This window comes from Bufo bufo, chromosome 2 (assembly GCF_905171765.1).
Source record: "Bufo bufo chromosome 2, aBufBuf1.1, whole genome shotgun sequence".
In the NCBI taxonomy this organism is placed as follows: domain Eukaryota; kingdom Metazoa; phylum Chordata; class Amphibia; order Anura; family Bufonidae; genus Bufo; species Bufo bufo.
The window spans coordinates 56596132-56653718 of record NC_053390.1 but is presented as its reverse complement, the minus strand read 5'-3'; the positions used below and the strand labels follow the sequence as shown (position 1 = coordinate 56653718).

At 49.1% G+C, this 57587-nt stretch overlaps 1 protein-coding gene across 1 annotated transcript; it reads right to left on the bottom strand.

Moving 5' to 3' along the window:
• Window positions 1–25334: 25334 nt before the first annotated feature.
• Window positions 25335–53223, bottom strand: HAUS1 (HAUS augmin like complex subunit 1). The gene is made up of 9 exons (XM_040421128.1): window positions 53139–53223; window positions 50983–51157; window positions 48240–48375; window positions 41885–42019; window positions 41632–41755; window positions 29702–29767; window positions 29537–29608; window positions 27505–27552; window positions 25335–25805 (listed from the first exon to the last, which is right to left on the bottom strand). The coding sequence occupies exons 1-9, from the start codon at window positions 53157–53159 to the stop codon at window positions 25725–25727; spliced, it is 858 nt and encodes a 285-aa protein (XP_040277062.1). The 5' UTR covers window positions 53160–53223; the 3' UTR covers window positions 25335–25724.
• Between the last annotated feature and the right edge of the window lie 4364 nt (window positions 53224–57587).

The following is a 57587-nucleotide window of genomic DNA, read 5'->3' as shown; positions in this document are numbered from 1 at the left end:
GATAAGGGCTAGACATCCAGCCTTCAGAGCAGCTCCCTGACAGCTAAGTGTGAAACTGCAAATTAACACTGTAGAACAAAAACTGCTGGAAATTTTCAATTAAAAAAATTATGTTTAGCCCAAAAGAGTAAGATGCAACCATAAGGGCTCTTTCACACGAGTGGATCCCGTGAGGGTAATGCGTGAAAGAGTGCCAAGCCCCATTCCGGACAGCAGAGACACAGAGCATTAACATGATTGATAATGCGCCGCGCCTCTCTGTGATCTTTTTGCTACAAAATCACAGTGGCAACTAGGGCTGCACGATATGGGAATTTTGTGCGATTGCGATTAGGGCCCTAAAAATTGCGATAACGATGTGCGATGCGATATTTTAAGGGAATTGTGCTAGAGGTCTATTTGCTTGGATTTTCCTATAAGAGCCGCTGACGCGGCTGGGTATGACATAGTTATGGGGTATTGAAGATAAGGGTCGGCACTGCCTTGTGATGGCTGCGGTGCACGTGTCAAAAGGTCGGCGTCCCAGCAAACAATGTAAAGAAGAGGACCGGCACTCGCAAATGGAATTTTCACTGCTGTGGTTTATTCAGTCACTCTTAAAGACATAGTGATGCGTTTCAGCACATAGAAAGTGCTTTCATCAGACCATACAACACACTACTATCATTGTGTCTTATATACATTCAAAAGGTAAAGGGACTGACGTCATGAGATGTAAGGCTCCTCCCACATGGAGGCCGATACAGGTTCAGTTGTGTGCATACCATAGACCATGGGAATCAATGTAAAGCGGTGGAAAAATTCAAGTCCGCTGAAAATCAAACATAAATCAAAGTATAAGCATTATGCATATTATGCAAACATGATCAAGCATTAGATAAAGCCAGAAATATTGTAATCCCTGTTGAGGCCTCTTGGTTCCACCGTTTGAAGTCGGTGGATCCAGTACGCCTCTCTCTTTAGGAGCATTTTATTCCTATCGCCACCGCGGCGGGGTAATGGTACATTTTCGATCACTTGAAATCGCAGTTGGGATATTGCATGTCTTTTCTCATGAAAATGGTGCGGTAAAGGAAGCAGTAAATTCTCGGTGCGAATAGTGGACTTGTGTTTGCTTAATCTGTCTTTGATGCGCATAGAGGTTTCGCCCACATAGAGCAAACCACAGGGACATTTGAGGATGTATGACATGTTTGCTGTCACATGTGAACATGCCCTTAATTGGGATCTGTTCACCGGAATGGGGATGTGTAAGATAGGCGCCTTTAATGACACTGGAGCAGTTATTACAGTTCAGGCATGGGAATGTGCCCTGACGTGGAGTGGTCAGTGTGGTTTGTCGCAGACTGCGTTTAAAGTGCCTATGTCGGCTCGAATAATTTTATCCCGGATATTATCTGATCTTTTGAAACACATCATGGGCGGAGTCTGGAATGCCTCTATCTGGGGGTATGATCTTGAGACTACGTGCCAGTGTTTATTAATAATGCCTCTGATTTTCTGTGTCCATGGGTGATATTTCACCACTAATGGGATGCGGGGTGGTTTATTTGTTTTCTCTTCCTGAGGTTGATCGAGTTTTTTCTTTTGGGTTTCTAGTAGATGTCTGGGATAGCCTCTATTGAGAAATTTATTGGTCATCTCTTTCATCCTTGTTTGACAGGTGTCAGGATCCGTGACGATCCTTTTTACACGTTGGTACTGTGAAAAGGGGATACTTTTTTTAATTGCTGGGGGATGACTACTTGCAAAGGTAAGCAAACTATTGCGATCCGTTTCTTTGGTGAATAGATCGGTACACACTATGCCATCATCACTGCGTATTACCCACGTATCCAAAAAAGATATTTTCCGATGATCGAAGTGCATGGTGAACTGTAGTTCACTCCAAATGGAGTTAAGGTAGAAATTGAACTCCGTGAGGGATCGAACGTCGCCTCGCCACACGCAAAACACGTCATCAATAAATCTACGCCAAAATGTACAATGTTTCAAGAATAAAGGATTAGAATAGACAAATTCGCTTTCAAATGATGACATGTAGCTATTTGCATAGGGCGGCGCGACGTTCGATCCCATCGCGGTCCCGCGGCATTCCCATGCCTGAACTGTAATAACTGCTCCAGTGTCATTAAAGGCGCCTATCTTACACATCCCCATTCCGGTGAACAGATCCCAATTAAGGGCATGTTCACATGTGACAGCAAACATGTCATACATCCTCAAATGTCCCTGTGGTTTGCTCTATGTGGGCGAAACCTCTATGCGCATCAAAGACAGATTAAGCAAACATAAGTCCACTATTCGCACCGAGAATTTACTGCTTCCTTTACCGCACCATTTTCATGAGAAAAGACATGCAATATCCCAACTGCGATTTCAAGTGATCGAAAATGTACCATTACCCCGCCGCGGTGGCGATAGGAATAAAATGCTCCTAAAGAGAGAGGCGTACTGGATCCACCGACTTCAAACGGTGGAACCAAGAGGCCTCAACAGGGATTACAATATTTCTGGCTTTATCTAATGCTTGATCATGTTTGCATAATATGCATAATGCTTATACTTTGATTTATGTTTGATTTTCAGCGGACTTGAATTTTTCCACCGCTTTACATTGATTCCCATGGTCTATGGTATGCACACAACTGAACCTGTATCGGCCTCCATGTGGGAGGAGCCTTACATCTCATGACGTCAGTCCCTTTACCTTTTGAATGTATATAAGACACAATGATAGTAGTGTGTTGTATGGTCTGATGAAAGCACTTTCTATGTGCTGAAACGCGTCACTATGTCTTTAAGAGTGACTGAATAAACCACAGCAGTGAAAATTCCATTTGCGAGTGCCGGTCCTCTTCTTTACATAGTTATGGGGTATCTGTGGATGGCGCTGTTATGTGGGGGATCTGTGGATGGCGCTGTTATGTGGGGGATCTGTGGATGACGCTGTTATGTGGGGGATCTGTGGAGGACGCTGTTATGTGGGGGATCTGTGGATGACGCACTGTTATGTGGGGGATCTGTGGATGGCGCTGTTATGTGGGAGATCTGTGGATGATGCTGTTATGGGGGATTTGTGGAGGACGCTGTTATGTGGGAGATCTGTGGAGGTGTAGATCTGTGGATGATGCTGTTATGGGGGATTTGTGGAGGACGCTGTTATGTGGGAGATCTGTGGAGGACGCTGTTATGGGGGACCTGCGGAGGACGCTGTTATGGGGGACCTGCGGAGGACGCTGTTATGGGGGACCTGCGGAGGGCACTGTTATGGGGGACCTGCGGAGGGCACTGTTATGGGGGATGTGTGCTATGACACATGGGGCCACGAGGGGGGCCAGCATAAGACACACATATAGCATCTTATGCTGGTCCCCCTCATGGCCCCATGTGTCCCTTCATGTGTTAACTCTCCTATTCATAAAATGGCCAGCCTCTGTACTTTCACTATGAATGCACTCACACTGCAGAGAGCGGCAGAGAGCGAGCCGGCCGGCGCGTGACTGACGTCACTGGCACGCTCCTCCCACTTAATTCAGGAAGCAGGAGCGTGACTAAGTGACGTCAGTCCCGCGCCGGCCGGCTGCCTCGCTCGCTCCCGCTCGTCGCTGCAGTGCATGCATTCATTGTGAAAGTAAGTACAGAGGCTGTAATAGGACAGAGGACTTTTTTTATCAATAGGGGCCCCTTCATATATAATAATCGCGGCATTTTCGGCTCGGCCGAATCGCCAAACCGCATTTGCCGATTATCGCGATTCGATTACTTTTGCGATATATCGTGCAGCCCTAGTGGCAACTTTATCTCACTGATTTTGTAGTAAAAAGATCAGAGAGGCAAAGAGCATTATCAATCATGTTAATGCTCCGTGTCTCTGCTGTCCGGAACGGGGCTTGGCTCTCTTTCACGCAGCAGATTACCCGCACGGCATCCGCTCGTGTGAAAGAGCCCTAAAAGAAAATGCCCAAAGATGTTCATAGGCTTTAAACTGCATGTTTATATATATATATACACTGCTCAAAAAAATAAAGGGAACACTTAAACAACACAATGTAACTCCAAGTCAATCACAATTCTGTGAAATCAAACTGTCCACTTAGGAAGCAGCACTGAGTGACAATCAATTTCACATACTGTTGTGCAAATGGGATAGACAACAGGTGGAAATTATAGGCAATTAGCAAGACACCCCCAATAAAGGAGTGGTTCTGCAGATGGTGACCTGACCACTTCTCAGTTCCTATGCTTCCTGGCTGATGTTGTGGTCACTTTTGAATGCTGGCGGTGCTTTCACTCTAGTGGTAGCATGAGACGGAGTCTACAACCCACACAAGTGGCTCAGGTAGTGCAGCTTATCCAGGATGGCACATCAATGCGAGCTGTGGCAAGAAGGTTTGCTGTGTCTGTTAGCGTAGTGTCCAGATCATGGAGGCACTACCAGGAGACAGGCCAGTACATCAGGAGATGTGGAGGAGGCCGTAGGAGGGCAACAACCCAGCAGCAGGACCGCTACCTCCGCCTTTGTGCAAGGAGGAACAGGAGGAGCACTGCCAGAGCCCTGCAAAATGACCTCCAGCAGGCCACAAATGTGCATGTGTCTGCTCAAACGGTCAGAAACAGACTCCATGAGGGTGATATGAGGGCCTGACGTCCACAGGTGGGGGTTGTGCTTACAGCCCAACACCGTGCAGGACGTTTGGCATTTGCCAGAGAACACCAAGATTGGCAAATTCGCCACTGACGCCCTGTGCTCTTCACAGATGAAAGCAGGTTCACACTGAGCACATGTGACAGACGTGACAGAGTCTGGAGACGCCGTGGAGAACGTTCTGCTGCCTGCAACATCCTCCAGCATGACCGGTTTGGCATTGGGTCAGTAATGGTGTGGGGTGGCATTTCTTTGGAGGGCCGCACAGCCCTCCATGTGCTCGCCAGCGGTAGCCTGACTGCCATTAGGTACCGAGATGAGATCCTCAGACCCCTTGTGAGACCATATGCTGGTGCGGTTGGCCCTGGGTTCCTCCTAATGCAAGACAATCCTAGACCTCATGTGGCTGGAGTGTGTCAGCAGTTCCTGCAAGACGAAGGCATTGATTCTATGGACTGGCCCGCCGGTTCCCCAGACCTGAATCCAATTGAGCACATCTGGGACATCATGTCTCACTCTATCCACCAACGTCACGTTGCACCACAGACTGTCCAGGAGTTGGCAGATGCTTTAGTCCAGGTCTGGGAGGAGATCCCTCAGGAGACTGTCCGCCACCTCATCAGGAGCATGCACAGGCGTTGTAGGGAGGTCATACAGGCACGTGGAGGCCACACACACTACTGAGCCTCATTTTGACTTGTTTTAAGGACATTACATCAAAGTTGGATCAGCCTGTAGTGTGTTTTTCCACTTTAATTTTGAGTGTGACTCCAAATCCAGACCTCCATGGGTTGAAAAATTTGATTTCCATTTTTTAATTTTAGTGTGATTTTGTTGTCAGCACATTCAACTATGTAAAGAACAAAGTATTTCAGAAGAATATTTAATTAACTCAGATCTAGGATTTATTTTTCTGTATCCTTTATTTTTTTGAGCAGTGTGTGTGTGTATATATATATATATATATATATATATATATATATATATATATATATGATTTTTTTTCTTTTATAGCTCAAATGCATCAGTAATTAAATACTGAAGTGACTCTCTAAATGTTTTTTTAGCTACAGCACTTGTGCAGTCCTATATGCCTCCATAATTGGACTACATACACACTGCATAGACCCTTATGTCACTCCATTCCCTCTGCTTTCTGTCCTATGTTTTTCAGGTTAAAAGGATGTGGATGACAGTATCTTGTATGGAGACACAGCAGTGTGTGCTGCCTGAAGTCCCCCCAGCCCCATTCACTACAATCGGGACTGGTGGAGATACAGGCGCAGCACGACAAACATGCTGAGAGGCAGCCGGAAAAAAAAAAAGCTGCATGCAACGGTATTTGTCCGGCCGCCTCTCAGCATATTTGTGAATGGAGCCGGACGGACTTCAGGCAGTGCACAGCCGTACGCGATAGTTACGGATCAATCGGGTAACGAGTAACGCCAGTGTGAAACAGGCCTAAAAACAAGAGGAAATGTTGAATGAAGATTATTTGTAAAGCTTGGTTGGATGGAGGCAGGAGGCTTCATGTCAGGTCTCAATCTCTCTACTAGGTCTTCACCTGGGGCCACCTTCTACTTCTCCCCCGTGTTCCGGTCCTGTCCTCGCCGGGGTCGCTAGTAATCGAGGTGCCGGCTTCTCTGCGGCCTACCCCCCATCCGTCTTATTCGCTTGGCTGGGGTATGTCGCCGCGCCTCCACTATCTTAGGGGTGGTGCAGAGGAGACCTTCCTTACAGTGGTGGCGTGACCCCTCTCCCTCTTCGGGGACTGGACAGAACGGGCCTGCGGCTTCCACAGGGGATCGCCATGCCGACATTTGTTCATGGGGGCAGGGCATGAGCTGCTCCCTCCTCCCCCCACTTCATCTTCTACTGGCGTGGATTCTTGGCGCTCTTTTCTGCGCTCCGCCCACTCCTACTGCCTGCAGAAGGACCGTTGCAGGACTCTGACACCAGGCTCTGGATAAGCTCCATTGAGGGACACAGGTCAGGTAAGCTCCCCCCCCCCCCTTCCTACAGGGTCTAGCCTACTCCCCTCATTCTCTTCCTGTCAGTACAGGGTAATCACTATGTCCGAGCCCAGGCCCCAAAGCAAGCGGCGACTTCAGTGCGCCATTTTGCCTGTGCTTCTTGTCACTGTAAATTCCCATGTGGTCAGTTAGATCCCCTCTGCTCTTCGTGCTCTGCCCCACCGCCAAGTGGCTCTGACCCTGAGCCAGCCGCCCCTCCTGCCAAGCCCATGGTAAAACCAGAGTGGGCGTATTCCCTGTCAAAGATGGTACAGGACGTCTTCCATACCTACAAAGCCATTGTGGAAATTCTGGGGCGTTTGTCTGCTAGGCACCCCTCTGACCAGTCTGACTGTGGGGATCCTGTGGCCACTTCCCATCGTGGTCGCCCTGCAAAACGCGCCAGACCACCCTCCACTAGAAGGGTATCTGCGTCCCCAGTTTCTTCGGTCTCACCACCACCTCCCAGAGAATCTACCTCGGACGTGTCCTCCCTGGAGGAGGCTTGCTCTGAAGAAGAATTTTCAGATGTGAACTTTGTGTCTTCTGAGGACCAGTCTTCGAAACCTCATTTCAGTGGTTATAGAAACCTTACAGGTTGAGGACACTGCACCCTCATCGGCTGGCTCGAGTTTTTCTTTCAAACGTTCCCCTTGCTCGCCAAAATGTTTCCCCAACCAGCAGGATTTTGATTCCTCTCTTTCCAAGGAGTGGAATTCCCCTGACAGACGTTTCACTTTGCCTAAACGCTTAGACGTCTTATATCCCTTTCCGGAAGATTTGACAAAGAAGTGGTCATCCCACCCTAGTGTGGACCCTCTCGTATCTCGCTTGCCAAAACATACTACCTTGCCTATGGTGGACGGGGCTTCCTTTTCCAACCACAGGGATAAAAGCTTTTGCAAAGTCATCCTTTGAAGCAGTGGGCACAGCACTGCGCCCGGTTTTTGCCTCTACATGGGTCAGCAAAGCTATGGGTGAGTGGTCAAACAGGCTACGCCAGGGCCTTTCCTCTGGGGACCACTCAGAAGAACTCTCCGATATTGTCCTGCAGCTTATCCAGGCCAGTTCCTATGTTTGCGAAGCCTCTCTGGACGGCGCTAGACTTATGGCCCGCTCTCTTGGTGGCTATTCGCCGTACCCTTTGGCTCTCCTGCTGGGCGGCAGATAATGCCTCAAAATGAGCCTTGACGGCCCTTCCCTTCGCCGGCAGAAGACTTTTTGGCAAACGCTTGGACGAAATTATCTCTGACGCTACAGGTGGTAAGAGAAGAGCACTCATTTACCACAGAACAGGATGTGCTTCAACAGATCAAAAAAGTGTAGGCCGCTTTTTTGCCCCTTTCAGAGCTTTTCCAGCCCTAAGTGGCCAGCCGACAATGTCTTCATGTCTGGCTGGCTCACGTCTCAGATGCCTGGGTGAGAGAAATCATCTCAGAGGGTTACAAGCTGGAGTTCAGCTCCCCCACCTCATTTTTTTCGACCTCTCCCTCTGCCGCCCATTCCTTTTTTCAGGCCATTCTCACCCTCCTGCGGCAGGGAGTGATCGTCCCGGTTCCTGCTCAAGACCCTTTTTGCAGGTTATACTCCAATCTCTTTGTGGTTCCCAAAAAGGAAGGTAAAATCCATCCCATCCTGGACCTCAAAGCCCTCAACTACTTTCTTCGGCTCCGCCGCTTCCGGATGGAGTCCTTGAGATTGGCCATCGCGTCCATGGAACAGGGGGAGTTCCTGACCTTGATAGAAATCAAGGACGCTTACCTCCATGTTCCCATTTGCGTCAGTCACCAGAAATTTCCCCGTTTCGCAGTGGGTCCTTTTCACTACCAGTTTGTGGCTCTCCCACTCGGTCTGGTCACAGCTCCCAGAGTCTTTACAAAGGGACATTCTAACCCATTTGGACCGATCCCCAACCTTCCTGGATCAGCTTGTACGCCTCCCAGCTCAAACCCGCTGGGCCCTCAGGTGGTGGTTGGTTTCCCCAATGCGGACGTCGGGCCGCTCTTTCCTTCCCCTCTGCTGGACGGTGTTTACAACGGATGCCAGCCTCCGGGGCAGGAGGTGGAGTATTAGGAAATTTCTCAGTTCAGGGCACGTGGATGCGCGAGGAACGCTCCCTTCCCATCAACATTCTGGAACTGAGGGCGATTCGTCTCTCTCTGCTTCATTGGACAAACCACCTCCGGGAACGTCAGGTTCGGGTTCAGTCCGACAATTCCACGGCAGTGGCCTACCTCAACCACCAAGGCAGCATTTGGAACCCGGCAGCCATGGCAGAAATAGCACTGATTCTCAGCTGGGCGGAGAACCATGTCCCGGCACTGTCTGCAGTTCACATCCCTGGCGTTGACAATTGTATCGCCAACTTCTTCAGCCGGGAGAGTCTCGAGCCCGGCGAATGGGCTCTTCACCCGCAGGTTTTTCTAGCGATCTGCGAGCAGTGGGGTTGGCCGGATGTGGATCTCATGGCCTCTGGCTTCAACCACAAGGTCGAGAACTTCATCGCGCGGTCCAAGGATTCCCTGGCGTACGACGTTCTCATAATTCCGTGGAGTCAGTTCACGTTTCCTTACGTGTTCCCTCCTCTTCCCCTCCGTCCGCGTCTTCTCCGGAAAATCAGGTCCGAAGGTCTGCCAGTCAGTCATTCTCGTGGCCCCGGATTGGCCACACCGAGTGCGGCATGCATCCCTAGTCTCACTCCTCGCCGACGAACCCTGTCGTCTTCCTCTTCGGGAGGACCTCTTGTCGCAGGGACCGATCTTCCATCCGAATTTAAGGTCTACATTTAACTGCATGGCTTTTGAAGCCACCGTAATAAGGGCTCTGGGTTTCTCGGATGCTGTTGTCCAGACCATGATTCGTGGCAGAAAGCAGTCGTCCTTCCGGATCTATCACCGCAACTGGAAGTCCTACTTTAGTTGGCGTGAGCGCCACCAGCTGTCCCTCTTTAGTTTTCGCTGCCGCAACTCTTGCCCTTCCTGCAGTCGGGCTTGGACTTGGGACTGGTTCTCAGTTCCTTCAAAGGGCAGGTTTCGGCTCTTTCCGTTTTATTTCAGCAGAACTTGGCTTTGCTTTCTGCAGTTAGGACCTTTCTGCAGGGGGTGGCATACGCTGCCCCCCCCCCTCCCCCTCCGTTGAATCCTTGGGATCTTAATCTGGTGCTCAGCGCTCTTCAGTCATCTCCGTTTGAGCCTTTGCAGCAGGTGTCCCTTCGCTTCCTGTCCTAAACAGTAGCCTTTTTAGTCGCAATCACTTCCATCCCTAGGGTGTCGCAACTTGCGGCTTTTTCCTGTTGATCGCCCTTCCTGATCCTCCATCAGGATACTGTAGTCCTTCTCCCTGTTCAGTCCTTCCTTCCTAAGGTTGGGTCGGAGTTCTATCTCAATGCAGATATCATTCTACCTTCCTTTTGTCCTGCCCCGTCTCATCCTCGCGAGCAGTCGCTCCACACTCTGGATTTGGTACGAGCCGTTTGCATCTATCTGTCTGACGCCAGAGGGGCCGAGACGACGGCTGGCTGTGTCCAAAGCTTCCATTTCCCAATGGATTAGTTTGGCCACTATGGAAGCGTACCACATCAGTGACCGGGCCCCACCCTTCTGGGTTACTGCTCATTCTGCTCGGGCAGTAGGGGCCTCTTGGGCAGTGCATTATGGGGCTTCAGCCCTTCAGGTATGCAAGGCGGCTACCTGGTCATCTTTGCACAAGTTTTACATAGTACACACCTTTGCGTCCTCTGACGATTCTCTGGAGCTTAGAGTTTTACAGACGGCAGTTCTCTAATTGACTGGAAGGTTTCTTTGTTTATGGCCCACCCTTGGGACTGCTCTGTAACGTCCCATGGTCAAGCCTGTGTCTGCCAATGATACGGATGAGAAAACTAGATTTTTGTACTTACCGTAAAATCGGTTTCTCTTCCGTTCATTGGGGGGACACAGCTCCCACCCATTCTCTCTTTTACAAGCCTCTTATGGCCTACGTGGTTCTGGGTTTGTACATTGTTTGGTTTCTTGTGTTTTTGCTTCTCCTACTGCTTTTGCACTAACTGTTTTAGCTTAGTCCCTGTAGGAAGGATCTAGCTGAAGGGAGGAGCTCACACCTTTGTACTTAGTGTCCGCAGAACAGATTTTACGGTAAGTACAAAAATCTAGTTTCTTATAGGGCAAGAGGACTCTCCAGGTAATTTTGAAAATATTGTACATTATGAGATGGGCTACACTACTTATTGACAAGTTTGCATTCGACTGCTAAAAGTACCAATTATTTTTTCTTTACAAGGAGTAAATTGATGCTTGAAATTAGGGATGTCCCGATATCGATACCAGTATCGGGACCGATACCGGGCATTTGCACGAGTACATGTACTCGTGCAAATGTCCCCGATACCACTGCGCCGCTTCTATGTGTCTGTGTCCGTCCGCGGCCCCTGCATCTCGCACAGCTGATACAGCTTCAGAGGCAGCAGCAGGCAGTGTAATAGGAGCCTAGAGTGGAAGCTAGCTCCGCCCCACCCCACCCTCCAACCAATCAGAGACTCACAACACAGGGAGCGTAGTGCAGGGACTCAGAGAATCGTCTGAGAGTTTATTAGTTAAAAGAATCGAATGAGTCACAGACTGTGTCACCGAGTCCCTGCCAGGCTTCCTGCTCTGCGGCTCCCTGTAAGTCCGTCCGGGGGGAAGGGGGGGCATTATTAGCATAGCATGTAGTGGAGCTGTGTGTGTACAGGGTGCATGTAGCAGAGCCGGAAGCCTGGCACGGACTCGGTGACAGTCTCTGACTCATTCGATTCTTTTAACTAATAAACTCTCAGACGATTCTCTGAGTCCCTGCAATAACTATACATTGTAATTACATCAGTCTGCTCCACTGCATTCACTGCAGCAGAGCTGTGTTTGCCAGGAGCGAGTCCCTCTAAAGGTGTTGTGTCTGTCTTCTATAGCCCTGGTCCTTCCCTTCCTGCCTGCAAGCTGCACATTGATCTCTAAAAGCAGGCATTAGGGCAAGAAGAAATATACATTACTGTGTGATGGCCACAAGACTATTATACTGAGGAGGGGGGCTTCAAAAATTGTTTTCCTGACTCCTTACAGTATAACGTCTCCTTGTGGCTGCCCCCATACAGTATAACGTCTCCTTGTGGCTGCCCCCATACAGTGTAACGTCTCCTTGTGGCTGCCCCCATACAGTATAACGTCTCCTTGTGGCTGCCCCCATACAGTATAACGGCTCCTTGTGGCTGCCCCCATACAGTGTAACGGCTCCTTGTGGCTGCCCCCATACAGTATAACGTCTCCTTGTGGCTGCCCCCATACAGTATAACGTCTCCTTGTGGCTGCCCCCATACAGTATAACGTCTCCTTGTGGCTGCCCCCATACAATGTAACGTCTCCTTGTGGCTGCCCCCATACAGTATAACGGCTCCTTGTGGCTGCCCCCATACAGTGTAACGGCTCCTTGTGGCTGCCCCCATACAGTATAACGGCTCCTTGTGGCTGCCCCCATACAGTATAACGTCTCCTTGTGGCTGCCCCCATACAATGTAACGTCTCCTTGTGGCTGCCCCCCATACAGTAGAACGTCTCCTTGTGGCTGCCTCCATACAGTGTAACGTCTCCTTGTGGCTGCTCCCATACAGTATAACGTCTCCTTGTGGCTGCCCCATACAGTATAACGTCTCCTTGTGGCTGCCCCCATACAGTGTAATGTCTCCTTGTGGCTGCCCCCATACAGTGTAACGTCTCCTTGTGGCTGCCCCCATACAGTATAACGTCTCCTTGTGGCCGCCCCCATACAGTGTAACGTCTCCTTGTGGCTGCCCCCATCCAGTATAACGTCTCCTTGTGGCCGCCCCCATACAGTGTAACGTCTCCTTGTGGCTGCCCCCATACAGTATAACGTCTCCTTGTGGCTGCCCCCATACAGTGTAACGTCTCCTTGTGGCTGCCCCCATACAGTATAACGTCTCCTTGTGGCTGCCCCCATACAGTATAACGTCTCCTTGTGGCTGCTCCCATACAGTGTAACGTCTCCTTGTGGCTGCCCCCATACAGTGTAACGTCTCCTTGTGGCTGCCCCCATACAGTGTAACGTCTCCTTGTGGCTGCCCCCATACAGTGTAATGTCTCCTTGTGGCTGCCCCCATACAGTATAACGTCTCCTTGTGGCTGCCCCCATGCAGTGTAACGTCTCCTTGTGGCTGCCCCCATACAGTGTAACGTCTCCTTGTGGCTGCCCCCATACAGTATAACGTCTCCTTGTGGCTGCTCCCATACAGTGTAACGTCTCCTTGTGGCTGCCCCCATACAGTGTAACGTCTCCTTGTGGCTGCTCCCATACAGTGTAACGTCTCCTTGTGGCTGCCCCCATACAGTATAATGTCTCCTTGTGGCTGCCCCCATACAGTATAACGTCTCCTTGTGGCTGCCCCCATACAGTATAACGTCTCCTTGTGGCTGCCCCCATACAGTGTAACGTCTCCTTGTAGCTGCCCCCATACAGTATAATATCTCCTTGTGGCTGCCCCCATACAGTATAACGTCTCCTTGTGGCCGCCCCCATACAGTGTAACGTCTCCTTGTGGCTTCCCCCATCCAGTATAACGTCTCCTTGTGGCCGCCCCCATACAGTGTAACGTCTCCTTGTGGCTGCCCCCATACAGTGTAACGTCTCCTTGTGGCTGCCCCCATACAGTATAACGTCTCCTTGTGGCTGCCCCCATACAGTGTAACGTCTCCTTGTGGCTGCCCCCATACAGTATAACGTCTCCTTGTGGCTGCCCCCATACAGTATAACGTCTCCTTGTGGCTGCCCCCATACAGTATAACGTCTCCTTGTGGCTGCCCCCATACAGTGTAACGTCTCCTTGTAGCTGCCCCCATACAGTATAATGTCTCCTTGTGGCTGCCCCCATACAGTATAACGTCTCCTTGTGGCCGCCCCTATACAGTGTAACGTCTCCTTGTGGCTGCCCCCATCCGGTATAACGTCTCCTTGTGGCCGCCCCCATACAGTGTAACGTCTCCTTGTGGCTGCCCCCATACAGTGTAACGTCTCCTTGTGGCTGCCCCCATACAGTATAATGTCTCCTTGTGGCTGCCCCCATACAGTGTAACGTCTCCTTGTGGCTGCCCCCATACAGTATAACGTCTCCTTGTGGCTGCCCCCATACAGTATAACGTCTCCTTGTGGCTGCCCCCATACAGTATAACGTCTCCTTGTGGCTGCCCCCATACAGTGTAACGTCTCCTTGTGGCTGCCCCCATACAGTATAACGTCTCCTTGTGGCTGCCCCCCATACAGTGTAACGTCTCCTTGTGGCTGCCCCCATACAGTGTAACGTCTCCTTGTGGCTGCCCCCCATACAGTATAACGTCTCCTTGTGGCCCCCATACAGTATAACGTCTCCTTGTGGCTGCCCCCATACAGTGTAACGTCTCCTTGTGGCTGCCCCCATACAGTATAACGTCTCCTTGTGGCTGCCCCCATACAGTATAACGTCTCCTTGTGGCTGCCCCCATACAGTATAACGTCTCCTTGTGGCTGCCCTCATACAGTGTAACGTCTCCTTGTGGCTGCCCCCATACAGTATAACGTCTCCTTGTGGCTGCCCCCCATACAGTGTAACGTCTCCTTGTGGCTGCCCCCATACAGTATAACGTCTCCTTGTGGCTGCCCCCATACAGTGTAACGTCTCCTTGTGGCTGCCCCCATACAGTATAACGTCTCCTTGTGGCTGCCCCCCATACAGTATAACGTCTCCTTGTGGCCCCCATACAGTATAACGTCTCCTTGTGGCTGCCCCCATACAGTGTAACGTCTCCTTGTGGCTGCCCCCATACAGTGTAACGTCTCCTTGTGGCTGCCCCCATCTAGTATAACGTCTCCTTGTGGCTGCCCCATACAGTATAACGTCTTCTTGTGGCCCCCATACAGTATAACGTCTCCTTGTGGACCCCATACAGTATAACGTCTCCTTGTGGCTGCCCCTATCCAGTATAACGTCTCCTTGTGGCTGCCCCATACAGTATAACGTCTCCTTGTGGCTGCCCCCATACAGTATAAGGTCTCCTTGTGGCCCCCATACAGTATAACGTCTCCTTGTGGCCCCCATACAGTGTAACGTCTCCTTGTGGCCGCCCCATACAGTATAACGTCTCCTTGTGGCTGCCCCCACACAGTATAACGCCTCCTTGTGGCTGCCCCCATACAGTATAACGTCTCCTTGTGGCTGCCCCCATACAGTATAACGTCTCCTTGTGGCTGCCCCCATACAGTGTAACGTCTCCTTGTGGCTGCCCCCATACAGTGTAACGTCTCCTTGTGGCTGCCCCATACAGTATAACGTCTCCTTGTGGCTGCCCCCCATACAGTGTAATGTCTCCTTGTGGCTGCCCCCATACAGTATAACGTCTCCTTGTGGCTGCCCCCATACAGTATAACATCTCCTTGTGGCTGCCCCCATACAGTATAACGTCTTCTTGTGGCTGCCCCCATACAGTGTAACGTCTCCTTGTGGCTGCCCCCATACAGTAGAATGTCTCCTTGTGGCTGCCCCCATACAGTATAACGTCTCCTTGTGGCTGCCCCCATACAGTGTAACGTCTCCTTGTGGCTGCCCCCATACAGTATAACGTCTCCTTGTGGCTGCCCCCATACAGTGTAACGTCTCCTTGTGGCTGCCCCCATACAGTATAACGTCTCCTTGTGGCTGCCCCCATACAGTGTAACGTCTCCTTGTGGCTGCCCCCATACAGTATAACGTCTCCTTGTGGCTGCCCCCCATACAGTGTAACGTCTCCTTGTGGCTGCCCCCATACAGTATAACGTCTCCTTGTGGCTGCCCCCATACAGTGTAACGTCTCCTTGTGGCTGCCCCCATACAGTATAACGTCTCCTTGTGGCTGCCCCCCATACAGTATAACGTCTCCTTGTGGCCCCCATACAGTATAACGTCTCCTTGTGGCTGCCCCCATACAGTGTAACGTCTCCTTGTGGCTGCCCCCATACAGTATAACGTCTCCTTGTGGCTGCCCCCATACAGTATAACGTCTCCTTGTGGCTGCCCCCATACAGTATAACGTCTCCTTGTGGCTGCCCCCATACAGTGTAACGTCTCATTGTGGCTGCCCCCATACAGTATAACGTCTCCTTGTGGCTGCCCCCCATACAGTGTAACGTCTCCTTGTGGCTGCCCCCATACAGTATAACGTCTCCTTGTGGCTGCCCCCATACAGTGTAACGTCTCCTTGTGGCTGCCCCCATACAGTATAACGTCTCCTTGTGGCTGCCCCCCATACAGTATAACGTCTCCTTGTGGCCCCCATACAGTATAACGTCTCCTTGTGGCTGCCCCCATCCAGTATAACGTCTCCTTGTGGCTGCCCCCATCCAGTATAACGTCTCCTTGTGGCTGCCCCATACAGTATAACGTCTCCTTGTGGCTGCCCCCATACAGTATAACGTCTCCTTGTGGCCCCCATACAGTATAACGTCTCCTTGTGGCCCCCATACAGTGTAACGTCTCCTTGTGGCTGCCCCCATACAGTATAACGTCTCCTTGTGGCTGCTCCCATACAGTGTAACGTCTCCTTGTGGCTGCCCCCATACAGTGTAACGTCTCCTTGTGGCTGCTCCCATACAGTGTAACGTCTCCTTGTGGCTGCCCCCATACAGTATAATGTCTCCTTGTGGCTGCCCCCATACAGTATAACGTCTCCTTGTGGCTGCCCCCATACAGTATAACGTCTCCTTGTGGCTGCCCCCATACAGTGTAACGTCTCCTTGTAGCTGCCCCCATACAGTATAATATCTCCTTGTGGCTGCCCCCATACAGTATAACGTCTCCTTGTGGCCGCCCCCATACAGTGTAACGTCTCCTTGTGGCTTCCCCCATCCAGTATAACGTCTCCTTGTGGCCGCCCCCATACAGTGTAACGTCTCCTTGTGGCTGCCCCCATACAGTGTAACGTCTCCTTGTGGCTGCCCCCATACAGTATAACGTCTCCTTGTGGCTGCCCCCATACAGTGTAACGTCTCCTTGTGGCTGCCCCCATACAGTATAACGTCTCCTTGTGGCTGCCCCCATACAGTATAACGTCTCCTTGTGGCTGCCCCCATACAGTATAACGTCTCCTTGTGGCTGCCCCCATACAGTGTAACGTCTCCTTGTAGCTGCCCCCATACAGTATAATGTCTCCTTGTGGCTGCCCCCATACAGTATAACGTCTCCTTGTGGCCGCCCCTATACAGTGTAACGTCTCCTTGTGGCTGCCCCCATCCGGTATAACGTCTCCTTGTGGCCGCCCCCATACAGTGTAACGTCTCCTTGTGGCTGCCCCCATACAGTGTAACGTCTCCTTGTGGCTGCCCCCATACAGTATAATGTCTCCTTGTGGCTGCCCCCATACAGTGTAACGTCTCCTTGTGGCTGCCCCCATACAGTATAACGTCTCCTTGTGGCTGCCCCCATACAGTATAACGTCTCCTTGTGGCTGCCCCCATACAGTATAACGTCTCCTTGTGGCTGCCCCCATACAGTGTAACGTCTCCTTGTGGCTGCCCCCATACAGTATAACGTCTCCTTGTGGCTGCCCCCCATACAGTGTAACGTCTCCTTGTGGCTGCCCCCATACAGTATAACGTCTCCTTGTGGCTGCCCCCCATACAGTATAACGTCTCCTTGTGGCCCCCATACAGTATAACGTCTCCTTGTGGCTGCCCCCATACAGTGTAACGTCTCCTTGTGGCTGCCCCCATACAGTATAACGTCTCCTTGTGGCTGCCCCCATACAGTATAACGTCTCCTTGTGGCTGCCCCCATACAGTATAACGTCTCCTTGTGGCTGCCCTCATACAGTGTAACGTCTCCTTGTGGCTGCCCCCATACAGTATAACGTCTCCTTGTGGCTGCCCCCCATACAGTGTAACGTCTCCTTGTGGCTGCCCCCATACAGTATAACGTCTCCTTGTGGCTGCCCCCATACAGTGTAACGTCTCCTTGTGGCTGCCCCCATACAGTATAACGTCTCCTTGTGGCTGCCCCCCATACAGTATAACGTCTCCTTGTGGCCCCCATACAGTATAACGTCTCCTTGTGGCTGCCCCCATACAGTGTAACGTCTCCTTGTGGCTGCCCCCATACAGTGTAACGTCTCCTTGTGGCTACCCCCATCTAGTATAACGTCTCCTTGTGGCTGCCCCATACAGTATAACGTCTTCTTGTGGCCCCCATACAGTATAACGTCTCCTTGTGGACCCCATACAGTATAACGTCTCCTTGTGGCTGCCCCTATCCAGTATAACGTCTCCTTGTGGCTGCCCCATACAGTATAACGTCTCCTTGTGGCTGCCCCCATACAGTATAACGTCTCCTTGTGGCCCCCATACAGTATAACGTCTCCTTGTGGCCCCCATACAGTGTAACGTCTCCTTGTGGCCGCCCCATACAGTATAACGTCTCCTTGTGGCTGCCCCCACACAGTATAACGCCTCCTTGTGGCTGCCCCCATACAGTATAACGTCTCCTTGTGGCTGCCCCCATACAGTATAACGTCTCCTTGTGGCTGCCCCCATACAGTGTAACGTCTCCTTGTGGCTGCCCCCATACAGTGTAACGTCTCCTTGTGAATGCCCCCATACAGTGTAACGTCTCCTTGTGGCTGCCCCCATACAGTGTAACGTCTCCTTGTGGCTGCCCCCATACAGTGTAACGTCTCCTTGTGGCTGCCCCCATACAGTGTAACGTCTCCTTGTGGCTGCCCCCATACAGTGTAACGTCTCCTTGTGGCTGCCCCATACAGTATAACGTCTCCTTGTGGCTGCCCCCCATACAGTGTAATGTCTCCTTGTGGCTGCCCCCATACAGTATAACGTCTCCTTGTGGCTGCCCCCATACAGTATAACATCTCCTTGTGGCTGCCCCCATACAGTATAACGTCTTCTTGTGGCTGCCCCCATACAGTGTAACGTCTCCTTGTGGCTGCCCCCATACAGTAGAATGTCTCCTTGTGGCTGCCCCCATACAGTATAACGTCTCCTTGTGGCTGCCCCCATACAGTGTAACGTCTCCTTGTGGCTGCCCCCATACAGTATAACGTCTCATTGTGGCTGCCCCCATACAGTGTAATGTCTCCTTGTGGCTGCCCCCATACAGTATAACGTCTCCTTGTGGCTGCCCCCATACAGTATAACGTCTCCTTGTGGCTGCCCCCATACAGTGTAATGTCTCCTTGTGGCCGCCCCCATACAGTATAACGTCTCCTTGTGGCCGCCCCCATACAGTGTAACGTCTCCTTGTGGCTGCCCCCATCCAGTATAACGTCTCCTTGTGGCCGCCCCCATACAGTGTAACGTCTCCTTGTGGCTGCCCCCATACAGTGTAACGTCTCCTTGTGGCCGCCCCCATACAGTATAACGTCTCCTTGTGGCTGCCCCCATACAGTGTAACGTCTCCTTGTGGCTGCCCCCATACAGTATAACGTCTCCTTGTGGCTGCCCCCATACAGTATAACGTCTCCTTGTGGCTGCCCCCCATACAGTATAACGTCTCCTTGTGGCCCCCATACAGTATAACGTCTCCTTGTGGCTGCCCCCATACAGTGTAACGTCTCCTTGTGGCTGCCCCCATACAGTGTAACGTCTCCTTGTGGCTGCCCCCATCCAGTATAACGTCTCCTTGTGGCTGCCCCATACAGTATAACGTCTCCTTGTGGCCCCCATACAGTATAACGTCTCCTTGTGACCCCCATACAGTATAACGTCTCCTTGTGGCTGCCCCCATCCAATATAACGTCTCCTTGTGGCTGCCCCATACAGTATAACGTCTCCTTGTGGCTGCCCCATACAGTATAACGTCTCCTTGTGGCTGCCCCCATACAGTATAACGTCTCCTTGTGGCCCCCATACAGTATAACGTCTCCTTGTGGCCCCCATACAGTGTAACGTCTCCTTGTGGCCGCCCCATACAGTATAACGTCTCCTTGTGGCTGCCCCCACACAGTATAACGTCTCCTTGTGGCTGCCCCCATACAGTATAACGTCTCCTTGTGGCTGCCCCCATACAGTATAACGTCTCCTTGTGGCTGCCCCCATACAGTGTAACGTCTCCTTGTGGCTGCCCCCATACAGTGTAACGTCTCCTTGTGAATGCCCCCATACAGTGTAACGTCTCCTTGTGGCTGCCCCCATACAGTGTAACGTCTCCTTGTGGCTGCCCCCATACAGTGTAACGTCTCCTTGTGGCTGCCCCCATACAGTGTAACGTCTCCTTGTGGCTGCCCCCATACAGTGTAACGTCTCCTTGTGGCTGCCCCATACAGTATAACGTCTCCTTGTGGCTGCCCCCCATACAGTGTAATGTCTCCTTGTGGCTGCCCCCATACAGTATAACGTCTCCTTGTGGCTGCCCCCATACAGTATAACATCTCCTTGTGGCTGCCCCCATACAGTATAACGTCTCCTTGTGGCTGCCCCCATACAGTGTAACGTCTCCTTGTGGCTGCCCCCATACAGTAGAATGTCTCCTTGTGGCTGCCCCCATACAGTATAACGTCTCCTTGTGGCTGCCCCCATACAGTGTAACGTCTCCTTGTGGCTGCCCCCATACAGTATAACGTCTCATTGTGGCTGCCCCCATACAGTGTAACGTCTCCTTGTGGCTGCCCCCATACAGTATAACGTCTCATTGTGGCTGCCCCCATACAGTGTAACGTCTCCTTGTGGCTGCCCCCATACAGTATAACGTCTCCTTGTGGCTGCCCCCATACAGTATAACGTCTCCTTGTGGCAGCCCCCATACAGTGTAACGTCTCCTTGTGGCTGCCCCCATACAGTGTAACGTCTCCTTGTGGCCGCCCCCATACAGTGTAACGTCTCCTTGTGGCTGCCCCCATCCAGTATAACGTCTCCTTGTGGCCGCCCCCATACAGTGTAACGTCTCCTTGTGGCTGCCCCCATACAGTGTAACGTCTCCTTGTGGCTGCCCCCATACAGTATAACGTCTCCTTGTGGCTGCCCCCATACAGTGTAACGTCTCCTTGTGGCTGCCCCCATACAGTATAACGTCTCCTTGTGGCTGCCCCCATACAGTATAACGTCTCCTTGTGGCTGCCCCCATACAGTATAACGTCTCCTTGTGGCTGCCCCCATACAGTGTAACGTCTCCTTGTGGCTGCCCCCATACAGTATAACGTCTCCTTGTGGCTGCCCCCCATACAGTGTAACGTCTCCTTGTGGCTGCCCCCATACAGTATAACGTCTCCTTGTGGCTGCCCCCATACAGTGTAACGTCTCCTTGTGGCTGCCCCCATACAGTATAACGTCTCCTTGTGGCTGCCCCCCATACAGTATAACGTCTCCTTGTGGCTGCCCCCATACAGTGTAACGTCTCCTTGTGGCTGCCCCCATACAGTATAACGTCTCCTTGTGGCTGCCCCCATACAGTATAACGTCTCCTTGTGGCTGCCCCCATACAGTATAACGTCTCCTTGTGGCTGCCCCCATACAGTGTAACGTCTCATTGTGGCTGCCCCCATACAGTATAACGTCTCCTTGTGGCTGCCCCCCATACAGTGTAACGTCTCCTTGTGGCTGCCCCCATACAGTATAACGTCTCCTTGTGGCTGCCCCCATACAGTGTAACGTCTCCTTGTGGCTGCCCCCATACAGTATAACGTCTCCTTGTGGCTGCCCCCCATACAGTATAACGTCTCCTTGTGGCCCCCATACAGTATAACGTCTCCTTGTGGCTGCCCCCATACAGTGTAACGTCTCCTTGTGGCTGCCCCCATACAGTGTAACGTCTCCTTGTGGCTGCCCCCATCCAGTATAACGTCTCCTTGTGGCTGCCCCATACAGTATAACGTCTCCTTGTGGCCCCCATACAGTATAACGTCTCCTTGTGGCTGCCCCCATCCAGTATAACGTCTCCTTGTGGCTGCCCCATACAGTATAACGTCTCCTTGTGGCTGCCCCCATACAGTATAACGTCTCCTTGTGGCCCCCATACAGTATAACGTCTCCTTGTGGCCCCCATACAGTGTAACGTCTCCTTGTGGCTGCCCCCACACAGTATAACGTCTCCTTGTGGCTGCCCCCATACAGTATAACGTCTCCTTGTGGCTGCCCCCATACAGTATAACGTCTCCTTGTGGCTGCCCCCATACAGTATAACGTCTCCTTGTGGCTGCCCCCATACAGTGTAACGTCTCCTTGTGGCTGCCCCCATACAGTGTAACGTCTCCTTGTGGCTGCCCCCATACAGTGTAACGTCTCCTTGTGGCTGCCCCCATACAGTGTAACGTCTCCTTGTGGCTGCCCCCATACAGTGTAACGTCTCCTTGTGGCTGCCCCCATACAGTGTAACGTCTCCTTGTGGCTGCCCCCATACAGTGTAACGTCTCCTTGTGGCTGCCCCATACAGTATAACGTCTCCTTGTGGCTGCCCCCCATACAGTGTAATGTCTCCTTGTGGCTGCCCCCATACAGTATAACGTCTCCTTGTGGCTGCCCCCATACAGTATAACATCTCCTTGTGGCTGCCCCCATACAGTATAACGTCTCCTTGTGGCTGCCCCCATACAGTGTAACGTCTCCTTGTGGCTGCCCCCATACAGTAGAACGTCTCCTTGTGGCTGCCCCCATACAGTGTAACGTCTCCTTGTGGCTGCCCCCATACAGTATAACGTCTCATTGTGGCTGCCCCCATACAGTGTAATGTCTCCTTGTGGCTGCCCCCATACAGTATAACGTCTCCTTGTGGCTGCCCCCATACAGTATAACGTCTCCTTGTGGCTGCCCCCATACAGTGTAATGTCTCCTTGTGGCTGCCCCCATACAGTATAACGTCTCCTTGTGGCCGCCCCCATACAGTGTAACGTCTCCTTGTGGCTGCCCCCATCCAGTATAACGTCTCCTTGTGGCCGCCCCCATACAGTGTAACGTCTCCTTGTGGCTGCCCCCATACAGTGTAACGTCTCCTTGTGGCTGCCCCCATACAGTATAATGTCTCCTTGTGGCTGCCCCCATACAGTGTAACGTCTCCTTGTGGCTGCCCCCATACAGTATAACGTCTCCTTGTGGCTGCCCCCATACAGTATAACGTCTCCTTGTGGCTGCCCCCATACAGTATAACGTCTCCTTGTGGCTGCCCCCATACAGTGTAACGTCTCCTTGCGGCTGCCCCCATACAGTATAACGTCTCCTTGTGGCTGCCCCCATACAGTGTAACGTCTCCTTGCGGCTGCCCCCATACAGTATAACGTCTCCTTGTGGCTGCCCCCATACAGTGTAACGTATCCTTGTGGCTGCCCCCATACAGTATAACGTCTCCTTGTGGCCCCCATACAGTATAACGTCTCCTTGTGGCTGCCCCCATACAGTATAACGTCTCCTTGTGGCTGCCCCCATACAGTATAACGTCTCCTTGTGGCTGCCCCCCATACAGTGTAACGTCTCCTTGTGGCTGCCCCCATACAGTATAACGTCTCCTTGTGGCTGCCCCCATACAGTGTAACGTCTCCTTGTGGCTGCCCCCATACAGTATAACGTCTCCTTGTGGCTGCCCCCCATACAGTATAACGTCTCCTTGTGGCCCCCATACAGTATAACGTCTCCTTGTGGCTGCCCCCATACAGTGTAACGTCTCCTTGTGGCCCCCATACAGTGTAATGTCTCCTTGTGCCTGCCCCCATACAGTGTAATGTCTCCTTGTGGCTGCCCCCATACAGTATAACGTCTCCTTGTGGCCGCCCCCATACAGTGTAACGTCTCCTTGTGGCCGCCCCCATACAGTGTAACGTCTCCTTGTGGCCGCCCCCATACAGTGTAACGTCTCCTTGTGGCCGCCCCCATACAGTGTAACGTCTCCTTGTGGCTGCCCCCATACAGTGTAACGTCTCCTTGTGGCTGCCCCCATACAGTGTAACGTCTCCTTGTGGCTGCCCCCATACAGTGTAACGTCTCCTTGTGGCTGCCCCATACAGTGTAACGTCTCCTTGTGGCTGCCCCCCATACAGTGTAATGTCTCCTTGTGGCTGCCCCCATACAGTATAACGTCTCCTTGTGGCTGCCCCCATACAGTATAACATCTCCTTGTGGCTGCCCCCATACAGTATAACGTCTCCTTGTGGCTGGCCCCATACAGTGTAACGTCTCCTTGTGGCTGCCCCCATACAGTGTAATGTCTCCTTGTGGCTGCCCCCATACAGTATAACGTCTCCTTGTGGCTGCCCCCATACAGTATAACGTCTCCTTGTGGCTGCCCCCATACAGTGTAATGTCTCCTTGTGGCTGCCCCCATACAGTATAACGTCTCCTTGTGGCCGCCCCCATACAGTGTAACGTCTCCTTGTGGCTGCCCCCATCCAGTATAACGTCTCCTTGTGGCCGCCCCCATACAGTGTAACGTCTCCTTGTGGCCGCCCCCATACAGTGTAACGTCTCCTTGTGGCTTCCTCCATACAGTATAACGTCTCCTTGTGGCTTCCTCCATACAGTATAACGTCTCCTTGTGGCTGCCCCCATACAGTATAACGTCTCCTTGTAGCTGCCTCCATACAGTGTAACGTCTCCTTGGAATGTTATAGTTCTGTTTTTGGGCCTTTTGGTTGGTCAGTGGTCAGAAAATACATGTGTGTGTATTTTATTGTTAAAATTGGTATCGTTGAGTACTTAAATAAAAGTATCGGTACTCGTACTCAGTCTTAAAAAAATGGTATCGGGACATCCCTACTTGAAATAATGACAATTACTTTTTTTTTTTTTTTGCAGCGGCATTGAGCACTGCTCCTATTCAGGTGAATGTGAGAGCTGCCGCAGCCACCATACAGTGGATGGAGCTGATCAGTGTGAGGCCTGGAAGTCAGACCCTCTCCACTGATCTGATAGAGAACCTATACCACAGATAGGTCATCGATAAGTCCCAGACAGCCAAACCACATAAAACTCTGGCACAGATTCAAGGCATGTTGCTCATATCATATCTGGTGCCGAAAAGCTGTGGCGTTTCACTGAGGACTTCATTCATTGCAATGCATGAAATCTGTGGCTCACTCCACACGTTAACGCAAGTGGAATTACCAGATTTGTTGAACAAATTTTGAAGACTTAAAATTGTTTCTGTTCATCTGAAGGGGCCGTTTGTGGAGCGCAGGCTTGGATATCTGCATTCACATGTATGAGATGCTTGCGACAAATCTGTCGCATGTGAATTTCTCTCTTATGAGCAGTCAGTAAAACCATCGACACCAGGGAGGTCTCACATGGGGTGGGGGTTGCAATGAAATATTGTGGATGCCTTAAAGGGGTTGTCCGGGCTATACTGTCATAGCCTATCCTCAGGATAGGCCATCCCTAGCTTAGCGGTGGGGGGTCCAACGCCCCCCAGCCAATCATCTGTTCGGGTGTACTACAATTAAATCCTTCCTTGGCGAGGTAAATACATCAATATAACAAATCTCTTTTCTTTCTTGAGATTTTGCTACAATGTATCAGTGCAGGAAATGATCTCCGTATACAAATTTAATAAACACAGACAATGATACAGAAAATGCAATCTTCTACAAATCTATTTTCCAACTGCTTTCCCTCGGAAGAAATCCTAGAAACAGGAGCCTTTATATTAGAAATAGAACTAGGGCTGACCGCATGATCTTTTTATTTTTATTTTTTTTGGATTTCAGAGTATTTATTGGCAGATGGATCTGGCCCATAGAATGGGGCAAATACTGCGCATGCAGACTGCAAAACCATGGCGGAAATGCAAGGGTCAGCCTTAGATTTCTGCTACAGATTCCACAACAAATACATAACGCATTTTATATTTCGCCCATGTGCGCGTGCGGCTGACCTGATAGTTGCACAAATTTATTTGACATACCTGTTGCTGCATATTCCCCTTGCACCCCCCCCACTCCCCCGATGACCACTTGTATATGACAAATGGGCTTCTGGAAGAATGGTGATGCCTGTGATAGGCTGTGGATGGGCAGTCGACTTCTCTACTAGGCGCGAAACAATCTGCAGCAGGGGCTGGGATCCGTATGTACAGTTCTTTATTAAGAGCTTCATGTTATCCGTCTGTTCTGCTCCGGTAACACAAACTCCATCATGTCCACCTTCGAGTTCAGCTCGGCCTCAGTCGCTTGCTACAAAAAAATAAAAAAAAATGTAAGAAGATTATGATGTTCGGGAAAGGCTGAAAACACCATTCTCCAATACAGTTTACATCAAATATGAAGTATTAAGTCCTCATAAGCTGTGGGGTCAGATCGCTGCAGTAAAGCATGTGCACTGCCATTCGATGGCCGGACACAGGCCACTGCGGTTTTCTGTTATCTTCTTTATCAACTTTGAATGGAGACAGACTCAGGAGTTGGGCCTGCCACTGCTTGCAGGTGCCAGCTGCCAAATTTACAGCTGGCACCATGCTTTCACTGCCAGGATGGGAGTTCTCTCTACAGTTTAACCCCTCCGAATCTCTAGTCCATAGCGACTGCAGCATGTGAGGGGTTAGAAAGAAGGAGGGAGATCCCTCTGCCCTCCATTCGGCACCCCATGAATGCAACTGCAGGGTGCAGAGTAGTTGTTATGGCAGCCGTGTCTTCTGAAGGCCCCCAGGCCTGCCATGGTATTACACCCTGCCTCTGGTAGAATGTAATACACTGTCGGTAAATATTCCTATCCACAGTAATACAGAAGGTTCACAGGTTCAAGTCTCCCAAAGAAAATAGTGAAAAACAATTGAATAAAGTTTTTAAAATGTAAAATATATAACGCAAATATTTTTATATATATTTGGTCACCTCGCTTGACAAAAAAAGAGAAAATTAATAAAAAAAATTTATCAAAAAAGGTCATGTATCCCACAGATCACCCCGTAAAAAAATAAAATAAAAATTCACACAGCTCTGTTGCAGTAAAGCTAAGGAAAAAAAAAAAAAGTTCTGGGTGTCAGAATCTAATAACGCAAACATGTTTTTAAAATTTTTGTTATGTCATTTTTTAAAAGCAGTAAAACATGACAAAAACAGTATAAATTTGATATTTCCATAATCCTACTAACACACAGAATTAAGCTAACATGTCACTTATACCACACAGTAGACACCATAAACACAAAACCTTAAAACAATAGCATTGTTTTCTCACACTGCTGCCCCCTAAATTTTTTGGGCAAAATTTAAAAAATACCATTTTGGGGTAGCTCTAATGTATCATTAAAGGGGTTTTCCGGGTGCTTAATACTGATGACATGTCCTCAGGTCCCCGGCCGATCAGCTGTTTGAGGGCACTGCAGCACTCACCGGAGCCCCTCCCCAGACAGCACTTCACAATGAAGCTCCGCCTCCTGGACACTTTTGGAAGTAGACCCTGATAGAATAAAACTTCATATTCACACTGCTTCTGATGATAAAAGCTCCATAAAAGGTGTCGGTCCTGCTCTCCTCGTCCCCTATATAGCACTTTCAGCAGTTTAGCATTAAATAAATTTGGTGCATCAAACTGGCTAGTCTAAAACTTAGACAATATTACAGGGGTTATCAGAGACTAAAAAATGTCCCCCATACTCCCGGGCCCCTCACACTGAATCTGCGAATGGCAGGCCATGCTAGGGAGGCTCGTCCCAGTCACCGCCTGCAATTGGCTGCCCCACCCCACGAATCTGGATGTTTTCATCCACGCATTGGGAGAAGCAGCGGGGAGCCAGGCAAGTAGTCTCGGGTAACCCCTTTAATCTACCCCAAAGCTGTGAGCAATGTCGTCCATTGTAATGCGATTTCTGATCATCACTTTATTGCACGGAGCAGAGAACTTTTCACATCTGGATCTCACTCTAGTACTTACAAGCTCTCTCTTTGCTTCTTCAATCTTGACCTTCACCAGGGATGGATTCTGTAATACAGAGAGAAGTCAAATCTGATAACTGGTTACGGTAGAATCAATGCAATAGCAATTTAGGCCTCATGCACACGACCGTTGTGTGCATCCGCGGCCGTTGTTCTGTTTTTTTTCGCGGACCCATTGACTTTCAATGGGTCCGTGGAAAAATCGGCAAATGCACCGTTTGGCTACCGCATCCGTGATCCGTTTTTCCAGTCCGTGAACAATATAGGACCTGTCCTATTTTTTTCACGGACAATGGTTCACGGACCCATTCAAGTCAATGGGTCCGTGAAAAATCACGGATGCACACAAGATAGTCATCCGCGTCAGTGATCAGTGTCCATTTTTCCTATCATTTTCAATGCAAACTTGACTTAGTTTTTTTTTTCACTTTTCATGTCCGTGGATCCTCCAAAAATCAAGGAAGACCCAGGGAAGAAAAAACGGTCACAGATCACGGAACAACGGAAATCCGTTTTGCGGACCGCAAAAAAAAAACGGTCGTGTGCATGAGGCCTTAAGGAGCACTTCTGTGTTGCCCCCATTCTTTACAGTACTGCGTAGCTGACTGTGGATGAGACTGAATTTCTGATAAACAACTCTGCTCTGAAACAGCCGGGTCCTGAAAGGAAAAAAGTTCAAGTTGCACGTGCAAATTGTGCTTTACAATATAAATGTCTCTCAGACCAGCAGCACAAGATAACCTGTGACGTCACTTCCATACGCTTATAATGCTGCCCTATTTCTTTTTTGTTGACCAAAATAGCACCTAGAAACGGGCACAAATATTCCCCTCTTTTAATACATCACTAGTCTAAGAAAACTTTTCACCAGATTTTGGTACATGGTTATGTAGATTTGCTTTCATTCATCCCCTAGATCAGGAGTATTCAAGTACTTTTTATACAGTAGGATGTCCCCCAAGTGCCCCCCTCATAGCAGGATGATCTCTTGTTACCCCCACACAGTATGATTTTCCCAAACTGTACCTGTTTTTAAAAACAGTTTGCATAATGGCTTTGCTTCTTTTTACAATCAGAAGTGTGAAGGAACAGGTCTTTTTTGGGCTTCCCTAAAGTCTTCAGCCATATTATTCCCTGTTTCAGCTGCACAGCTAGATGCATTTCACTCAGAAGATGGAGGCATATCCCTTCTGTGAAATCTGCAGCACTCTACTGCTGTGATGTTCTTTCCCTTACTTCCCACTATGTTTGTTTTCATCTGCAGCGCTCACAGAACAGACAAGGAGGGGGCAATCACACTTGCAGGCACACATGACACTCCTGTGAATATGGAAGCAGTTTAGCAGCAGTCTTTCAGGCTCGCGATCTCAGCTAGAGCTGTCGTGTCCCGATTCCTCTCATCCGTCCTCTGCGTCTCTGGTACCAGGGACGGATCTTGCCTGATAACAGGCAGTGGACAGCAACTTAGGTGGAAGTGAGACCTCTAGTGGCCATGACTTTACAGCTTTTTTTCAGGTGGATGCAAAGCAATGATTAAAAAATTTGATATTTACACTATTTTCTACTTAATGAAATTAAATTGTGTGAAAATACAGCGACTCTAAGTTCCCCACACACATTATGATGTCCCCTTAAATGCCTCAACACAGAGTGATGCCCTTTAAATACCCCACACACTGTATAATGTCCCCTTAAGTGCCCCCTCACAAAGTGATTTCCCCCAATTTTGACACGGATCTAGCCCACGTTCCCTGGAAGAACAGTGCAGAGAAGGCCTGCTCCGTTCTGTGGCTCAATGCAGCAGTCGTCATGTGCCAGAGGCGAACCACCGATGGCAGGGGAATGGTGAAGCAGGGAGCTGGTGCTTCACTATTGAACTGTATTCTGTGCCCTGACGTTGCAGATACAGCTGGAATCAGGACAGCTGCCATCCATGGCCCTGGTCCAGACTGCCAGCCGAGTACTCCTGCGCCAGATTATTCATCAATATAATGGAATATAAAACTCCGTAAATACGAGGCATTTCTTACAGGTGCCAGGTCCAGGTAAGATTTAAGCTTTTCCTTTGTAGCTGTGGATTGCTCTTTCAGTTCCATCAGTGTCTGTGGGGGGTCAGAACAGAGGTTTAGACAGTAAATGACATGATAAAGACTGTAGTGAACTACGATAATATCACCAATAAAAAAAATACCAGCCTCAGACAAAGACATAAGAGATCGATGGGTTAATGAGTCCTCCATCCCCGCCGAGGACAGCTGATCCTACAAAAGAAAGGACAGAAATTTTATATATAGGTGCATACATTTAAAAAGAAAACATTTGTACAATAGACCAACGGACGGACAAGGTGGATCGGGTGCTTGAAGAACTTGCTAGGTGGGAGGGGAGACAACACCGTACATTTTTGAAATTACAGAGTCCCTGTAGGGCCTTTTGGGATAGGGGGGCTCAGTAGGGATACTTCCTTTCATGCCGCCTTGGAGGAGGCACTCTCTTGTGCCGATATGGTCTTTTTCTAACTGATATCTAAGGCAGGGATGCCCAACCTGCGGCCCTCCAGCTGTTGCAAAACTACAACTCCCAGCATGCCCAGACAGCCTACACCTATCAGCTTACAGCAGGGCATGATGGGAGTTGTAGTTTTACAACAGCTGGAGGGCCGCAGGTTGAGCATCCCTGAATTCTAAGGGCTAAAGCATACTACTTGCTCAATATCTTGGCCCCCTTTGACCCGAGTATGTTATGCTTGTGCCAAACCCAGGGAGGTGACACCCAGCTGGAGTACATGCTTCACGCCAGATCGATTACGTGTTTTAGACACAGAAAACTACAAGGCTAAATGAAGTCTTGGCTGGGGTTACACATAGCTGTTGTGTTGCTTTTTAAAAATGCATGCGTTTTCCGTGACTAAGGCTACTTTCACACTAGTGTTATTGCTGGATCCGGCAGGGTTCAGCAAAAACGCTTCCGTTACTGATAATACAACCGTCTGCATCAGTTATGAACGGATCCGGTTGTATTATCTTTATCATAGCCAAGACGAATCAGTCATAAATTCTACTGAAAGTCAATGTAGGACGGATCCCTTTTCTATTGTGTCAGAGAAAACGTCCCCATTGACTTGCATTGGGGGTCATGACGGATCCGTCTTGATCAGTTTCCCAGGATAGAAAGCAAAATACAACATGTTGCGGTTTGCTCTCCGGTCTGGGAACGCAACTAAACGGAACGGAATGCATTTTGGAGCATTCCGCTCAGATCAGTTGTCCCCATTGACAATGAATAGGGACAAAACTGAAGCGTTTTTTTTCCGGTATTGAGCCCCTATGAGGGAACTCAATACCGGAAAACTTAAAAGCTAGTGTGAAAGTAGCCTTAGGTTATCAATATCAGATTGGCAGGGGCTCAAATCCCGCAACCTCTGCCTATCAGGTGTTTGAAGAGAACGCAGCACTCCTGTGAGCGCTGCCTTCTCTCCAATGTTTACCTGCTCGCCGTCGACATTGCAGAGGTATAATTACAGCTCTTCCGTCCTATTCACTTGAATTGGACAGAGTGTAACTACAACTGCTCCTTTCCATTCAATGCCGACAGCAAGCAGGTAAACAGTGAAGAGAACGCACCGCTAGGGTTGGGCGATATCAAAAATATTCAGACGATAACGATATTAAGATATATATCGCGATAAATAACTGTTTAAAAGAAAAAACACAAGGAGACATTATACTGTATGGGGGCAGCCACAAGGAGACGTTATACTGTATGGGGGCAGCCACAAGGAGACGTTATACTGTATGGGGGCAGCCACAAGGAGACGTTATACTGTATGGGGGCAGCCACAAGGAGACGTTATACTGTATGGGGGCAGCCACAAGGAGACGTTACACTGTATGGGGGGCAGCCACAAGGAGACGTTACGCTGTATGGGGGGCACAAGGAGACGTTACACTGTATGGGGGCAGCCACAAGGAGACGTTATACTGTATGGGGCGGCCACAAGGAGACGTTACACTGTATGGGGCGGCCACAAGGAGACGTTACACTGTATGGGGCGGCCACAAGGAGACGTTATACTGTATGGGGGCCACAAGGAGACGTTATACTGTATGGGGGCAGCCACAAGGAGACGTTATACTGTATGGGGCGGCCACAAGGAGACGTTATACTGTATGGGGCGGCCACAAGGAGACGTTATACTGTATGGGGCGGCCACAAGGAGACGTTACACTGTATGGGGCGGCCACAAGGAGACGTTACACTGTATGGGGCGGCCACAAGGAGACGTTATACTGTATGGGGGCCACAAGGAGACGTTACACTGTATGGGGGCAGCCACAAGGAGACGTTATACTGTATGGGGCGGCCACAAGGAGACGTTACACTGTATGGGGCGGCCACAAGGAGACGTTACACTGTATGGGGCGGCCACAAGGAGACGTTATACTGTATGGGGGCCACAAGGAGACGTTACACTGTATGGGGGCAGCCACAAGGAGACGTTATACTGTATGGGGGCAGCCACAAGGAGACGTTACACTGTATGGGGGGCAGCCACAAGGAGACGTTACGCTGTATGGGGGGCAGCCACAAGGAGACGTTACGCTGTATGGGGGGCAGCCACAAGGAGACGTTACACTGTATGGGGCGGCCACAAGGAGACGTTACACTGTATGGGGCGGCCACAAGGAGACGTTATACTGTATGGGGGGCAGCCACAAGGAGACGTTATACTGTATGGGGGCGGCCACAAGGAGACGTTATACTGTATGGGGGCAGCCACAAGGAGACGTTACACTGTATGGGGGCAGCCACAAGGAGATGTTATACTGTATGAGGGCAGCCACAAGGAGACGTTACACTGTATGGGGGCAGCCCCAAGGAGACGTTACACTGTATGGGGGCAGCCACAAGGAGATTTTATACTGTATGGGGGGCCACAAGGAGACGTTATACTGTATGGGGGGCACAAGGAGACGTTACACTGTATGGGGGCAGCCACAAGGAGACGTTACACTGTATGGGGGCAGCCCCAAGGAGACGTTACACTGTATGGGGGCAGCCACAAGGAGATTTTATACTGTATGGGGGGCCACAAGGAGACGTTATACTGTATGGGGGCCACAAGGAGATTTTATACTGTATGGGGGGCCACAAGGAGACGTTACACTGTAGGGGGCGGGGGCCACAAGGAGATGTTATAATAAAGTCTTGTGGCCACAGGCCACCATACATACAATAATACTTTACGATATACTTTTCCCGCGGCTGCCTCACTTGTGTGCTCCGATTCTGACATCAGATGTCGGTGGGCGGAGATTTGAATATGGGAGCAAGGAGGAGGGAGAGCCGCACGAGCGAGGCAGCCGCAGGAGAAGTCTCTCCAGAGACACCCAGTACTCAGAGTTCGCCACATACAATAGAACGGCACGGGTGGGTGACGGACGGTGATGTCAGATGGTGGGTGGAGTCTGGAGACTTAAATAAGGGAGGCGGAGCAAGAAGGAGCCAGTGGAAGTAATGTGTTTGTACTCATTACTCAGCGCTATGCAAGGTGCAGGGGCGGGCGGACGCAGATTTAGAAGCGGTCAGCGCACATGACTGCTTCGATGACGTCACAAAATACCACGGTAATTAGAAAACAGCAATATCGCCATATCGCCGGTTTTTTAATACCGCGGTATATCGTGAACACCGGTATATCGCTCAACCCTACGCACCGCTCATCAATATGGGGAAAGGAGAAAACGAGATTTTTGTGAACTCACCTGTAAAATCTCTTTCTCGCTTTATTCATTGGGGGACACAGGACCGTGGGTATAGCTTGCTGCTGCCACTAGGAGGCGACACTAGGCTGAAAGCTGTTAGCTACTCCCCTGCAGGCTATACCCCCTCCAGCCTGGAGAGAGCATATCAGTTTGTGCTTCAGCAGTAGGAGAAACAGTACCGAAACAAAAACACAACCAGTAAGGACCACTGCCCAAAAAAAAAAAAAAAAAAAAAAAAAAAACGGACACCAGCCCCAAACGGCAACTCGGACCCACTGGCCTCATAATAAAAGAAAAAATGGGTGGGTGCTGTGTCCCCCAATGAATAAAGCGAGAAAGAGATTTTACAGGTGAGTTCACAAAAATCTCGTTTTCTCGCTCATATCATTGGGGGACACAGGACCGTGGGACGTCCTAAAGCAGTCCCCGGGGCGGGAAACAACCACTGGCCCAGAACAAAACCAACTCCCTCCGGTAAGACACTACACTGCGGCCTGCAAAACTCTGCGGCCAAGAGCAGCATCCGCCGAGGCGAAAGAATGCACTCGGTAAAATTTCGTGAAGGTGTGTAAAGAGGACCAAGTCGCTGCCTTACACAATTGAGACGCCGAAGCGTGGTGAAGGTGAGCCCAAGAAGCCCCGACCGCCCTGGTAGAGTGAGCCGTGATACCGGGAGGAGGAACCTTGCCCTTAGAGCGGTAGGCCTCTGCAATGGCCGATCTAATCCACCGAGCAATCGTCACCTTCGAGGCTGCCAAACCTTTACGAGGACCTTCCGAGATTACGAACAGGGAGTCCGTACGTCTAAAAGGGGCCACCACTGCCAGGTAGATCCGCAAGGCCCGTACCACATCCAGACGGTGGAGAGCCACCTCCCTAGGATGAGAAGGCTCAGGGCAAAAAGAGGGCAGAACAATGTCCTCATTAACATGAAACGCAGACACCACCTTCGGCAGGAAGGACAGCACTGTCCGGAGTACTACCTTGTCTTGATGAAACACCAAGAAGGGCTCTTTGGACGAGAGAGCCGCCAGTTCCGACACCCGCCGGATGGAGGTAATTGCAACCAGAAACGCAACCTTCCATGAAAGCATGCGAAGGGAGACTGATCGCAGAGGTTCAAATGGCTCGGACTGGAGCGCTACCAGCACCAGATTCAGGTCCCAGGAATGCAACGGTGGCCGATAAGGGACTGCGGTGTGAGCCACTCCCTGTATGAAAGTCTTGACCGGACCCAACACCGCCAGTGTACGCTGGAAAAAAATGGAAAGAGCAGAAACCTGACCTTTCAGCGAACTCAGAGCTAGTCCCAGCTCTAAACCCGCCTGAAGGAAAGCCAGCACCGTAGGGAGGGAAAACTGCCTGGGAGGAAGATCCCTGTCCTCACAGAATTTGAGGAAAGATTTCCACGTCCGATAATAGATCTTGGCGGAGGAGGGCTTCCTAGCCCTAATCATCGTGCGAACAACTGCATCGGAGAAACCTCTTTGCTTCAACAGGAAGGTTTCAATAGCCACGCCGTTAAACGTAGCGTATTTAAACCCTGGTGGAAGACTGGGCCCTGTGAGAGCAGGTCGGGCCTGAGTGGAAGGGGCCACGGCACGTCTCCCAGAAGAAGAATGAGCTCTGAGTACCAAGCTCGACGAGGCCAGTCTGGGGCGATCAGAAGCGTCTGAATGCCCTCCATCCTGATTCTGCGTAGGATCCGAGGTAGGAGCGGTAACGGAGGGAACACGTACAGAAACGTAAAGTTGTCCCACGGAGCCACGAGGGCGTCCACGTCGTACGCCATCGGATCTCTTGCGCGAGACAGAAAGCACGGGAGTTTGTGATTTAGCCTGGACGCCATCAGATCCACTTCTGGGCGTCCCCACCGGAGACAAAGGTCCTCGAACACCTCCGGATGGAGAGACCACTCCCCCGAGTCCACCGTCGTTCGGCTGAGGAAGTCCGCTGTCCAATTGTCCACACCCGGGATGAATATAGCCGAGATCACCGGAACATGGGCTTCCGCCCACTGCAGAATCCTTGCGGCCTCGTTCATCACCGTCCCGCTGCGAGTCCCCCCTTGGTGGTTGATATAGGCAACCGCTGTAGCGTTGTCCGACTGTATCCTGACCGGACGGCCCTGCAAGTAGGGGGTCCAATGGCAGAGGGAGAGGTAGATGGCCCGGAGCTCCAGTATATTGATAGGTAGTTTGGACTCCGACGGAGACCAAACGCCTTGGGCTGTCCGGGTACCGAAGACCCCTCCCCAGCCGCTGAGGCTGGCGTCGGTCGTGACCACCGTCCATGACACTGGAAGGAAGGACTTCCCCGAGGACATGTGGTCCGGTACCATCCACCAGCCCAGAGCCGCGCGCACTGGGTGGGACAGAGAGATCCTGAGGTCCAGAGAATCCCGGGACTTGTCCCAGGAGGACAAAATGAGCCTCTGAAAATCCCTGGTGTGGAACTGGGCGAATGGAATCGCCTCGAAGGAGGCCACCATCAGGCCCAGTACTCGCATGCAGCTGCGAATCGACACCCTGCGGCGCTGAATGAGCAGATGCACCGTCCTCTGAATGTCCGATCTCTTGTCCAGTGGTAGACGCACCACGGCAGCCTCGGAGTCCAGTGTCATGCCCAAGAATCTGATCTGAGTGGTGGGAGACAGGCATGACTTCCTCAGGTTGATAATCCACCCGAAGCGAGTGAGGGTGCTCATCGTAATCTGAAGACTCTCTTCGCATTGAGCCGCTGTAGGTGCCTTGATTAAGATGTCGTCCAGATACGGGAGAAGAGTAATGCCTCTGGACCGCAGAATCCCCAGAAGAGGGGCAAGAACTTTCGTAAATACTCGCGGAGCCGTCGCCAGACAGAACGGCAGAGCGACGAACTGGTAATGAGCTGCCTGGATGGCAAATCGAAGGAACCGTTGGTGGGCTGTGGCGATGGGGATGTGGAGATATGCATCCTGGATGTCTAAGGACACCATGTGCTCCCCTTTCACCAGTGAAGCAACCACGGAACGAAGGGACTCCATCCTGAACCTTTGAACCCGCAGATAACGGTTCAACAGTTTTAGGTCCAGCACTGGCCTCACATCGCCCTCCTTTTTGGGGACCACAAACAGGTTGGAATAAAAACCCGTAAACCGCTCCTCCAAGGGAACAGGGGAAATCACCCCCCGTGAGAGAAGTGACTGGACTGCGTGCAAAAGAGCCGCGGCCCGGATGGGATCCCTGGAGGGCTGGGAGAGGAAGAAGCGGTTGGGGGGAAGAGACCTGAACTCTATTTTGTAGCCCGAGGAGACAACCTCGAGCGCCCATGCGTCCGGAATATGGGCGTGCCAAATCTCCTGAAACAGGAGAAGACGCCCCCCTACCTGTGAGGGTGGGGACAAACCTTCATGCTGAAGGCTGCTTACCTGGGGCTGTGCGAGGCTGCTGAGGCCGCGGACGCCAGGCCTGCTGGGGCTTAAAGGACGGTCTTTTCCGCCAATCCTGATTGGGCGGCCCCGCCACTGAGGTGGGTGCTGAACGGGTGCCCGAAAAGCGGCGAAAGGACTGAAAGCAAGAAGATGAAGTTCTGGACTGAAAAGGCCGCTTTGCCCATATCTGCATCCGAATCCCTAAGCTCTCCTTCTGACAGTGCGTCGCCTAAAAGGGAGGACGCCTGTGAATGGGATCCAGGAGCAGGGGGGGATGCTGAGGCGTCAGAGGAGGAATGGGTGCCTGCTCTGGGGCGCTTACTAGGAAGTCTACCTCTGGTTTGTGCGCTATGCGACTGTGCGGGTTGCGCCGGTGGTGATTTCTCTACCAAACGACCCAGCAATGAAAGGGTGGAATGGGAGATTTTTGAGAGGTCTTCCACTGCCCGTGACAGGGACCTTGCCCAGTCTGGTTCCCCCTGGACAGGCCGCTCCAGGGCTTCTGTGGGCTGTTGTGCCCTAGGGGGATGGCTCTGTGCAGGTTTCTGACATGCAGAGCACAGTGATAGTGACTGACCACGAGGGAATTTCTCCGAACATAAGGAGCAGGCATAGTAAGTGGTCCTACAGGGTGCCTGGTGGGGGTCAGTGGCCGGGTCAGACATGGTCAAATCTCCTGCTGGATGGGGGTATCGATTGCCTACCAGTATGGAGGTCCCAGGTCCTGTATCCTACCCACGCAGTGCAGAGGAAGAATCAGGGCGGGAGAATAAGCCACGCCCCCTTCCAGCCCGAGACCGACAAGCCACGCCCCCTTCCAGCCCGAGACCGACAAGCCACGCCCCCTTCCAGCCCGGAACCGACAAGCCACGCCCCCTTCCAGCCCGGGAACGGCAGCCTATGCTGAAGTGAGGTCAGAACGCCTATGATCCCCATGTCCGGCCCTGACCACAGCGGTACTGGAACCGCTGCGGCTAAAAGGTAATGTGTGCTATGCCGCCGCCTCTAATAAATAGACCCGATATGCCGCAGAGCAGTGAGGCCAGAGATCGGGCTGACGGACGGGCGGGGGGGGGGGGGGGGGTGGAAGATGGAGGAGTTCTCCTGCAGCTAGGGGGATGAAGCAGATTACTTACCTGTCTTCATCTGTGTTCTTCACCCTATGATGCAACACCAGCAGGGCCACCCTATGACCGCTGGCACCAGGCGACAGGGGTCCAGGCAGAGAAGGGCTGAAGAGAGGGTGGCCCTCTTGCTGGGGGGAAGCAGGGGAGCGAGGCTGCCCTGGTCCACTTTGCCTTCTTGGGGGAGGCAAGGCGGTGACTTAGATACACCGGCCAGCCTCCCGGGGATACAGGGACGCAGGCGACCCTGTGCCCCCTTCCAGTAGTCTGTGAATTAAAGATAAAAAGAATAAAATCAGAAGAAAAAATAAAAACGCCACCCTGCAAAGCAGGGAGGTCTGCCTCCTACGACACTAAGCCAAAAACTGATATGCTCTCTCCAGGCTGGAGGGGGGTATAGCCTGCAGGGGAGGAGCTAACAGCTTTCAGCCTAGTGTCGCCTCCTAGTGGCAGCAGCAAGCTATACCCACGGTCCTGTGTCCCCCAATGATATGAGCGAGAAAACGCCTTTAAAGTGGTTTTGTATGAGTTAAATACTGATAATCTATCCTCAGGATAGCTCATCAATATCTGATAACTGGAGTACCAAACTCCACTAGCACCCCCGCAAATGACAGTATACCAAGCACAGCGCCATATATTGTATTGTGGCTGCACTTGGTATGGCAGCTCAATCCCATTCACTTGAAGAGGACTGTGTTACACAAAGGTCATGTCATTGATGGGCGTGATGTCACAGGCCTAGGAGGAGGCTGCAGCACTCCTTCCAACAGCTGCTTGGTGGATCCCCACTCCATATTTTGGAGCAAAATATTGGTGAAAAGTAAGTAAGTCAGTTAGGTGACGCAATAAAGAGAAAGGTGACGTTTCTATCAAGACTACTAAATTTATCAAATTGATGCACGTAGTATGATGCATTTGGTGCAGTTTCTGTCCGTGTGGTCTAACTTTCAGACAGTAATAATAAATCACTGCCATTGTGCAGCGTCTACTGACCCTGCTCAGCTTGACTTAGGCTACATTCACACGTCCGTGGTGTGTTGCGGACCCGCAAATTGCGGGTCCGCAACACACCAGCCCGTCACCCCCATAGAAATGCCTATTCTTGTCCGCAAGCTGCGGACAAGAATAGGACATGCTCTATCTTTTTGCGGAGCTGCGGACCCAAAACTGTGTGCTGTCCGCATCCATTCCGTCCCCATAGAGAATGAATGGGTCCGCACCAATTCCGCAAAATTGCGGAAAGGATGCGGACGTGTGAATGGAGCTTTACAGATCTCTCCGTATGTGCAGATAGGGAAAGCCTTATAAAACAAGTCGTGCAGGACGTAAAGAAGCCGCCCAGAGGACTCTTCACCTTGTTCCCAGCTCATTTTTTAAACTATATCTTCTCAGAGTAAATGAGAAAGCCTATTTGGGAATTCCTGCCGCCCGTGGTCCCCAGGGATGACGGTTTCCCTTTAAAACTTTGAATTATGCATATGCCGTAGGCCTCGTTTACATTTCAGTTTTTCACTGACGTGTGCTGTCCGCATCTTCCACGGACAGCACACGTACCCATTGATTTATGGTTCAATTTGTGTTTATTGAAGCTCAAAGTAAGCATTAGATATAATGAATCACAAGTGGTTTACATTTTTGAATACAATGAATCACAGGTAATTTGCATTTTTGAAAACAATAGTTTCATACTAGTGAAATCAATAAATCATCAATCTAAAGATGAATGCTGTATGGGGGGAGACAAGACAGAGTAAAGGGGAGGGAAGGAAGGAGGGGGCGTATACTAGTAATCCAGTCAAGAATTCAAGGTAGTAAAACTGACATGAGTGTATTAAGCAAAAATACCTGAGGTTAACCAACCTGAAAAATTAGCCGAAGCATGGAACTGGTACCAGGCTTCCCATTGTTTAGAGTGTACAGTTCCAGTTCCCTGATCTTCAGCACCTAATTCCTCCAATCGAGCTAGACAGTCCATAGCCTTTACCCATGTAACTCTATGGAGGCTTTCTGTTGAGCGGTGTGCCCGAGGGATGATTTGGCGCATTGCTATAATAAAGAATCTTAGAATGCATTTTTTAACCAAAATTAAGTCTGGCTGGAAAAGCTGATAGGAGAGCTATCTGAGGGGATGGAGGAGTATGAGTCTTATAGAGGTGGTCATGAAGTGTGAATATTTCCCGCCACAGGGAGGCAACCCCTGGACAATCCCACCAAATGTGTAACATGGTACCTCTTGAACTTAGGCATCGCCAGGAAGTGTCTGGTACGGAGGGATAAAACTGGTGGAGCTTAACCAGGGTCCTATACCATCCAGACCAGATCTTAAAGTTGAGTTCCTGTATCTTACAAGATATCGAGGACTTAAGAGTGAATAATAGAGATCTCCTCCACTGGTCAGTTGTGAGGGAGCATCCAAAATCATTCTCCCAGGATTGTATCATTTTCTTGACCGGAGCAGGGAACTCCTCCGTGTCGTCCCCGATCTCTCCCGAGTTCAGTATGGCATATATGAGAGATATAGGGTGACCAGGCGCAGAGGTAGCAGGACATAATTTCTCAAACTCGGATAAGGGGGTTTGGAGTTGCGATCCAGGTGCCAGAGATCTAGTGAAGTTGCGTAATTGAAGATAATGAAACCAACGTCCAGGTGAATCAGGTATGAGGTGTGCTAAGTCCTTGAGGTCCCTTATCCCCCTGGAAGAATAAATGTCCTTGACTCTGACCTGGGGTATGGTTTGTGACCCGAAGGCTGGAAGGGCCATGACAGTGGGTGGTAGTGATGGATGTCCGGATAGATTTGTGAGTGGTCCAGGAATTGTGGCTAACTTAACTTTAGTGGCGAACCCTATCCAATAAGGAGGATAGTAAAGGCGAGAGTTGTTGGACGAATAGTTGGGTCAAGGTAGTTTTCGGGAACCAAAAGACACCCGGGATCAAGCCTGGGGCCAGAGTATGTTCTAATTCGACCCATAATTTCGTATCAAGGTTGTGTGTGAGGTCAACTATGCAATTAGCAACCGCCGCTCTATAATATGATAAAAAGTTGGGTAAACCCATGCCTCGTTGGATCTTTGATATAGTCATTAGAGTGTAATTGAGTCTAGCCCTGGATCTACCCCAGACAAAACAAAAGGTCAATCTTCTGAGTCGAGTGAAGTAAGAGAGGGGAACCCGGCAAGGGATTGTCTGAAAAAGATAAAAGGAGCCTGGGCAGAATGTCCATTTTCAAGGTGTTTATTCTGCCAAACCAGGAAACATTCAAATTCGACCAGGAACGTAGGTTACGTACCCATTGATTTAAGTGTGTCTGCTCACATTTCAGTATTTTTATTACTGACCGAGGGTCAGTAGAAAAAATCATGGAGACATGCACTACTTTGATTTGTGATGCGGACCAAGCACGCCCATTAAAGTCTATGGGTCAGTGAAAATCACAGATGGCATCCGTGTTGTGTACGTTTTTCACTGAAGACTAATAGGAGATTCTTAGAAATTAATTTTCAGCGAAGCAACTTCTGTGTATTACGGATGACACACGGACCAACCACACATCCTTTACGGATGAAACATGTACTCATTTTTTTCACAGACATGACACTGACACGGAAATGTGAACAAGGCCTTAGATGTACCACACTTTGTGGGATGATCTGTCAGCTCCAAAATGCCGCCCAAACTAGACTAGGCAGTGTATAGTGTAAACGAATATGAAGATGAGAATTACATTAATGGACTCGGCGTCACTTATACGCAGTTTACTCTAGTTTGGGGGGGGGGGGGGGGGTTCGGAGCGGACATTCATTACTTCGAAGCACACTAACCTTAGCTGTCTGCATCATGTATTTATATTCCTCGGATTTCGCTTTCAGTTTTTTCAGATTCTGAGCTTTTACTTCTGCTTTGGCCTTCTCCATACTGCACTGGTCCTCCGCTTTTTTAAGATCCCTTAATATTAAATAAAAAAACGAAAGGGTAACTCCATGCTCCATTCCCACATATAACTGACAGACTGTGTGCTCTGTGTACAGTGTTGCACTGGGACTTACAGTATGGACACCACCCGTCGGTACTTACTGTTCCAGGGTTTTTTCCAGCACTAGAGCATCGGTCAATTTCTTCCTCAGATTTCTCAGTTCTGATTCCAGCTCTTGATTACTGGCTTCAGTCATCACCAGCTCAGCACTCAGCTCATTGACAGCAGGAATATAGCTGGGAAGACACAACATGAAGGGCGTCAGTTGTCCAGTACAAGAAAACCCAGCGCTAATTTTACATTATCAAACTATAACCTATTGCTATGTTGTACGTTACTGGATGAAGACAGTGTGCGTATAGGTGGAAGCTGTGGAGAATTGTAATGTTTCGCACAGCACTGCAGTAAAGCAAGGAACTCCGATTAAATTAAATAGTAATTTCTTCACTAGAGGATCTGTCAGCTCCCCTGTGTGGTGTAGTATAGAGGATCTGTCAGCTCCCCTGTGTGGTGTAGTATAGAGGATCTGTCAGCTCCCCTGTGTGGTGTAGTATAGAGGATCTGTCAGCTCCCCTGTGTGGTGTAGTATAGAGGATCTGTCGGCTCCCCTGTGTGGTGTAGTATAGAGGATCTGTCGGCTCTCCTGTGTGGTGTAGTATAGAGGATCTGTCGGCTCTCCTGTATGGTGTAGTATAGAGGATCTGTCAGCTCTCCTGTGTGGTGTAGTATAGAGGATCTGTCAGCTCTCCTGTGTGGTGTAGTATAGAGGATCTGTCAGCTCTCCTGTGTGGTGTAGTATAGAGGATCTGTCGGCTCTCCTGTGTGGTGTAGTATAGAGGATCTGTCGGCTCTCCTGTGTGGTGTAGTATAGAGGATCTGTCAGCTCCCCTGTGTGGTGTAGTATAGAGGATCTGTCAGCTCCCCTGTGTGGTGTAGTATAGAGGATCTGTCAGCTCTCCTGTGTGGTGTAGTATAGAGGATCTGTCAGCTCTCCTGTGTGGTGTAGTATAGAGGATCTGTCGGCTCTCCTGTGTGGTGTAGTATAGAGGATCTGTCAGCTCTCCTGTGTGGTGTAGTATAGAGGATCTGTCTGCTCTCCTGTGTGGTGTAGTATAGAGGATCTGTCAGCTCTCCTGTGTGGTGTAGTATAGAGGATCTGTCAGCTCTCCTGTGTGGTGTAGTATAGAGGATCTGTCAGCTCTCCTGTGTGGTGTAGTAAAGAGGATCTGTCAGCTCTCCTGTGTGGTGTAGTATAGAGGATCAGTCAGCTCTCCTGTGTGGTGTAGTATAGAGGATCTGTCAGCTCTCCTGTGTGGTGTAGTATAGAGGATCTGTCTGCTCTCCTGTGTGGTGTAGTATAGAGGATCTGTCAGCTCTCCTGTGTGGTGTAGTATAGAGGATCTGTCGGCTCTCCTGTGTGGTGTAGTATAGAGGATCTGTCGGCTCTACTGTGTGGTGTAGTATAGAGGATCTGTCGGCTCTCCTGTGTGGTGTAGTATAGAGGATCTGTCGGCTCTCCTGTGTGGTGTAGTATAGAGGATCAGTCAGCTCTCCTGTGTGGTGTAGTATAGAGGATCTGTCAGCTCTCCTGTGTGGTGTAGTATAGAGGATCTGTCGGCTCTCCTGTGTGGTGTAGTATAGAGGATCTGTCAGCTCTGCTGTGTGGTGTAGTATAGAGGATCTGTCAGCTCTCCTGTGTGGTATAGTATAGAGGATCTGTCAGCTCTCCTGTCTGGTGTAGTATAGAGGATCTGTCAGCTCTCCTGTGTGGTGTAGTATAGAGGATCTATCAGCTCTCCTGTGTGGTGTAGTATAGAGGATCTGTCAGCTCTCCTGTGCGGTGTAGTATAGAGGATCTGTCAGCTCTCCTGTGTGGTGTAGTATAGAGGATCAGTCAGCTCTCCTGTGTGGTGTAGTATAGAGGATCTGTCAGCTCTGCTGTGTGGTGTAGTATAGAGGATCAGTCAGCTCCCCTGTGTGGTATAGTATAGAGGATCAGTCAGCTCTCCTGTGTAGTGTAGAGGATCTGTCAGCTCTCCTGTGCAGTGTAGTATACAGGATCTGTCGGCTCTCCTGTGCGGTGTAGTATAGATGATGTGCGAGTGCATCTGTGGAGTATATATGATGTAACCTATGTATACAGTAATTCAACTTTCTATGTAGATTAAAAGGAGTTTCCAGGACTTTGGACTGGTCATCAATATTAGATTGGTGGGGTCTGACTCTGCCCCAATCAGATTAGCTGTTTTCACGAGCTGCACTGCTGGAACTTCATAGCTCCAAACACTGTGCTGCTATGGCCGTGCCTGGTTACTGCAGCACTGCTCCAATCACTTGACTTCTGAAACGTGTCCAAAGGTGCGTGTATATAAATATTATATACATTAGAGTTGTTGCGATACCAAATTTTTGATTCGGTTTCAATACCATGAAAAAGTATTGCGATAATCGATACCATTCAATACCACGCAAAAAAAATAAACCAAAAAAGCCACGTGCATTCCGCATTTCAAAAAATGGCGAATCGCGCAGTTTTTATTTATTTTTTCTGTTCCGGCGTTCACCGCATAGATTTTTAAAATATTTTAATAGTTTGGACTTTTCTGACGTGGCGATATGTAATATGTTTATTAGGCTCCATTCACACATCCGCAATTCCATTCAGCATTTTGCGGAACGGAATTGCGGACCCATACATTTCTATGGGGCCGCACGACGTGCGGCCCCGATCCGGAATTGCGAACCCGCACTTCTGGGTCCGCAATTCCGATCCTGAAAAAAAAAGAACATGTCCTATTCTTGTCTGCAATAGCGGACAAGAATAGACATATTCTCTTAGTGCCGGCAATGTGCAGTCCGCAAACTGCAGAACGCACATTGTGTCCGTGTTTTGCGGATCCACGGATCCGTAAAACACACACGGATGTGTGAATGGAGCCTTATTTATACATTTTATATGTGAAATTGGGAAAGGGGGTGATTCATACTTAATATTTTGGTGGTTTTTTTTTGTTTTTTTTACACTTCTCATTTAAAGGGTTTCTATCACTTCGTATGACATAATTAGCTGTCAGACACTAGCGATCTGCTAGTGTCTGCTCTGGCCAACCATCCTACTATAATCACTTGTGGGGCAGCGGTTTTGCTAAAAAACTAACTTTTATAAATATGCTAATGAGCCTCTAGGTGCTATGTGGGCGTCATTAGCACCTAGAGGCTCCGTCTACCTTCATACACAGCCGCCGCCCAGCACGTCCCTCCAGCCCGCCCATGTCCTCCTCCGTGTGACGCAGCGGCCGAATTCTCGCGCATGCGCCGTGCGCGGCTGTATTCGGCGCATTTGAGATGTCTGAGCTCGGAGCGGTCAGACATTCAATGCGCATGCGCCGAATACATCCGCGCATGCGCATTGAATGTCTGACCGCTCCGAGCTCAGACATCTCAAATGCGCCGAATACAGCCGCGCACGGCGCATGCGCGAGAATTCGGCCGCTGCGTCACACGGAGGAGGACATGGGCGGGCTGGAGGGACGCGCTGGGCGGTGGCTGTGTATGAAGGTAGACGGAGCCTCTAGGTGCTAATAACGCCCACATAGCACCTAGAGGCTCATTAGCATATTTATAAAAGTTAGTTTTTTAGCAAAACCGCTGCCCCACAAGTGATTATAGTAGGATGGTTGGCCAGAGCAGACACTAGCAGATCGCTAGTGTCTGACAGCTAATTATGATAGAAACCCTTTAATAACTATTTTCCCCCTTAGTGGCTAGAACCTGGGATTTTTTTCATCCCTTGTCCTATTCACCCTGATAGAGCTCTATCAGGATGAATAGGACTTCACACTGTCCCTGCTGTTCTGTGCACACAGCATCAGGGATGTTACCATGGCAGCCAGGGCATCAGTAGCGTCCTGGCTGCCATTGTAACCGATCGGAGCCCCAGGATTACACAGCTGGGGCTCCGATCAGAAGCTGCCACTGCACCACCAGTGAGGGGGAGGGGACCCTGTGGCCACTGCCAATGATTTTAATACTGGGGGGGGTTGAGAGGGGCTGGCGCACTGCGCCACCAATGATAAATACCCCTTAAGACAGGAGGCGGGTACTGGCAGATCAACGGCAGTTAACCCCTCAGGTGCCGCACAGTGGATATACAGTGGATATATAAAGTCTACACACCCCTGTTAAAATGTCAGGTTTCTGTGATGTAAAAAAATTAAGACAAAGATAAATCAATTCAGAACTTTTTCCACCTTTAATGTGACCTATAAACCGTACAACTCAATCGAAAAACAAACTGAAATCTTTTAGGTAGAGGGAAGAAAAAAATATAAAAATAAAATAATATGGTTGCATAAGTGTGCACACCCTTAAACTAATACTTTGTTGAAGCACCTTTTGATTTTATTACAGCACTCAGTCTTTTTGGGCATGAGTCTATCAGCATGGGACATTTTGACTTGGCAAGATTTGCCCACTATTCTTTGCAAAAACACTCCAAATCTGTCAGATTGCGAGGGCATCTCCTGGGCACAGCCCTCTTCAGATCACCCCACAGATTTTCAATCGGATTCAGGTCTGGGCCATTCCAAAACTTTAATCTTCTTCTGGTGAAGCCATTCCTTTGTTGATTTGGATGTATGCTTTGGGTCGTTGTCATGCTGAAAGATGAAGTTCCTCTTCATGTTCAGCTTTCTAGCAGAAGCCTGAAGGTTTTGTGCCAATATTGACTGGTATTTGGAACGTTTCATAATTCCCTCTAGCTTAACTAATGCCCCAGTTCCAGCTGAAGAAAAACAGCCCCTTGGCATGATGCTGCCACCACCATGCTTCACTGTGGGGATTGTGTTCTTTTGGTGATGTGCAGTGTTGTTTTTGGGCCAAACATATCTTTTGGAATTATGGCCGAAAAGTTCAACCTTGGTTTCATCAGACCATAACACCTTTTCCCACATGCTTTTGGGAGACTTCAGATGTGTTTTTGTAAAAAGTAGCCTGACTTGGATGTTTTTCTTCGTAAGAAAAGGCTTTCGTCTTGCCATTCTACCCCGTAGCCCAGACATATGAAGAATACGGGAGATTGTTGTCACATGTACCACACAGCCAGTACTTGCCAGATATTCCTGCAGCTCCTTTAATGTTGCTGTAGGCCTCTTGGTCGCCTCCCAGACCAGTTTTCTTCTGGTCTTTTCATCAGTTTTGGAGGGACGTCCAGTTCTTGGTAATGTCACTGTTGTGCCATATTTTCTCCACTTGATGATGACTGTCTTCACTGTGTTCCATGGTATGTCTAATGTCTTGGAAATTCTTTTGTACCCTTCTCCTGACTGATACCTTCTAACAATGAGATCCCTCTGATGCTTTGGAAGCTCTCTGTGGACCATGGCTTTTGCTGTGGGATGCGACTAAGAAAATTTCAGGAGAAACCAACTAGAGCAGCTGAACTTTATTTGGGGTTAATCAGGGGCACTTTACATGATGGCCGATGTATGCTGACCCCTATTTAACAGGATTTTGAATGTGATTGCTTAATTCTGAACACAGCTACACCCCCAGTTATAAGAGGGTGTGCACACTTATGCAACCATATTATTTTATTTTTATATTTTCTTCCCTCCACCTAAAAGATTCCAGTTTGTTTTTCAATTGAGTGGTACAGTTTATAGGTCACATTAAAGGTGGAAAAAGTTCTATAATGATTTATCTTTGTCTAATTTTTTTACAGCACAGAAACCTGACATTTTAACAGGGGTGTGTAGACTTTTTATATCCACTTTATGTGTGTGTAATATTAATATATATATATATATATATATATATATATATATATATATATATACACACACACACACACACACATACATACACAAATAAATATATAAATAGATATTAACACTGAAAAATGACATTTTAAAGGAAATCTGTCACCAGGATAATCGCTATTGAAGTAAAGCCATGGCCTAATAACACTTAGTGCCTTATTTCCAGATGAGCCTTTGTTCCAGCAATAGATGTTTTCTAGCTTCTAAAAATCCAGTTTATTTGGTATGCAAATGAGCCAGTAAGGTGCCCAGAGGGGCGTCACTTTTGCAGGAAGGAGCCCAGGCACGCCCCCTGCCACAATGTGCCCACCCACCCCTCCTACATCACATTCATAACTCCGCCCCCCTTTTCCCTGCTCCCAGCTCGAGGGCGTGCCTGGGCTCCTTCCTGAAAGAGTGACTCCCCTCTGGGCACCTTACTGGCTCATTTGCATACCAAATAAACTGGATTTTCAGAAGATAGAAAACATCTATTGCTGGAACAAAGGCACATCTGGAAATAAGGCACTAAGTGCTATTAGGCCGTGGCTTTACTTCAATAGCGATTATCCTGGTGACAGATTTCCTTTAAAACCCAATAACATGAGCACAACCATAGCACAGGCCTCTTCCAGAAATAATCCACAACCCCTTGTACCTGCCCAGTGACGAATCCTTTATCTCTAGTGCCAAGCAGCTGTCAACCAGCTGATTCAGGTAAGTGTTGCCCATACGAGACAGGTTAGTATAGGAGGGACCCAGACTATCTGTGAGCAGCTCCTGGAGGTATGCGGCTGTAGGAAGAAAACACAGATCTTATAGAAACGATGCACTAGATCTACAGCTAGGTCCATATATATATATATATATATATATATATATATATATATATATATATATATATATATATATATATATATATATATATATATATTTGGACACTGACACAAATTCAGTTTTTATTACCTGTTTACTAAAACATGTTATAGTTATATAATAGACATAGACATAAAGTCCAGACTTTTAGCTTTCATTTGAGGGTATCCACATTAAAATTGGATGAAGGGTTTAGGAGTGTGAGCTCCTTTACATGTGGCACCCTTTTTTTAAAGGGACCAAAAGTAATTGGACAATTGACTCAAAGGCTGTTTCATGGGCAGGTGTGGGCAATTCCTTCATTATTTCATTCTCAATTAAGCACATAAAAGGCCTGGAGTCGATTTGAGGTGCGGTGCTTGCATTTTGAAGATTTTGCTGAGAAGTATACATGCGGTCAAAGGAGCTCTCCATGCAGGTGAAACAAGCCATCCTTCATCTACGAAAACAGAAAAAACCCATCCGAGAAATTGCTACATTGTTAGGAGCGGCAAAATCTACAGTTTGGTACATCCTGAGAAAGAAAGCACTAGTGACCTCAACAATGAGAAAAGACCTGGACGCCCACCGAAGACAATAGTGGTGGATGATCACAGAATAATTACCACGGTGAAGAGAAACCCCTTCACAACAGCCAACCAAGTGAACAACGCTCTCCAGGATATAGGCGTATCAATATCCAAATCTACCATAAAGAGAAGACTGCATAAAGGAAATACAGAGGGTTCACTGCACGGTGCAAGCCACTCATCAGCCTCAAGAACAGGAAGGCTAGATTGGACTTTGCTAAAAAAAAATCTTAAAAAATCAGCACACTTCTGGAAGAACATTCAGATGAAACCAAGATCAACCTCTACCAGAATGATGTAAAGAATAAAGTATGGTGAAGGCATGGTACAGCTCATGATCCAAAGCATACCACGTCATCTGTAGAACACAACGCAGGCAATGTGATGGCTTGGGCGTGCATGGCTGCCAGTGGCCCCGGGGCCCTAGTGTTTATTGATGATGTGACACAGGACAGAAGCAGCCGGATGAATTCTGGGGTTTTCAGAGACATTCTGTGCGCTCAAATGCAGCCAAACTGATTGGTCAGCGTTTTATAATACAGATGGACAATGACCCAAAACATAAAGCCAAAGCAACCCAGGAGTTTACTAAAGCAAAGAAGTGGAATATTCTTGAATGGCCAAGTCAGTCATCTGATCTGAACCCAATAGAGCATTTCACATGTTAAAGACTAAACTTCAGACAGAAAAGCCACAAACAAACAGCAACTGAAAACCGCTGCAGTAAAGGCCTGGCCGAGCATTAAGGGTCCAGTCACACGACCGTAGAGCATTGCGGATCCGCAATACACCCGGCCGGCACCCCCATAGAAATACCTATTTTTGTCCGCGGACAAGAATAGGACACGCTCTATTTTCTTGCGGAGCCGCGGACCGGAAGATCGGGGGCGCGCTCCGTAAATGCGGATGCGCGGAGCACATAGTGTGCTCTACGCATCTCTTCCGGCCCCATAGAGAATGAATGGGTCAGCACCCGTTCCGGATAATTGCGGAACGCATGTGGACCCATTCTATGGACGTCTGAATGGAGCCTAAAAAGGAGGAAACGCAGCGTCTGGTGATGTCCATGAGGTCGAGACTTCAGGCAGTCATTGCCAACAAAGGGTTTTTAACCAAGTATAAGAAATGAACATTTTACTTACAATGATTTGATTTGCCTGATTACTTTTGAGCCCCTGAAGTGAAGGGATTGCGTTTAAAAAATGCTTTAGTTCCTTATATTTTTATGCAATCATTTTATTCAACCCACTGAATTAAAGCTGAAAGTCTGAACTTCAACTGCATCCATTGTGGTAATGTACAGAACAAAAATGAGAAAAATGTCGTCTCTGTCCAAATATATATGGACCTGACTGTGACGCGATGTCCACCTGCCCTAATTGACAATCCCTTTAAAAATTATATGGATACTTTTGCAACCTTGTTTTACCGATCTGCATTTTAAAGGGGTTGGCTCATTTCAGACATTGATGGTATATCGATGTCAGGTAAGTCTGGGTCCCCAACTCCTATCTTCAGAATTCGGATGCCAGCTACCCTCCGTTCACAGCTATGAGAGCACGCTCGCTCAGCTATTTTCAGAACTCCCGTAGCGATGAGTGGAGAGTGCGCTGTGCATGTATGGTGGTCTTTCCTTCACTTCAAGGGTCCCCTTCTGGAGATAGGAGTGGATCCCAGAGGTGGGACATTGATGTCATATCCTAGCGATATGCTATCAAGGTGTGCGATGAGCCCACCCCTTTAAGATTAAAAAAATGGACTGTTTTGTGTACACAGTTCCCATGCAGACCTATCTGTTTCCATACAGCAGTCTGATCCTGCTGTCATGTTTTACTCCACTCTTGCTGTCCCTCGGATCCCTTCTAAGAGCTCCATACGTCCTCAAGGCCATATACACAGGGGGCGTCCTAATGGGACTCTCCACTAAATGCTCGGTACAACCAGCGTGGTAGCCACCTTCAGCTTTGATCTCGGCAGTCTTCAGTTTCTGGTCCTCCAAGACGAGGGTTAAGTCTTTATCTCGAGCTTCGTTCCACTCCGCCAGCTGGTAGAGCAGATCCACCGTGCGGGTGTTCACTTCGTAGGGTGGCAGCACCTTATCACCAAATATTTTTTTCAGCCACAGGATAATCTGCTCAGATACAAAAAACAAAACAAAAAACACAATTTTAAAGCATTTGTCCAGGATTGACACGATTTGTAAATTCCACCCTCCGGACCTGTGAAGAGAAGCATACTTACCTGCTCCCCACAGCTCCATGGGTCCCGGACTGTCTTCACTGCACTTCGGTCCCTGTATTTCCACTTCCGGCACAAACTGGGACACGTGCACCGCTGCCGCCAATCACTGGTCTCATACGCCCAAGTGACGCCTTAGTCTAGCAGGGATGTGTCAGCAATGAGCCCAGTCATTGACTGCAGCAGCGCACGTGACCCCGTGGAGAGCAGGTAAGTATAGTCCTCTATACAGGTCAGGCAGGGTGGGGGTAGAATAAAAAAAATAAAATACATGTCAATCCTGGACAACCCCTTTAAATCTCTATTTTCGATATCTGTCAGTGAATGGAAACATTCTTCTTTATATCCAGAGCCTGAAAATAAAAACAATACAATCTATTTCTTACAGCTCAGGTATTTTTTGTTCAGTTTAGACATATGATCATATGAACGATCCGGCAACCCCGACCTCTCTCCTGTCACAGTGTGAGGCTCATGGCACTGCCAGGGCTCGGGATATGCCCCAAACCTCTGCCCATCACACCTTTAAGCAGGAGAAAGTTTCCGTCTCACAATACGCTCGCTGCTGCACACCGCCTCAAGGTCGGTCTCTGCAGACTGCAGGGGGTATTACTACTTTACGGGGGCACTATAAACTTTGTCAAGGCAAAAAAAAAGGGAATTATTACTTTTTAAGGGCACAAAGTGGGACAACTATCTGCAAAGGGCACAAAGGTGGTGTTCTTACTGTGTGGGGGCACAATGGAGGGTTGTTGGAAGACTGGCGCTTGTGGGAAGGTATTTTGTGCTGCATTGTGATATTTAGTGCTGCTCAGGGGTCTGATGGGCACTACGCAGGGGCATTATTCACTGGCCCTGGCATTACCATGGATTGTAGAAGCAGAAAAAGAGTGAACAGCCCTTGGATATAATGTATCAGTCTGGAGACCGTAATGATAGTAGACAGTCTACACTGGATATAATGTATCAGTCTAGAGACCATAATGATAGTAGACAGTCTACACTGGATATAATGTATCAGTCTGGAGACCATAATGATAGCGGACGGTCTACACTGGATACCATTGTAGCACTGGGCTCTGTTCCCACTAGGGCTGTGGCTTTTGTACACGGCTGTTGCGCTGACATCACGCTTTTTTTGCATCAATGTGGCAGCTGAAGGACACCATGGACTTCTAATCGAGCACTTCCGAGTCCTGTCAAGGATTCCTTCATTTTCAAGGCAAGATGAGCGCTGCATGCTGCACTACTGATGCCACCAAAGGGACGGAAACCTTCACAGACCCATAAATCCATGGGGTCCATCTAATGCAAAAATTAGGTGTGTACAGGCTCTGGATATAAAGCAAGAGTGGTCATATTCACTGACAAAGCAGTGGTATTGAAATCCTTCAAAAAGTAAAGTACTTTAGAAAGTTGCAAAACTTGGGAACTTTGTACTGAATCAGAACAGCCAGTTCTCCAGAGGGACGATCCCCTGTAATCCTCCTACACTGGCACTGCAGCTGCTGTGAAACTACAACTCCCAGCATGCACATTTACTACGTTGTTCTTGTAACTCCCATAGAAGTGAAAGGAGGATGGTGGGAGTTGTAGTTTCAGAACAGCTGCCGATCCCTGTCCTACAATATAATCCCTGACTACATGCAGCCATTAGAGATAATATATTAACCCCTTTATCACCACTGACCAGCAGTGACATTAATTAACCCCTTCAATACCGCAGCAATATAGGAGACGTGTCATGGCAGAGACGCCCATTGTATTCCTATGGTCACTTAACACTTCTGTCATTCTGTTCAGGCTCCGACAGCAATAGACTGGATGGGACCTGTAGTCCCACAGCAGGACACCTCCCCTCGCCTGGTGTTTACCTTCGTACTCTTCTCGTCCATCTCTCCTCTGCTGGCAGTGGCACCTCTCGAACTCCCGCCGCTGCTTGCGTCACGGCACAAGACAGTCCGCCGGCCAATCAGCGCTCAAAGATCGTCACGTGGTGTAGCGTAGCGTTCTATACGGCCGGCCATGTTGGTTGAGGAAGAATCGAATGCTGGGAGCGGCTCAATGCTCTCATTGCGCATGCGCGGCCCTCTGCACATTCTGCTTCTAGGCTGTAGTATGGCTGCAATGGTCCATTAGATGAAAACTGAGGCGGATTGTAGGGAGCATGGGATCGTCTAACATGAGACCCCATTAACCCTCTGTCTTTTGTGTTGGTCAAAGTAGAAGACATTTATAACCCGAATTTACAAAATTACTGGAGGGTCGGCCCGTTTACCAGTCTACTTCCCAGTATACATGAGGGGGCACCCGGCTATAGGTGCAGTGCAAATTACCAGATTGGGCGGGGAATGGCCGTGGTTAGAGGAGTAGCTAACAAAACATAACGATATTTGTGTTGCTATTATCTCTGTAGTGTTGAAATTGGGGACAATGGACTGAAAACTTTAGAGATGAGTCGTAGCTGGAAGAAGCGTCATGGTGGTCTGAGCTGAACGGAAAAGATAAGGAAAGAAAATGATTCCAATTAGAGAGGAGATCCCTGAATGTAGCTGTGCATTCTGCCTAGGACTGTGTCAGATCAGTGCTGGATTCTTCTGTCTTTCTGATCAAATTGCGTCTATGCGTTGTACCCCTTGTATTCGTTTTTATGCAGTCTTATTTTTAGACGCTATTAGTAAATGTCCTTTAAGATCCCCGATACCCCATTCCCCCCATGGTCCTTTCACAGTTTGGTATCTCATCACCTTCCCAAGTTACAGCAGTGGGTCTCCACCTCTATAGGTCGCCTCTCCATGCAATAGACAACGTGCGAGTGATCGGCCGCATTGTGGCTGATCTCCATCTTCTGTGTGTTGCCAGTGTTAGTGACAACATTCGTAACAAGATAGTCATTGGTTCATCCATGAAGATGTCCTTGAAGGATCTATGTTTGGTCTGCGTGTCCGTTTTTTGCTCTCCATGTGTCATCCATATTCCGCGGACACTGCTAGGCAGAAAATTAGTTTCCAGAGCATGTCCTACCAATGGTCTGTGAAAATAATGATGACGGCATGTGTGTGAGTGATACATAATCACAGAAAAAATAGAGCGCGCTTCTGTGGTGTCACGAAAGATCCACAGTCCGAGGCCTTCTGCTCCATGCCTCCGTACCGTATCTTCTGGATTGCGTACCCATTCAAGTGAAGGGGCCGCATCCGTTAAACGGTGCGCACACAGCCAGTGCCCGTATATTGTAGACCCGCTGTTTGCAGGCCTGCAATATGGGCATGGCCAGCACACCATAAAGTTTGATCTCATGGTCTTCTGCTGCACAGGCACATTGCATTGTCCATAAAGTATGATCTCGGGGGTCTTCTGCTGCACAGGCACATTGCATTGTCCATAAAGTATGATCTCGGGGGTCTTCTGCTGCACAGGCACATTGTATTCTCCATGGTTTGATCTCAGGGGTCTTCTGATGCACATGCTCATTGCATTGTCCCTAAAGTATGATCTCGGGGGTCTTCTGCTCCACATGCACGTTGTATTGTCCGTAAAGTTTGATCTCAGGGGATCTTCTGCTGCACGTTGCATTCTCCATAAAGTTTGAGTTCGGGGTCTTCTGCTGCAGATGCACATTGCATTCTCCATGGTTTGATCTCGGGGGTCTTCTGTTGCACATGAACATTGCATTCTCCATAAAGTTTGATCTCAGGGGATCTTCTGCTGCACATTGCATTCTCCATAAAGTTTGATCTCAGGAGCCTTCTGTTGCACTTGCACATTGCATTCTCCATGGTTTGATCTCGGGGGTCTTCTGCTGCACATGCACATTGCATTCTCCATGGCTTGATCTCGGGGGTCTTCTGCTGCACATGTACATTGCATTTTCCATGGTTTGATCTTGGGGGTCTTCTGCTGCACATGTACATTTCATTTTCCATGGTTTGATCTCGGGGGTCTTCTGCTGCACATGCACATTGCACTGTCCGTAAAGTTTGATCTGAAGGGATCTTCTGCTGCACATTGCATTCCCCATAAAGTTTGATCTCTGGGGTCTTCTGCTGCACATGCACGTTGCATTCTCCATGGTTTGATCTTGGGGGTCTTTTGCTACACATTGTATTTTCCATAAAGTTTGATCTCGGGGGTCTTCTGCTGCACATTGCATTTGCAGCGAGCCGGACCGCAGAGGCAACACGTGAGGTGACGGTGGGCGGAATGGGGGTAGTAGTAGTTTGGACTCATGGTTAGCAGAGCCTCCCTAGGCCGGCGTGCAGTGAAGGGGAAGACAGCACTAAATCCTCCGGGGCACTCTCTGTTACAGGGAACACCAGCCAGATGGAAGTTGAGGTGCCCTTGATTGTAATGGGTGTAAGGTGCTTTTGCGGCTCGGCCCCTGTGTTCGTGACGCCAGCACCGTGAGGTGCAAATGTTGAGAGTAGTAGAAAGGATGAGGAGTCAGTTGTAATAAACAGTTGAACATTTACTGAATCAATTGTCTTCAGGTAGTCAGTACAGATACAGTTCATTTGTATGGCATGAGTGATGACTCAGAAATAGGTTCAGTAGTATTATTTTTTTAGGTTTAGGCAATTGTCAGTTAGGGATTTTTCTAGTACTTTAGCTTTACAGGCGAATAATAATTAGGTTTAGTCCACTTTCTATAGCACTCAGGTACGAAATATACTGTTTTCTACTTATGTTGAGCTATCCAACAAGGGCGTTTCTCCTTCGTGGCAGGCAAACTCTCAGCGACATTATTTGCAGGATGCTCTGCTGAAGTATTCAGGTTCACTATATCCCGGAAGGCTTCTAGTGAAATAGGATAAATATGGCCTTTAATCATCCAGTCGTGTCCAGAAACTTGGTAAGTTACTCTTGGTCACTTGTGCTTGTGAAGTCCATAGGCCAGACTCAGCTCTAACCTTCACCAGGCTTGCTTCATATTTAGAATTTTAGATGTAGACTTACTTTCCAGTGCTAAGCTGCTGTGAGTACTCTTAGTTTGTCTTCTCCAGGATTGATCAGGTCCCGGAGGAAAGAAATTACATTTACATCGTGGATAAAGCCTGTATCTCTCCTCCATTAACTTCCTTCTTCTCTTTGACTCTCACACACTGACTACTTCCTTTCTGTTCTGTCTAAGTAATGACAGCACCACCTAGGGGTGAATAAATGTAATGACAATGCCAGCCTGATAAATAGGAAATAATACCATACATTGCAAATACATTAACTAAATAGGCAGATGTTTAAAGTGTCCCTTTTACACACATACAGTACAGACCAAAAGTTTGGACACACCTTCTCATTCAAAGAGTTTTCTTTATTTTCATGACTATGAAGGCATCAAAACTATGAATTAACACATGTGGAATTATATACATAACAAACAAGTGTGAAACAACTGAAAATATGTCATATTCTAGGTTCTTAAGTAGCCACCTTTTGCTTTGATTACTGCTTTGCACACTCTTGGCATTCTCTTGATGAGCTTCAAGAGGTAGTCCCCTGAAATGGTCTTTCAACAGTCTTGAAGGAGTTCCCAGAGATGCTTAGCACTTGTTGGCCCTTTTGCCTTCACTCTGCGGTCCAGCTCACCCCAAACCATCTCGATTGGGTTCAGGTCCGGTGACTGTGGAGGCCAGGTCATCTGGCGCAGCACCCCATCACTCTCCTTCATGGTCAAATAGCCCTTACTTTCAAAGTTTTCCCAATTTTTCGGCTGACTGACTGACCTTCATTTCTTAAAGTAATGATGGCCACTAGTTTTTCTTTACTTAGCTGCTTTTTTCTTGCCATAATACAAATTCTAACAGTCTATTCAGTAGGACTATCAGCTGTGTATCCACCTGACTTCTCCTCAACGCCACTGATGGTCCCAACCCGATTTATAAGGAAAGAAATCCCACTTATTAAACCTGACAGGGCACACCTGTAAAGTGAAAACCATTTCAGGGGACTACCTCCTGAAGCTCATCAAGAGAATGCCAAGAGTGTGCAAAGCAGTAATCAAAGCAAAAGGTGGCTACTTTGAAGAACCTAGAATATGACATCTTTTCAGTTGTTTCACACTTGTTTGTTATGTATATAATTCCACATGTGTTAATTCATAGTTTTGATGCCTTCAGTGTGAATCTACAATTTTCATAGTCATGAAAATAAAGAAAACTCTTTGAATGAGAAGGTGTGTCCAAACTTTTGGTCTGTACTGTATGTGGGACGCTGCACATTGTCCCCATAGAGTTCGTTATCTGGGGTCCTCTGCTGCACACACACATTGCATTGTCCATAAAGTTTGACCTCAGGGGTCTTCTGCTGCACACGCACATTGCATT

What these genes read in the sequence shown, in the direction of transcription:
- HAUS1 (XM_040421128.1), bottom strand. Translation starts at nt 53,159, where the DNA reads ATGGACGAGAAGAGTACGAAG. An exon ending in CTGGAAAAAACCCTGGAACA is followed by an intron (nt 41,756 to 41,884) that starts GTAAGTACCGAC and finishes TTTAATATTAAG; the next exon opens with GGATCTTAAAAAAGCGGAGG. An exon ending in AAGAAGCAAAGAGAGAGCTT is followed by an intron (nt 25,806 to 27,504) that starts GTAAGTACTAGA and finishes ATTTTTTTGTAG; the next exon opens with CAAGCGACTGAGGCCGAGCT.